We start from the raw sequence: 72,089 nt of genomic DNA, 5'->3' as shown, positions 1-72,089 counted from the left end.
GTCCAAGAAAGCGTATTAGAGTCTGTCATTCAAAAAGGAATCGCACCAGTCACAGATCTGAGAATCTATTTCGTATGCAGGGACGCGATATTGCTTACAAGGATTAATCCGTCAAACGAATGTCAATTAATTACGTACTTCACGGATGATTTATGTGAAGAATTGGAAATATATCTGCACACCAAGAACAATGAGTTTTGTTAAGCTATAAAGCAGTAAGTGACTACATTAATGTTACTTACAGTTCCACCAAAATCAACACTTACGCATAACACTACCGTTATGAGATGAGTAAATACACTACAGCGCCAAAGAAACTGATACAGGTATGCGTATTCAAATACAGAGATATGTATACAGGCAGAATACGACCATGCGGTCGGCAACGCCTCTATAAGATAACAAGTGTCTGACGCAGTTGCTAGATCGGTTAACGCTGCTACAATGGCACTTTATTTAAATTTAAGTGAGTTTGAACGTGGCGTTATAGTCGGCGCACGAGCGATGAGACACAGCATTTCCGAGATAGCGATAAAGTGGGGATTTTCCAGTACGACCACTTCACGAGCGCACCGTGAATATCAGGAATCCGGTAAAACATATCTCCGACACTGCTGCGGCCGGAAAAAGATCCTACACGAACGGGACCAACGACGACTAAAGAGAATCGTTCAACGAGACGGAATTGCAACCCTTGCGCAAATTGCTGCAGATTTCAATGCTGGTCCATCAACAAGTGTCAGCGAAATTTCATCGATATGGGCTTTCGGAGCCGAAGGCCCACTCGTGTACCCTTGAAGATTCCACGACAAAATGTTTTACTTCTCGTCTGGGCCTGTCAACAGCGACTTTGCACTGTTGATGACAGGAAACATGTTGCCTGATCGGACGAGTCTCGTTTCAAATTGTGTGGAGCAGATGGACGTGTCCAGTATGGAGACAATCTCATGAGTCCATGGACCCTGCATGTCAACAGGGGACTGTTCATGCTGGTGGAGGCTCTGTAATGGTGTGGGGCATGTGCATTTGGAGTGATATGGGACCCCTGACACGTCTAGATACGTCTCTGACAGGTGACACGTACCTAAGCATCCTATCTGATCACCCGCATCCATTTATGTCAGTTGTGCATTCCGATGGACTTGGGCAATACCAGCAGGACAATGCGAGATCCCAGACGTCCAGAGTTGCTACAGAGTGGCTCCAGGAACACTCTTCTGAGTTTAAACACCTACGCTGACCACCAAACTCCCCAGACATGAACATTATTGAGCATATTTGGTATGCCTTGCAACGTGCTGTTCAGAAGAGATCTCCACCTCCTTGTAATCTTTCCTATTTATGGAGAGCTCTGCAGGATTCATGGTGTCAATTCTCTCCAGGACTACTTCAAATGTTACCAGTCCATGCAACGTAGTGTTGCGGCACTTCTGCGTTCTCGCGGGACCTCTACACGATGTTAGGCAGGCGTACCAGTTTCTGTGGCTCTTCAGTGTATAATATCAGCTTAAATACATTAGACTCTTCCTCCGCATATTTCAAGACGCATAAACTACATTATTGTGTTGTTCGCTGTAAAGCTGATGAAACAATGTGAAATACTATGCCATTATATCTTCCACTATACTGTCATTATCTGTGGTTAAAGGTGTAACTGCTGAACTGTCTCTCTCTCTCTCTCTCTCTCTCTCTGTGTGTGTGTGTGTGTGTGTGTGTGTGTGTGTGTGTGTGTGTGTGCGCTCCCTTTCTTTCTCTCTTTCTCTTTCGAGAAAGAGAGAAAGAAAGGGAGCGCACACACATGGTGTCAATTCCCTCCAGGACTACTTCAAATGTTAGTCCAGTCCATGCCACGCAGTGTTGCGGCACTGTACGTAGGCTGTTTGTTTTCTTATTGGCAATGTTATGTAGCACTCTGTATGAAAATCACTGGCTGTGCTGTGTGCAGTCTGTGGCTAGTTTGCATTGTTGTCTGCCATTGTAGTGTTGGGCAGTGGCAGCTGGATGTGAACAGCACATAGCGTTGCGCAGTTGGAGGTGAGCCGCCAGCAGTGGTGGCTGTGAGGAGAGAGATGGCGGAGTTTTGAAATCTGTAAGACTGGATGTTATGAACTACTATATATATGATGACTTTTGATGACTATTAAGGTAAATACATTGTTTGTTCTCTATTAAAATCTTTCATTTGCTAACTATGCCTGTCAGTAGTTAGTGCCTTCTGTAGTTTGAATCTTTATTTAGCTGGCAGTAGTGGCGCTCGCTGTATTGCAGTAGTTTGAGTAACCAAGATTTTTGTGAGGTAAGTGATTTGTGAAACGTATAGGATAATGTTAGTCAGGGCTATTCTTTTGTAGGGATTCTTGAAAGTCAGATTGCGTTGCGCTAAAAATATTGTGTGTCAGGATAAGCACAGTCTTGTATAATTTTTCTAAGGGGACGTTTCATATGGCGACCCTGCCAGAATACATCACTGGAATCTTCTGATTTTTTCTTGTAGTTTGTGTAATTAGTGTAGCTATTGTTTATTGCTAGCGCATAATCATAGAGAGAATTTCCTTTGTAGTTGTAGTTTTTCATTGTTGTACAGTAAAACAGTTGTGGCATGCATGTAGATTTGCACCAAGTATTTCGCAGCTGCAATTAAACAGATATTATTTTCAGTGCTATGTTAATGTGTTCTCTTATTTTTGCTCTTCAAATTGTGCTTTTCTGTGTTATCGTGTGAAATATTGTGACAATAATGGCGTGTGAAAAACGTAACACTAGGCTACAAAGTAAACTGAGAAATAATAGTGACGACGAGCGTAGCTTATCAGCACCACTGTGTAATGAATTAACAGACATTAAAAGTGGTAATTTGGTAATTGTGCATAAGGAAATGGAGCGGGCGGCAAATAATGGCGTAGACAGTGAAACAATTAGTGAACAGGGAAGCATTATCGATCGATCGGTCGGCAACAGCTCGCCTCAGGAATCCGAAATGACAGAACACAATATTGCATATACTGTAGACTCAGGTTTTGGGTCCCCACCGTTTTCTCAAATAAGTCAAGTCACATTTTCTGCTCGTCAAAATGTAAATGTTGCCGGTGCAAATGCACTGCCGAAAAGCATAGAGGAACAGATTCCAGACACTAATACATTATTATTGCAATTAATGCAGCAAATGAAACAAAATCAGAGACAAACACAGCAACAGTTAGACACAATGGAACAAAATCTTCAAAAGTTAGACACAATGGAACAACACCAGAGACAAACACAGCAACAGTTAGACACAATGGAACAAAATCTTCAAAAGTTAGATACAATGGAACAACACCATAGACAAACACAGCAACAGCTTCAAAAGTTAGACTCATTGGAACAAACTCTTGAACAAACACGTGAAGATTTAGCTACTGAGTTACATAACATTGAATCGAAATGTCAAAAAGCCTGTAATGACGTAAAAACACAAATTTGTGAGCATTTTCAACCTATTTTTTCGCGGCATGAAAATGCATTACAGAATCACGAAGCAGCCATAAAAGAACTGCAAATTATTGTTCATGAAAGTCATGAGACCTTGCAAGCTAAAATTGACTCAGTTGCATCTACCGATTTGGTTACGCAACTTGCAAAAACTCAGGAAAACTTAAAGGACACAGTAGATACTCTGAAAATTGGTTCAGAAAGACACATGGAGGAAATTAGTTCATTATCAGAGAAAGTAGTTGAACTTTCGGATCAGCTAAATAATTTATCTACGAAGGTAGATGATAACCAGAATGACACAAAACCGGTAGTCTTTAATGACACAGAAGAGTGCGAACAAATCAGAAAATTCAAACAAAATCAAAATCAAATCAATACACAGTACAAAAGAGAAATCCGGGAAGTACAAGATCAGCTGACACAGGTAATACAAGAATTACGTATTTCAGAGGACACTCGCGCCCCAATACGGGAAGAGGGACATAGAAATACGGAACAGCCACAAAATAATAACACAGGGCATTTCGGAAGTTATGAAAGAAATTGGCAATGTGCACCGAATTTTGAGACTGAACCGCCGACACGACGTAACAATGACCGACATGCGACTCGCCGACATGATGATTTTGACTATAAGCTGTTCATTACTACACGTAAATTCAAAACGTTTAAGAATTCTGGCAACGACATTCATCCACAAGCGTGGCTCCATCAATTCTCTCATTGTTTTCCTCCCAACTGGTCATTAGAGCACAGATTAGAATTTATGTGTGGCTATTTAGAGAATAAACCAGCTGTAAGTATGCGATCGGTCATTCACGATTGTCACAGTGAAGGAGAATTTTACCATGCTTTCCTCTCAGCATATTGGTCTCAAGCTACACAAGACCGAGTAAAACATAGCATCATGATGATGAAACACTTTGAACAATCTGAATTTTCCAGTCTTGTCAAATATTTTGAAGACATGTTGCATAAGAATCAGTATCTTTCAAACCCATACAGCCCCTCAGAACTCATCCGCATTTGCTTAATCAAATTGCCTGAACATTTACGACATATTATTTTAGCAGGACGTTGCAAAGACGACATTGAAGCTTTTCAGGGATTGTTACAAGAACTGGAAATTGACACTGACAATTGCGGAATGCGAAAACAGGAGCACAATTACAGGTCACATCTGTCACAGTTCCGCGATGAAAGAAATAATAACTGGACACGACAAGGCTATTCTCACAACACATATCGTGACCAAAACAGACACCACTCGTATGACAACCGTTGGCAGAGTAGTAATAATTACAGGGAAAGATCACCTCTCCGCGTTAGTGACTATCACAGAGACAATCAGAGAAACAGACAATTTGGGAACCAAAATTATTATTATCAAGGGAGACAGAATAACTTTAGACGCAACGATCCAGCGTGCAGTTACGATTCAGGGAGAAATTCTCCACCACGTGACCGACAAGAAAGAAACTATGGAATCTACCGACATGACGACAGACGATATGATCGTAACGACAGACCTGAATTGCATCAGAACTGGCGGGATTCAAACAGAGCAGGGCCCTTTCGACAAGGTGAATTTGTAGAAGTTAGGTCTCCAAATCCCAATAACGACGCGCGCCAACAAAGAGACAATAGGCAATGACTCATACTGCTGGCAGCCACGAAACTTACGTATGAAACTGACGACGCAGCTGCCGTAGCTAGTAATTACGTAAAAATGGAAGACATTAGGGACATCTTACTCCAGGAACACGACGTAAAACAGAACAACATTGCATATCCTGTGATTCACATTACAGTAAATGACGTAAAATTTACGGCAGTACTTGACTCTGGCAGTCCCATTTCAGTAATTAGTGAAACAGCCTTTATCAAATGTAACAAATCGAACGATTGCCCCACACTTCCGTTACGTAAGATTAAATTACAAGGTGCAATCTTTGGAAAAAGTGTAGATGTACGCCAACAAACCAACTTAGAATTCTTTTGTCAAAGCCACAGCTTCTCTATGAACTTTCTCATTGTTCCATTATTGTCGACGGAAATTATATTGGGAGTAGACTTTTTGAATGAATACAAAGCAATCTTAAACTTTCACGATGCTGAAATAAGTTTAGAGAAAGAAGGTAAGTCAATAGCTTTGAAATTTTAAGATTGGCTCTCAAACCATGACGAGGAAATTAATCGGCTTTACCTTCTGTTAGACAACAGTTCGGAATTTTCTACGGAACTAGACACTAACAATCACTCTGCAAGTACTGACAGAGATGATATCGACGACATATGTCATACTAATGAGTTAATTCAGAATAAAATTCGAACAATTGGGAATTGTAATGACACTGATAGGCAACACCTTTTTGAGATTTTACAAGCGCATTCCACAGTCTTTACTCACAAAACAAGAACAATCAAGGGATTTCAATACCAATTTCGTGTTCGTGAGCATACTAAATTTTGTGTTAGACCATACGTAATTCCAGCACATTATAGGGACCGTGTTAGAACAGAAATACAATCTATGCTTAATGAGGGCATTATTGAGCCTGCAGTAAGCTCATACAACAATCCATTACATGTTGTTGAGAAGAAAAATGGATCGATCAGACTTGTCTTAGATTCGAGACAAATCAATACTATCATCATTCCTGATACAGACAGGCCGCAAACGATGGAAGAACTTCTTCAAAATTTTAATGGCGTAAAAGTGTTGTCTTCTATTGATCTCAGATCCAGCTTTTATCAGATCGAACTTCATCCAGAATGTAGAAAATACACAGCTTTCCTTTGTTTCGGTGTTTGTTATCAGTTTCGGAAACTTCCTTTTGGTTTGAACACTTCTTCGGCAGCATTCATTCGCGGGCTAAATTCCATATTACCTGAGCTCTTAAAACGTCACATCACCTTATATGTGGACGATATTCTGATAGCAGAAGCCTCATGGGAACAACACAATCGCATCCTCAACAGCGTGTTACATATTTTTGCAGAATCTGGAATTACAGTTAACTTGGAAAAGTCTGAATTTGGTAGGACAAAGGTGAAATTTTTGGGACATATTATTTCTTCTGAAGGTATTCAGCCGGATCCTGAAAAGTTAGAAGCAGTAAGAGCCATTCCAGTTCCATCCACAAAAAACAACAAGTCTGCAGTTTTCTAGGTCTTGTACATTTTTACCGTCGTTTTCTGAATATGCAAATTCTAGTTACACCAAAACTTTGTTCTCTCACTGGAAAAAATACGATTTGGAACTGGGACGAACAAGCACAGTTGGAATTCAATTCGTTGAAAGAATCGCTACTTAATGCGCCAATACTAGCTCATCCAGATCTGTCACGAGATTTCTGCCTTAGCACGGATTCTTCTAAAGTCGGTCTTGGTGCCCATTTATTTCAAGAAGCCATAGAAAATGACACTACCGTTCAGAAAACCATTGCTTTTGCTAGCCGAGTGCTAAAAAAATCTGAAAAAAATTATTCCGTTACTCAGTTAGAAGCTTTAGCTATCGTTCGGGCATTTAACAAATTCCGTTTCTTTCTTTCTGGTAAGCACGTAAAAGTATACAGTGATCATCGTGCATTACAATTTCTTATGTCTTCAAAATTAAATCATGACAGGTTATAACGTTGGACATTGTTTCTGCAAGAATTCCGCTTCACAATAGTCTACATTCCCTGCAAGGAGAACATTGTTGCGGACGCACTGTCACGCGCACCGGCTGGGCTTGAAAAAAGTAACACAGAAGGCAACCTCGAGAAAAATTTCAGTATTCTTTACATTCAGAAAGTCGCCTTTGAAAACTTCATCACCACATCTTTAAAGGACATTGCTCATGAACAAGATAAAGATCCGATTTGGAAAGACATCAAGAGCAAATGGCATGAAAAGACACACACACAGATTCGGCATTATTACCTGGTTAGAAACAACATACTCTTCAAACGCTGCACTGTCGATGACAAGCTATGGGTACTTTGCATTCCAGACGATTTTGTTAATAAGCTCATTTGGTACATTCATTTCAGCTACGCACATTTTGGTCCACGAAAATGTTACCATATTCTTCGAACGACTTGTTATTTTAACAATATGGAAGAGAGAATTCGAAGAGTCTTGTCTATTTGTAAACTTTGTCAAAAGGCGAAACCATCTACTGTCTCACATCGTGCTCCGTTGTTTCCTATTATTCCTTGTAAATTAAAAGAATTTGCTGCTGTTGATCTCTTGGGACCACTTGTCAGAACATCTAATGGATTTTCGTACGTTCTAGTCGCTGTTGAACTTACTTCAAAATTTGTTTCTTTCACTCCGTTACGTAAAGCCACTGGACGGTCTGTATCCAACGCCTTTGTTAAAAATTTCTTGCGTGAAGTTGGACACGTTAGTAAAGTCATTTCAGATAACGGACCGCAATTCAGATCTGCTGTTTGCTCACGCATGCTTCGGAATCATAAAATCAAACCTGTTTTTATTTCATTGTACTCACCACATTGTAACCCGTCTGCACGGATTATGAAAGAAATCAATAAGCTTTGCAGACTTTATTGTCACAGAAAGCATCAGCATTGGGACAGATATTTACACTTATTTCAAAACGTGCTGAATGAAATGCCTCACGACTCCACTGCTTTACCACCTACTCTTGTACTAAAGAATGAAGAACCACCAAACAGAATCAGAGAGCTTGTACCTTTCCCGAGTACACGTAAACTTCGACACAAAGACATAATTGATTTGGCTATTATAAATATAAAATCTGCAGCAGACAAAAGGAGAAAACTACACGGTAAAGCAAATGCAAATAAATTATATATTGGTCAGAAAGTTCTCATTAAAGCTCATTCATTGTCACATAAGAAGAAACACTTGAGTCACAAATCCTTTCTAGTTTACAATGGACCTTACAGAATCCGACGTATACCACATGATAATTGCGTTGAAGTTGAAACTCTGCGTACTAGGAAGAGTAAAGGTTTACACCACATTTCACATGTAAAACCGTTTATTGAAAGATAATCTGCTTTTTAACTTTGTCTTTGCCATAAAACTTTTCACTTCACATTTCTAGTATGCTTTGTCAGACTTGAGAAACTGTTAACATGCAACAATTTTTGAAGTTAAATATCCAGTATAGAACCTAGGGAACATTTTTAAACAGAAATTACGAATGCATTGTTATTGTGAACAGAGGACACAGTGTTATTGTGTGTGTACATTCTTGCTTGTTAGTTGCTCGATTACGTAACGACTATAAGGCTTACATACTTAGAACATATACTGCTAATGAGATTTTAATGCAAAATTTTGGTTTACTTGAAAAGACATTCCTTATTTGAAGTAGTTTGTGTGAGATTAAAGATGACTTAGTATTTGGTTTCTGTGACAGCTACACGATTTTATCACGACGCTACTAATGAGTGACAATTTACAATGTTGCTTTTGCGGTGTATCTGTTTTATATCTGCACAGTTTCTCTGAATTATTCTGGAAAGTAAAACATGTTTTAGTAGTAACTTTTGTGGTATAGCTAGAATGAGACAGCCTTTTCCGTAGCACAACAATACGTTACAGCACAGTACTTTCTTCATCACGGCAATAAGCGTAATAACTAAGATATCTATACGCAAGGCATTTCACTTTTGTTTATCATGAGGTAAGTACATTGACTTCTGCAGAACTTAGCTTTCGGAGGACGATAACTACGACACTTCCACAGAGATTATGTTGCAACAAGACGCACATTTAGCGCTACAGGACACGTATTTGAGTGATTAATTTTGCACTTAAATCATTTATTTTTAAAGATATTTGAAGTACAATGATACAAAGGTTTTCCGTGATACATTTCATTCCACTGCTGTAATCTGTAACACCTGAGGGTATAATTACATTAATCCTCAGGGGGGTACACGCCTACTTTGTGTACCATGTGTTTGGCAAGCACAAGGAGCCCTAGCTAATATGGTATTGAAACTTCCCCTTAGAACAATTTTACACGAGACTGTGCTTAAACTGACACACAATATTTTTTTTTAGCGCAACGCAATCTGACTTTCAAAAAAAATCCCTACGAAAGAATGGCCCTGACTAACATTAAACTATACCTTTCCCAAATCACTAAATCACTTACCTCACAATAATCTTCGTTTCTCCCACTACTGCAATACAGTAAGCGCCACTACTCCCAGCTAAATAAAAGATTCAAACTATGGAAGGCACTAACTACTGATAGGGATAGTTAGCAAATGAAAGATATTAATAGAGAAAAAACAATGTATTTACCTTGATATCATCATATATAAATATAGCAGTTCATGACAAATTTCAAAACTCCGCCATCTCTCTCCCCACATCCACCACTGCTGGCGGCTCACCTCCAACTGCGCAACACTACGCGCTGTTCACAGCCAGCTGCCTAACACTACAATGGCGAGTATTACAACAATGCAAAGCAGCCACAGACTGCACACAGCACAGCCAGTGATTTTCATACAGAGGTGGCGTTACCAATAAAAAAAACCTAAACAGCCTACTTACATAGCCACATTGCTCCCCACAAAAAATTTTACAAATTGGTGTGGGCAGTGGCCAATACATATTTGTTAAAATTTTTCATAATCGTAATTACAATAACAAAGAAATCAAATGCACACACTTATTGATACAATGTTGGTCAAAAGCTAAAATTTTCTCACAGTCCATAAAGACAGTTCTGATCATTCATCACATTGCAGTGTTTTTCTCAAAGTCTGAGCAGTAAAAGAAAATGCACACGGAAGTAGTGGATTTCCATGCAGTCTTGAAGAAGTAGCATTGTCCTTCCAACGGAAAGACAGTGCTGACTTTTGACATGCTGACAGGTAATGGGCCACAACAGAGCAAACCCACAGCGGAGTCAGTCGAAGTTTTGAAGAGTATTGGTGGGTAGGTCATCACAGAGCAGACCCACTGTAGTCCTGGTAGAGATTATGGTATTGGTGGGCCACCAGAGGTGCAGACCACCTGCAGTCCTTGTAGAAATAATAGTAATGGTGGGCCATCAAAGATGCAGACCCACTGCAGTCCTTGTAGAGACGGCCAGCAGCCATCTGTTGCAACTGTGCAGGTGCACAATCACCATAGAAGAGTCTTGCGGATAATATAGCAAGTCCATAACCACCACTTGTGCACTCACAAAGTTTTTGGAGTTGTCCTTAGAACCAGCAATGCTGTTATCCAGTCCCTTGCTGAATTATTAACACACGTGCAAACACTAACTGTCCCTACTTCTCACATATTGTCCATATACTATGACCAACAGACACGTGTGCAGTGAAATGATACTTACAAGTTAATAATATGATGAACTGGTGTCAATTACAATTTTATAACATACGAATACAATTACAAAGGTACAAAATAAATCATTAAAGAACATAACAATACAGATAACATTTGTGGTAATGCAGGCTTTACAAAAGAATAGAAATAAACATGTACATCAGTGTTACAAGAATTATGACATAAGTAAATACATAAAAGATCAGAATAACTTTTGAAACATCAACTTTACACATGAGCATTAAAACAAAACAGAATAAATAATGTCTAGACATCTTTACAAAGTAAATAACATATTATTAATGCAAATTGTATTTGAGGATAACAGTATTCCTCATCATAGTGAATGTAACTTAGTACTAGAAGAGAAAAAAGTTGAAACAGTACACAGAGACAGGAAGAAAACAAATACACAAGGGTACACAAACACATAGTGGGATAACGCAAAAGGAAAGGACAGGGTTTGTTTTCCGTATAACATTTGGTTCTGCAGTCCAACCCAAAACTTCATTCCATAGATCGTTCGTCTTATTTCAACCTTTGCTTCCACCAAAAAAATCCTATCCAAGCATGCTTTCTGTATTTATTTCACATATTTCTTACCTCATTATTTATTTCCAAGAAAATCCTACCTATATCTGTTGTCCCTAAACCCTACTTTTTTGGTTCATATCCTCTTTCATAATACTGTTTTGGCCAAACCATTTTCTTTAAGCTTCTCAATGCATTTCTTCCAATCCATCATAGTTAGTTTCTTATATAGTCTACCCCCTCTTAAGCTAACTTAAATCTACTGAGCTCAGATGCTAAACTAAGGGACGAGGCAATGCAGCAGCATAAAACAATTAACACAAACATCAATGACAAAAAATTTAAATAGGCAAAGCAATTGCAATATTACAACTAATATAAGGCAATGAGCAGCAAACAAGAAAAATAAATCTGGCTTAGCAGAGTAACACAAATTAAAATTCAGTAGCACTATGCCTGGCAACCAGCAGCAGCAAATATAAAAAAATATAAAAAATATAAAACTTATATCTATACATGACAAAGCTCAAGCAGAAAAAGTATTACACTAAAAATGGCCATGTCTAATACCTCTGTCACATCTTAACACTAGGGTGATGCATCACCTTAAATTACACTACTAAATAAGTTACCCAGTCATTGACAAAAATTATGTATGCAATTCCTGTGAAGGGAAATGTCTTTTTGTGCTCCCTCTTTTTTTTTTGAAATATATCACAAAACTATTATTTACTGGATCTGTAGACAGAAAATATTTATATTAGTACATCTATAAAATTTAGTTGAACCAATGCAGCTAGAAACTAGATATCAAATGAAATAAGCAACTATGTACAAAGCAAAGCATAAAAATATCATTCAGTAGTCATGAGGCATTTCATAAGTTAGTAGAAAAATCTCTCAACTAGAGAGACAGTAGTCATAATCAGGTGTATAGACATAAAAGTATTTCTCGTCATTTCATTAGGCATCCAGTGTAATCATATGTTTTCAAGTTCGACCGTGTCGTTTTTGCGATGCTTTCTACAAAGGAATGTCAGAAGCGAGGTTAATGGCCCCCTTTTTTTTCTAATGGCTTTTTCTCCAGGCAGCTGGCCCAGGTGGCCGCTCAAGATGCATTACGTCAAGGTCACTTACCTTTCTTACTGAAGTATTTACGACAGCAGTTTCCGCTACAGTGACAGTCTCATATAAAAAATTTCACAGGTCAAGAATTAGCGTTGCAAATCTGTAGAAACAAAATCCTATAAATATAAGTGTCAAAAAAAAATATTCGTCAGCATTGTGATACAGTCACACATTTACACACATTTCATAACTCTTAAAGTACGATTCTTGGTTTCCAGCATACTTCTTATTCCTCATATACGGTAGCATCATCTTATTGATCATAAACATATCTCAACAGCATAGTACACATCGATCGGTGTCGTAATAATATCATAACATCTCAGTCAATTCTCAAAATCGTCGTAGCTTCCTCCAATAATTTCAAAACCTAAAAAAAATTCTCTGCTCATTTCAATAGTGTCATATACCTCAAACGTACTTTAAAAATCATGATCCCATACCAAATACATCATTCAAAGCTCTCATAGTATCACAATGGTTCCAAAAAAAATATGAACAGTTCACAAAGTACTGACAAAATGCAATTTCATACATGTGAAGTTATTCAACTGTGTAATTACGTAAACATCTGTCACTAATGTAGTAAAAAAAAATTTTTATCTCTCAGTTACATGATCAGATAGCTGTGAAATTTGTGTGTTAGAGAAATATGGTACCGATGTGTAAAGTTGTATAAGCAAATACCATATTAGCTAGGGCTCCTTGTGCATGCCAAACACATGGTACACAAAGTAGGCGTGTACCCCCCTGAGGATTAATGTAATTATACCCTCAGGTGTTACAGATTATAGCAATGGAATGAAATGTATCACGGAAAACTTTCTTTACAATTCAAAAATCTTTAAAAATAAATGTTTTAAGTACAAAATTAATCACTCAAATACGAGTCCTGTAGCGCTAAACTGTGTGTCATGTTGTAAGATAATCTCTGTGGAAGTCTCGTATTTATCGTCCTCCGAAAGCTAAGTTCTGCAGAAGTCAATGTACTTACCTCATGATAAACAAAAGTGAAATGCTTTGAGTATAGATATCGTAGTTATTACGCTTATTGTTGTGATGAAGAAAGTACTGTACAGTAACGTATTGTTGTGCCACGAAAAAGGCTGTCTCATTGCTGCTATACCACAGAAGCTACTACTAAAACATGTTTTACTTTCCAGAATAAAACAGAAAACTGTGCAGATATAAAACAGAAACACTGCAAAAGCAACATTGTAAATTGTCACTCATTAGTAGCGTCGTGATAAAAATCGTGTAGCTGTCACATAAACTAACTACTATGTCATCTGGTATCTCACTGAAAGTACTTTAAATCCAGAATGTATTTTCAAGTAAACCAAAATGTTGCACCAAAATTTCATTACCAGTACTGGTAAATGTTCTAAGTATGTAAGCCTTATAGTCGTTACGTAATCGAGCAACTAACAAGCAAGAATGTACACACACAATAACACTGTGTTGTCTGTTCACAATAACAATGCATTTGTAATTTCTGTTTAAATAAGTTCTCTTGGTTCTTGACTGGATATTTAACTTCAAACATTGTTGCATGTTAACAGTTTCTTAAGTCTGACAAAGCATACTAGGAATGTGAAGTGAAAAGTTTTATGGCAAAGACAAAGTTAAAAAGCAGATTATCTTTCAATAAACGGTTTTACATGTAAAATGTGGTGTAAACCTTTACTCTTCCTAGTACGCAGAGTTTCAACTTCAACGCAATTATCATGTTGTATACATCGGTAAAGAATGCTAAAATTTTTCTCAAGGCTAGCGTCTTATGTTATTTTTCTCGGAGCCAGCGGGCGCACGCGGCTGCCTGCTGTGCGAGTCATTGTCTGTCTCTTTGTTGGCGCGCATCGTTATTGGGATTTTGAGACCTAGCTTCTACAAATTCACCTCCTCGAGAGGGCCCTGCTCTGTTTGAATCACGCCAGTTCTGATGCAATTCAGGTCTGTCGTTACGATCATATCGTCTGTCGTCATGTCGGTAGATGCCATAGTTTCTTTCTTGTCGGTCATGTGGTGGAGAATTTCTCCCTGAATCGTAACTGCGCGCTGGACTGTTGCGTCTGAAGTTATTCTGTCTCCCTTGATAATAATTGTTTTGGTTTCCATATTGTCTGTTTCTATGGTTATCTCTGTCATATTCGTTACTACGGAAATGCGATCTTTCTCTGTAACTACTATTCTGCCAACGGTTGGCATACGGGTGATGTCTGTTTTGGTCACGATTTGCGTTGTAAGAATAGACTTGTCGTGTCCAGTTATTGTTTCTGTCGTCACGGAATTGTGACGGATGTGACCTGTAGTGATTGTTTTCCTGTTTTCGCATCCGGCGACTGTCTGTGTCGATTTCTAATTCTTGTAGGAGTCCCTGAAAAGCTTCAATGTCGTCTTTGCAACGTCCTGCTAAAATAATATGTCGTAAATGTTCAGGTAATTTGATTAAGCAAATGCGGATGATTTCTGAGGGGCTGTATGGGTTTGACAGGTACTGATTCTTGTGCAACATGTCTTCAAAATATTTCACAAGACTGGAGAATTCAGATTGTTCGAAATGTTTCATCATTATGATGCTATGTTTTACTCGGTCTTGTGTGGCTTGAGACCAATATGCTGAGAGGAAGGCATGGTAAAATTCTCCTTCACTGTGGCAGTCGTGAATGACCGATCGCATTCTTACAGCTGGTTCATTCTCTAAGTAGCCACACATAAATTCTAATCTGTGTTCTAATGACCAGTTGGGAGGAAAACAATGAGAGAATTGATGGACCCATGCTTGTGGATGAATGTCGTTGCCAGAATTCTTAAATGTTTTGAATTTATGTGTAGTAATGAACAGCTTATAGTCAAAGTCATCGTGTCGGCGAGTCGCATATCGGTCATCGTTACGTCGTTTCGGCGGTTCCATTTCAAAATTCGGTGCACCTTGCCAATTTCTTTCATAATTTCCGAAATGCCCTGTGTTGTTATTTTGTGGCTGTTCCGTATTTCTATGTCCCTCTTCCCGTATTGGGGCGCGAGTGTCCTCTGAAATACGTAATTCTTGTATTACCTGTGTCAGCTGATCTTGTACTTCGCGGATTTCTCTTTTGTACTGTGTATTGATTTGATTTTGATTTTGTTTGAATTTTCTAATTTCTTCATACTCTTCTGTGTCATTAAAGACTACCGGTTTTGTGTCATTCAGATTATCATCTACCTTCGTAAATAAATTAGTGAACTGATCCGAAAGTTCGGCTACTTTCTCCGATAGTGTACTTATTGCCTCGGTGTGTTTTTCTGAACCAAGTTTCAGAGTATCTACTGTGTCCTTTAAGTTTTCCTGAGTTTTTGCAAGTTGCGTAACCGAATCGGTAGATGCAACTGAGTCAAATTTAGCTTGCAAGGTCTCATGATTTTCATGCACAATAGTTTGCAGTTCTTTTATGGCTGCTTCGTGATTCTGTAATGCATTTTCATGCCGCGAAAAAATAGGTTGAAAATGCTCACAAATTTGAGTTTTTACGACATTACAGACTTTTTGACGTTTTGATTCGATGTTATGTAACTCAGTAGTTAAATCTTCACGTGTTTGTTCAAGCGTGGTGTCTAACTTTTGAAGATTTTGTTCCATTGCGTCTAACTGTTGCTGTGTTTGTCTCTGATGTTGTTCCATTGTGTCTAACTTTTCAAGCTTTTGTTGTGTTTGTCTCTGATTTTGTTCCATTGTGTCTAATTTTTCAAGCTTTTGTCCCATTTGTCTCTGATTTTGTTCCATTTGTTGCATTAATTGCAATAATAATGTATTAGTGTCTGGGATCTGTTTCTCTACGCTTTTCGGCAGTGCATTTGCACCGGCAACATTCACATTTTGACAGGCAGAAAATGTGTTTTGACTTATTTGGGAAAACGGTGATGACCCAAAACCTGAATCTACAGTATTTGCGAAATTGTGTCCTGTCATTTCGGATTCCTGAGGCGAGCTGTTGCCGACCGACTGATCGATAATGCTTCCCTGCTCACTAATTGTTTCACTGTCTACGCCATTGTTTGCCGCCCGCTCCATTTCCCTATGCACAATTACCAAATTATTACTTTGAACATCAGTTAATTCATTACTCGGTGGCACTAACACACTGCTTTCGTTTTCACTGTCATTTCGCAGTTTACTTTGGAGCCTAGTATTACGTTTTTCACACGCCATTATTGTCACAGTATTTCACACGACAACACAGAAAAACACAATTTGAAGAGCAAAAATAAGAGGACACATTAACATAACACTGAAAATAATATCTAGTTAATTGCAGCTGCGAAATACTTGATGCAAATCTACATGCATGCCACAACTGTTTTACTGTACAACAATGAAAAACTACAACTACAATGGAAATTCTCTCTATAATTACGCGCTGGCAATAAACAAAAGATACACTAATTACACAAACTACAAGAAAAAAAAATCAAAAGATTCCAGTGAGGTATCCTAGGCTAAGGGTCGACATATGAAACGTCCCCTTTTAAACAATTTTACACGAGACTGTGCTTAAACTGACACACAATATTTTTTTTAGCGCAACGCAATCTGACTTTCAAAAAAAATCCCTACGAAAGAATGGCCCTGACTAACATTAAACTATACCTTTCCCAAATCACTAAATCACTTACCTCACAATAATCTTCGTTTCTCCTACTACTGCAATACAGCAAGCGCCACTACTCACAGCTAAATAAAAGATTCAAACTATGGAAGGCACTAACTACTGATAGGGATAGTTAGCAAATGAAAGATATTAATAGAGAAAAAACAATGTATTTACCTTGATATCATCATATATAAATATAGCAGTTCATGACAAATTTCAAAACTCCGCCATCTCTCTCCCCACATCCACCACTGCTGGCGGCTCACCTTCAACTGCGCAACGCTACGCGCTGTTCACAGCCAGCTGCCTAACACTACAATGGCGAGTATTACAACAATGCAAAGCAGCCACAGACTGCACACAGCACAGCCAGTGATTTTCATACAGAGGTGGCGTTACCAATAAAAAAAACCTAAACAGCCTACTTACAGTATTTGCTTATACAACTTTACACATTGGTACCATATTTCTCTAACACACAAATTACACAGCTATCTGATCATTTAACTGAGAGATAAACATTTTTTTTTACTACATCAGTGACACATGTTTACGCAATTACACAGTTGGATAATTTCACACTTATGAAATTGTATTTTGTCTGTACTTTGTGAACTGTTCATATTTTTTGGAACCATTGTGATACTATAAGAGCTTTGAATGATGTATTTGGTATGGGATCGTGATTTTAAAGTACGTTTGAGGTAGATGACACTATTGAAATGAGCAGAGAATTTTTTTTAGGTTTTGAAATTATTGGAGGAAGCTACGACGATTTTGAGAGTTGACTGAGGTGTTATGATGCTATTATTACGATGACTATGTGTATTATGCTGTTGCGGTATGTTTATGATCAATAATCTGATGCTATATGAGTTATTTGAGTATGCTACGTATCTGTTATGATGAAATATTGTAGAAGTGTCGACGAATAAGGTAAGGAATAATGAGTAGTGGTTAGGGACTCTGGTTTGTGAAACAGGTTGTTGGAAACCAAGAATCGTACTTTAAGAGTTATGAAATGTATGTAAATGCGTGAATGTATTACAATGCCGACGAAAATTTTTTGGACTCTGTTATATCAATAGGATTTTGTTTCTACACACTTGTAACGCAAATTCTTGACCTGTGAAATATTTTTTTATGAGACTGTCACTGTAGCGGAAACTGCTGTCGTAAATATTTCCGTAAGAAAGTTAAGTGACCACCTCCACGTAATGCGTCGTGGGCACCCAGATGGGCGACAGTCGCCTGGAAAGAAGTCATTAGTGAGTGCCTTTCAGAGGCACAGGTGAAAAAAAAAGAGGCCATTATCCTTGCTATTGACATTCCTTTGTAGAAAGCATCGCAAAAAACGACACGGTCGAACTTGAAAACATATGATTATACTGTGGAGCTCTTAATTTATGATATTTACTAAAATGACTAATGAAACGATGAGATACATTTCACGGCTATTGTCTTGCTAATTGAGAGAAATGCCATATGGCTTGCTTTATGTATTTATTTACTCATTTTGTTTAATATCTAGTTTCTAGCTGCACTGCAGCATTGGTTAAAATAAAATTTTATAGATGTACTAATATAAATATTTTCAGTCTACAGATCGAGTAAATAATATTTTTTTCAAAAAAATGAGGGAGCACAAAAAGACATTTACCTTCACAGAAACTGCATTCATAATTTTCTTTTCAAGTACTTGGTAATTTATTTTGTAGAATAAGTTGTGGTGCACCACTTTAATGACATAGATATTAAGATGTGAATAGACATTTCCCTTATCTGCATTGTTGTCTTTACTGTAATATTTTTCTGCTTGAGCTCTGTCATGTTTAGATATAATTTATTGCATTTGCTTCTGCTGTTTGCCAAGCATAATGTTACTGAATTTGACTTTGTATTACGCTGTTAAGCCAGTTTCACTACGGATTTATTTTTCTTGTTTGCTGCACAGTGCCTTATATTAGTTGTAATATTGCAATTGCTTTGCCAATTTGAATTTTTTGTCATTGATGTTTGTGTTAATTTGTTATGTGCTGCTGCATTGCCTCATCCCTTGGTATATATATCTGAGCTCAGTAGATTTAAGTTAGCTTAAGAGGGGGTAGACTATGAGAGAACGAGTTGTGATGAATTGGAAGAAATGCATTGAGAAGCTGTAAGAAAATGGTTTGGCCAAAACAGTATTATGAAAGAGGATATGAACCAAAAAAGTAGGGTTTAGGGACAACAGGTTTAGGTAGGATTTTCTTGGAAATAAATGATGAAGTAAGATAATGGAAAATAAATAATGAGGTAAGAAATATGTGAACATATAAATACAGAAAGCATGCTTCAATAGGATTTTTTTGGTGTAAACAAATGTTGAAATAAGACGAAAGATCTATGGAATGAAGTTTTGGGTTGGACTGCAGTACCAAATGTTACACTGAAAACAAACCCTGTCCTTTCCTTTTGTGTTATCCCACTATGTGTTTGTGTGCCCTTGTGTATTTGTTTTCTTCCTGTCTCTGTGTAGTTTCATAGAATTTCTTCTTCCTCTAATACTAAGCTACATTCACTATGATGAGGAATACTGTTATCCTCAAATATAATTGGCATTAATAATATGTTATTTACCTTGTAAATATGCTTAGACATTATTTATTCTGTTCTGTTTTAATGCACATGTGTGAAGTTGATGTTTCGAAAGTTATTCTGATCTTTTATGTATGTACTTATGTCATAATTTCTGTAACACTGATGTATATGTTTATTTCTATTCTTTTGTAAAGCCCCTATTACTACAAATGTTATCTGTATTATTATGTTCTTTAATGGTGTATTTTGTACCTTTGTAATTGTATTTTATGTTATAAAATTGTAATTGACACCAGTTCATCATATTATTAACTTGTAAGTTCCATTTCACTGTACACGTTTCTGTTGGTCATAGTATATGGACAATATGTGAGAAGTAGGGACAGTTAGTGTTTGCATGTGTGTTAATAATTCAGCAAGGGACTGGATAACAGCATTGCTGGTTCTAAGGACAATTCCAAAAAACTTTGTGAGTGCACAAGTGGTGGTTATGGACTTGCTATATTGTCCGCAAGACTCTCCGATGGTGATTGTGCACCTGCACAGTCGCAACAGATGGCTGCTGGACGTCTCTACAAGGACTGCAGTGGGTCTGCACCTTCAATGGCCCACCAATACCATTATTTCTACAAGGAGTGCAGTGGGTCTCCACCTCTGGTGGCCCACCAATACCACAATCTCTACCAGGACTACAGTGGGTCTGCACCTCTGGTGGCCCACCAATACCGTAATCTCTACCAGGACTACAGTGGGTCTGCTCTGTGATGACCTACCTACCAATATTCTTCAAAACTTCGACTGACTCTGCTGTGGGTTTGCTCTGTTGTGGCCCATTATCCGTCTGCATGTCAAGAGTCAGCACTGTCTGTCCGTTGGAAGGACAACAATACTTCTTCAAGACTGCATGGAAATCCACTACTTCTGTGTGCATTGTCTTTTACTGCTCAGACTTTGAGAAAAGAAACGGCAGTTTTACTGTGATGAATGATCAGGACTGTCTTTATGGACTGTGAGAAAATTTTTGCTTTTGACCAACATTGTATTAATAAGTGTGTGAATTTGATATCTTTCTTACTGTAATTATGAAAATTTTTTTTCAAATCTATATTGGCCACTGCCCAAAACAATTTGTAAAATTTTTTGTGGGGAGCATGGGGGATATGTAAGTAGGCTGTTTGTTTTCTTATTGGCAACGTTACGTAGCGCTCTGTATGAAAATCACTGGCTGTGCTGTGTGCAGTCTGTGGCTAGTTTGCATTGTTGTCTGCCATTGTAGTGTTGGGCAGCGGCAGCTGGATGTGAACAGCGCGTAGCGTTGCGCAGTTGGAGGTGAGCCGCCAGCAGTGGTGGATGTGGGGAGAGAGATAGCGGAGTTTTGAAATTTGTAAGACTGGATGTTATGAACTACTATATATATGATGACTTTTGATGGCTATTAAGGTAAATACATTGTTTGTTCTCTATTAAAATCTTTCATTTGCTAACTATGCCTATCAGTAGTTAGTGCCTTCCGTAGTTTGAATCTTTTATTTAGCTGGCAGTAGTGGCGCTCGCTGTATTGTAGTAGTTCGAGTAACCAAGATTTTTGTGAGGTAAGTGATTTGTGAAACGTATAGGTTAATGTTAGTCAGGGCCATTCTTTTGTAGGGATTCTTGAAAGTCAGATTGCGTTGCGCTAAAAATATTGTGTGTCAGGATAAGCACAGTCTTGTATAATTTTTCTAAGGGGACGTTTCAGCACTTCTGCGTTCTCGCGGGACCTCTACACGATGTTAGGCAGGTGTACCAGTTTCTGTGGCTCTTCAGTGTATAATATCTTTCGAGAAAGAGAGAAAGAAAGGGAGCGCACACACACACACACACACACACACACACACACACACACACACACACACGTATATATATACTTCGGCATCTTATCAACTTGTCGCAAATTGTTTTGTTACGTGATATCGTGGCGTTACAACTAACGTAATAGTTTTATACGCTTAATATGAAGTATCCTCTTTATCCATCATACAGATCTATGATAATAATAGATATGTTTAACACGTCAAAGCTGAATATACACTACTGGAAATGGAAAAAAGAACACATTGACACCGGTGTGTCAGACCCACCATACTTGCTCCGGACACTGCGAGAGGGCTGTACAAGCAATGATCACACGCACGGCACAGCGGACACACCAGGAACCGCGGTGTTGGCCGTCGAATGGCGCTAGCTGCGCAGCATTTGTGCACCGCCGCCGTCAGTGTCAGCCAGTTTGCCGTGGCATACGGAGCTCCATCGCAGTCTTTAACACTGGTAGCATGCCGCGACAGCGTAGACGTGAACCGTATGTGCAGTTGACGGACTTTGAGTGAGGGCGTATAGTGGGCATGCGGGAGGCCGGGTGGACGTACCGCCGAATTGCTCAACACGTGGGGCGTGAGGTCTCCACAGTACATCGATGTTGTCGCCAGTGGTCGGCGGAAGGTGCACGTGCCCGTCGACCTGGGACCGGACCGCAGCGACGCACGGATGCACGCCAAGACCGTAGGATCCTACGCAGTGCCGTAGGGGACCGCACCGCCACTTCCCAGCAAATTAGGGACACTGTTGCTCCTGGGGTATCGGCGAGGACCATTCGCAACCGTCTCCATGACGCTGGGCTACGGTCCCGCACACCGTTAGGCCGTCTTCCGCTCACGCCCCAACATCGTGCAGCCCGCCTCCAGTGGTGTCGCGACAGGCGTGAATGGAGGGACGAATGGAGACGTGTCGTCTTCAGCGATGAGAGTCGCTTCTGCCTTGGTGCCAATGATGGTCGTATGCGTGTTTGGCGCCGTGCAGGTGAGCGCCACAATCAGGACTGCATACGACCGAGGCACACAGGGCCAACACCCGGCATCATGGTGTGGGGAGCGATCTCCTACACTGGCCGTACACCACTGGTGATCGTCGAGGGGACACTGAATAGTGCACGGTACATCCAAACCGTCATCGAACCCATCGTTCTACCATTCCTAGACCGGCAAGGGAACTTGCTGTTCCAACAGGACAATGCACGTCCGCATGTATCCCGTGCCACCCAACGTGCTCTAGAAGGTGTAAGTCAACTACCCTGGCCAGCAAGATCTCCGGATTTGTCCCCCATTGAGCATGTTTGGGACTGGATGAAGCGTCGTCTCACGCGGTCTGCACGTCCAGCACGAACGCTGGTCCAACTGAGGCGCCAGGTGGAAATGGCATGGCAAGCCGTTCCACAGGACTACATCCAGCATCTCTACGATCGTCTCCATGGGAGAATAGCAGCCTGCATTGCTGCGAAAGGTGGATATACACTGTACTAGTGCCGACATTGTGCATGCTCTGTTGCCTGTGTCTATGTGCCTGTGGTTCTGTCAGTGTGATCATGTGATGTATCTGACCCCAGGAATGTGTCAATAAAGTTTCCCCTTCCTGGGACAATGAATTCACGGTGTTCTTATTTCAATTTCCAGGAGTGTATATTACTTTGACAGATTTTATAACTGATAATCATTCTCTTACTTTGCGTGTAACACAACTTCACTTTTCAAAGCAATCCGACCTAAAGAATAGGCCGGATTTCGTTAGTCTGTATGTTCCTGATATATTTCATCACACGGTTCTTTCTCAGTTCGTAAATTTCTTCCAAACGTTAACACAAACTGCAATAAGAGGGCATGGTTTTGCAAGCAAGAGGTAATTGACAGAGGAATTCTTATGGCAAGAGGAATAGGTCTAGAACTTTCACTCAAAGTCAGTGATTTTATCTCTAAAATGCACGTATATTTTGACATATTCGTCTTCATGGTGAATACACTCTGTCCAACGTTTTTTCTAGTGAGCAGGTTATATTCCAGATGTGTGATTCGAAATGGTCTGCAAAATACTCGTAGTCTTCTTTCTTCTACTTATTTTTCTTTTATTTCAGTTACCTGTTGCTCTTAGAAATGTTGGTGGCAGTTGGTGGCCGGACACTCTTCCTGAGGAGACCGCTAGCCCTGTAATGGAATTTGTCTTCATCTGCATGTGTCTAGGGCAGTCTTCTGTTCAAGTGTGGCCGGCCGGAGTGGCCGTGCGGTTCTAGGCGCTTACAGTCTGGAGCCGAGCGACCGCTACGGTCGCAGGTTCGAATCCTGCCTCGGGCATGGATGTGTGTGATGTCCTTAGGTTAGTTAGGTTTAATTAGTTCTAAGTTCTAGGCGACTGATGACCACAGAAGTTAAGTCGCATAGTGCTCAGAGCCATTTGAACCATTTGTTCAAGTGTTTTTCTAAATGTTTGATTAGCGGTATCCGAGGGGGACTGTGGGGACCGAACCAGTTTTTACCTAGCTGGATGTGGGAAACAGCCTAAACACCACACCCAGGCTGGCCGCCTCACCAGACCTCGTCGTTAATCTGTGAGGCGAACTAAATCAGCGGCAGGGTCGCTTCCCCAAATTGTGGAAGCAGGGCGTAAACGAGCTTGTCTATACGCGCGGGTACAAAATATTCGTCTATGGACACCATAAATTCTTTATTGGATTCAAATAATTCTTTACAAATGTTGGAACAACGTGGAAGTCAGGAAGAACCAAATCATACGAATACGAAAAGTGTTCGAGACTAATTTTTCATATTCCCACTCTCCCTTCGTCAAAGCACCTTTGTGTACATAATCACAGTCCTCATGAGAGATGGTGTTTCACTGCTATGGTACAGGAGACTTACGTAGTAGTCGACAGTTATTGTTTTACCAACTGTTTCTCTTTAGTATCTTACAGGAAACACTGACCACACTCCTTCCGACAAATTTAAATCGACTCCTGCGTTTTAGTACCGGACTTCCAGTTTGCAGTCAACGATTTGACTGCTGTTTCATTTTTTAGCTAAAAGACCGGAAACTAAGTGTCATCCACAATAACTGTTCGGACCAAAAAATCAATTAGATTTTATTGAAATGGTTCAATAGCTATTTAAAAAAACTTTTTAGCTGTTGCTTCTGGTCAGTATTCAACGAATGGGGTACATACATGCACAAAGATTTTTCATAGTTAATTCTTCATGCTGACTGTATTGTACTCATTCTTCTACATGCTTATTGCTTCATCTATTTCATATACCTTTAATAGTCGATATCCCACTGTTATATTGTCCACATTCTCCATGTTTTCATCCGCAACAGAACTTTTGTTACGTTTTGCAAGAGATTCACCTTCGGGAGGAGAACGACCATGTCTAAAAACAGGAGCTTACTTATTATTTGGTAAAAATGAAAGGGTACGACTCTTGTAAATCCTTATCCACTTTTAATTAAATCAGTTGGCCACAAACCGTTCATGACAAAGAATTTTGTTATGGTATGACATTGCGCTTTATGTAATTGAACGCAACCTAGACACGTCTCGTAACGGCACAGTAATCCCGTTTACCTTTTGGAACAAAACACAAGCGCGCTTCAGGTATACAATGTTGGACCAGTGGTCCATTTAATGCTACGAAACGTTGGATAAACTGATGGAAATTGCTATCAGACAAATCTAACCATTTTTGAAAGATGTTCATTCAACTGCGTTGTAGGTTTCTGGGTAACAGACGCTGCACCCAACGGGCGGAAAACTGAATCATGCCCGAAACATTATGTAAAATGTTGTGGACAAACCCTATCGAGATCTCTTCACTGCCAACGGACCAGCGGATTCAAGTACGGGGATTGAACGAAAATATGGGAACACCGCTCGAAAATCGTGCTTTAACATAAAATCAGATGCCAGCGCAGCGAAGCCTGCAGGTTCTGCGTATTTGATAACGAACGACACCTTTGCAATGTCTTCAATGTGTTGCAAGTGTCAGTCGTGGTCAGATCAGTGTTCTGTTCCGATAGTTGTGAGTGCATTATGTCGGAGCTAAGGGAATTCGAACGTGCGCAAATTGTTGATGCTCGTATGCGGGGGGAGGGGGGGGGGGGGGCAGGTGTTTCCGGCAGGTTTTCGAGGAATACCGTATCGAAGATTTATACCGAAGACATGAAAGCGGAATAACATGATTCGTCTAGTCGCAACGCAGACGTTGACCGAGCTTACGTTCAAGAGATACGTACATGACTGGGGCTCACTGATGATTAGGTCAGCCATGTCGTGGCATTCCATGCGCCCCACGGCTACTCTGCAAGGTCGCATTAGTGCAAAGTATTACGTACGTCACCATTATGGCTGACCAGATCCGTACCACGCTACAATGTTTGTTCCCCATTGGTGATGCCTTATTCCAATACGACAGCGCCTCTATTCGCACAGCTTTCATCGTCCAGCACGGGTTCGTAAGCACATGGATGAATTACCGCATCTTCCCTGGTCATCACAATTACCAGATCTCAATATATTGAGCCTTCGTAGTCTACTTTGGAATGAAGAGTGTGCGATCTCAATCCACATTCATCATTGTTACCTGAACTTGCCACTGTTTTGCAGGAATAATGGTATAAGATCATCTTGAAAACCACACACGACCTGTATTTTTCCATTCCAAGACGACTAGAAGCTGTTTCGAGTGCCAACGAGTTTCCTACACAGTTTTATGCGTGGCAGTGAGTTGCGTTTTTGGTATTTCTGTATTTTTGTGGACTCCCTGTAGTTATTCGTAAAACGCAGAAGAGAGTGTATTAGGAGCACCAGGTACGCCTTCAATAACACGCGTTGGAAGTGACGATCTGCCTCGAGCTGATTCGTGGGCGCTAGATTCAATTTTGCGTATGCTGGCCGAATTAAAAAAACTGTAGCGGAGATTCTGGAGATCAGGACGTGCAGGAAACTATGAGCAGGAAACAGACAGCCAGAATTAAAGAAACAGGGGCTAAATAGGAACCTTTGAACAAAAGACTCGAGACACTGAGCCAAGGGATGACTACAAATCAGGTGATCATTTATAAGAAACTGTAAGTTTAAACTGAAGCAATTATTGAAATTCTGAGGCATGTAGCGAAATTAAACTCAGTAGGACATACGTTTACAGAGTCGCTCCAAACAACTAATAAGAGGCTTGATGAAATTGTGAAGGAAAGCGAAGACCAGAAGGAACGTATGAATAGGGTCGCGAAAAATGTGGAGGACAAAGTAGCTTCGGAACTGGAACAGGAAGTGTCAGCTGCTAAGACTTAATTGTTGGTACAAATGACTATAGCGCAGGAGCATTTACAGAAACAACCGCAGCAACTAGCTGCAATAATACAACGCACAGAGGTAGCGGAGGCCAGGGTAATAGTTCGAGTCGTTGAGGTGAAGGGCAGACTTGATCAGTTGGTCGAACAGGGGCATAGTTGCTAGTACCTCACAGTTGCAGAAACATGATGGATCAGGTAAACCTAATTGCCTCCAATGTTAGCTCTGTTATCTGATCCACCTGAAAATACAAACCAGGCAGTATGGAAGGATAGCAAAGCAAGAATGAGACAAAAGGATGATGACGAGGTAGTGAGAGGTTTTTATCTGTTTGCGCACCTCATCCTTTACGCCCAACCGGGAAGGTCCATACTGTCGCATTCATAAAGCAATTTGCAAATGCAGACAAAATGGAGCGAGTGGCGAAAGCTTAGTTATGCTGTAAGTCGCCTACAGGATGGAACTTCAGCGTGGGGGCTAAGAATAACGGAGTGTTTACAGACGTTCACAGAATTTGAAACCTCGTTCCTGACAAAATTTTAGTGTAACGCTACGCAAACTAGAGTGAGAAAAGGCATCACCATGGCAAGTCATTTCATCGAGGTAGTGGAATGAGCATTCGTGTCTTTCACAACAAATACATCTAGCAGAATTCGTGTTTACCTGAGCCTTATCGACCCGAGGATTTGGCCACTTCACATCAAGTTGCGTCAAGATGTGCAAGAGCTGTTGATGGCAATACCCAGGGGAGACACGGGAAGTCTAGAGAGCGCCCTAGGCAATCTCGATGCTCTTCGTGTAGGAACTCGATTACTCCGCCCGGATGATCGGCAGGGCACAGGTTGGCCGAAGAAAGATGTAGAGGCCGGTGCGGCCACGTGAGCTATTCTCTACGTCATAATGACCAGGCGCAGCGAGGGACTGAAATGAGCCCGATAACGAGCGTGAGTGCTTTCTGGAGTTAAATGGAAGAACCGGACCGAACGAGCGAAACAGAGGGGCAGGAGTATAGGGGAAACTGGGATTAGTTTCTGAAAGAGCCAGTTTAAAAATGACAGGGAAGAAAGGACCGGACCGTATTCAGATGCTCAATTATTACGAAGAGGTGCGCGGAGCACTTTTGTCGGGAGACGAGGCGGAAGTAACAGAAGTATCAGCCAGTGGTGCCAGTGGTGATTCAAGATACTGAAGTTCCTTCTGTTCTAGACTCTGGGAGTGATCTGTCTGCCGTGTGAGAAGGTACTTACGCCTTACTTAGGGTCCGCTACCGAAATTGTCGCTATCAGACTTGAGAATCGTACATACTGTGGGGAAGAGAACCCAGCCTTTAGGGAAGCAAGTCTGGCTGGAGTTTGCGATGGACAGTTCCATTACCAAGTACAACGTGATTTTCACTCCGAATTTATGCGTCCTAATTCTCCTATGTTGTGATTGGCCGAGAAGCGCACAAGCGGTTATAGATATAGAGAAGGAGCTTCTCGAGGCTAGAACTGATGGAAAATACATGACGCTAGCACTTAAAGAATGGGAACTGCCCAACAGTGCAACCGAGTCCGAAAACCTGTACAGTATGTGCGTTCAACATGTATCAGATAATGCTAACCAATCGAGTATGCAAGGGCAGAATTGGTAACACAACAGGTAGTAATTTCTGACAGTCCACCAATGAAACAGGCTGAAAAATAAATGAAAAATCACCCAGCTTGAGCCATGCTTCCACAGGAGAAAGCACAATTAAACCTGTTGCTGTACTGTTATCGACATCCGTTCTCGCATTATCCGGGTGAAATTACCCAATTTGAATATGAATTTGAAACAATATATCATTTATCTTTCTATACTAACCCGTATTCGATTCTGCTCCCAGAAAAAGGGCAGTGGATAAGGAAGTCTAACGCATACTACATAGAGGCATCACAGAGCTGGCAGTAAGCCGTTACAATAATCAGATGTTAACTGCTTCTAAGAAAGATGGATGAGAGCAGATAGCTCTTTACAAGTAAAACCAAATTCCGATAGAGGGAAGGGATCGGTCAGAATTAATAAATGAATAGTTCTAAAGGTTTCATTAGGTACACAACACTTATTACCCTCTATCTGACATTTGGGTACTGGAAAATTAAGTTAGCACCAACTTATCAACAATTCACAGACTTTCAATGCAGACCGAATCATATAAGTTTTTCACGCTTCTCAATATTAGACTTCATATCTCGAGAAATATGTGACATATAGTGATATATTTTTGTATGTACATTGAGCAGCAGACATGGATGTAGACTGCAAAAAGTGTTGCCAATAAGAAGATAGCAACGAACTGATACATTTAAACGCCTTATACCGCAGTTTTTGCCGCAACTCGGTGTTTAAGATGTCATATCTGCTAAAGTAAGTGTTCTACAATGATGTAATTTTTCTGGTTCATTCAGTTTTACATGTGAATATTGTCTGCAAAATGTGTCACAAATACAGTTAGCAGTAAAGAAGTAATAAATCAAAACGCCACGCTTCATGCGGCAGTTTACAGTATGAACAGCGAAAACGTAGTAAGCGATAAACCTTTAACCTCAATTCAGTCCAAGAAGCAAAAGTGTGAACATCGGTGCGCTTAGACTGTGCCCACATTTGTTACTCGGTTATCGCGTGGAGCCACACCACAACTGGCAATACACATCGATACCACATACACTAGCGATTTCTCACTGCCATCCTCCACGAAGAACGGGAGAGGCTAAAGAAGACACAGCCTCTCTCTCAGCTCGGAAGCTCCCTCGCACTAAAACGTCCATGAATGAGTTTCTTAGTTTTGAGTACACTTACGAATGAAAATATAAAAACAACTATGAAAGTTACTGATTTATGATGCTTCGTTTGCAGTCAGTTCTGAGTATAATTAGTAACTACACTCCAGTCCCTAAACCTAGTTACAGAAATGCGAATCAGACGCATTACGTATTCCAGGCCGTGCCCCCGCGTCTTTGAGGTACCAGCTATGGTCACTTCACAGACGTCTGTAGGAACACATCGGTTCGTCTTCTTCCTGCTGGTACTGTAACTGAATTTGGCAACAAGGCAAGGTATGTTTGGCAACTCTGTGATCGACGTGTTACTTCCTGGTGTGTGATTTCCCTAAATCGCTCCAGGCAAATGCCGGGATGGTTCCTTTCAAAGGGCACGGCCGACTTCCTTCCCCGTCCTTCCCTAATACGATGAGACCGATGACCTCGCTGTCTGGTGTCCTTCCCCGAAACAACCAACCAACTTCCTGGTGTGCACGGAATTAAGCCTCAAAGTTCACTTTGTTTTTCTTGTCATTTCCATTGAATAATCTGAGTTATTATCGCTTGAGGTGTAACAAATGATTGTAAATTTACTGTTTTCAGCCCAGGAAAGTCGTCGCACGTGGAAATCGCAACTAATCTTGTCCTTTAAATAGCGGTTTACGAGTTCTAGTCACTATTGGCCTAGTAATAGGAATCCGAAGCACATACCACTGCCGTAGCTGTTTGGTAATGTGCTGTCCTGTAAAAAAAGCGTCTGTTTTGGTTCGTGATTCCAGTCTCGCTGACTGCAACGTTTTTATACCTGCTCTGAAAGAGCTACAAGCAGTCAGATCAAACATCGATAAGGAAAATGCAATAAAATACTGTCGGCTCATAGTGCAATGGTGAAAAACTTACAATGCTGCACAACAGGTAATGCCTCTTTCCGTTGCTGACAGGCAAAATTTGGGTTTCAAGGAATACATAGCTGTATTTATGAAATGCTACATTTGCATACCTCTTGAGTATGACACAGCATACCAATTAAACACAGACCCAATCGAAATCTAAGTGAGTAGCATTTTACTAATTCGGTCCGATAGAGGCACGCTTGTGTACAGATACTCAGCTTTATTAAAACATACTTTCACCGTAAGGTTATCATGGGTAGTTTTATTTCATTTCTTATAATACAATGTACAATTTTCGTAGGGTTTCGTTTAATGTTGTTTAAACAATAGTCGACATGAGAGAGAAATTAATCATCAACGATATATGCGAATTTTCTGATGTTATCTTTAACAGTCTGGCAATGCACATGCAGTTTATTGATTACATGTAGAAAACTTGTTCTGAGTTAAAGCTGTTAAACAAGGTTTGAAGAAGAATAAAATGCCACTACCACACGACAGCTAATGCAGAAAATACTTTTCTGACGTCTTTTGGCACGATGCGCTCTCCCCATACATAATACAAAAGTTTCGAGATTCGTCTGGTGCCTGGCCGTCTATTAAACCTGTAAAGAACAAAATGTCGCTGTAGTTGGCCCTTCTTCCACATGCAACTATTTTGGGTTATGAAGTGAAGGGAATCGTGTCTGAAGTTCCATTGGATTGATAAGTTCAGCAGACAGCAGAATTGCGTTTTAAAAAATGTAGCAGTGAATGTATTTGAACTCGCGACCTTTTTTTTATTTTTTATTTTATTTTTTAATTTTAAATAAAAACGCGGTTCCTCCGCTTTATGGTCCAACAACGCGACCACTAATTTCTTTTTTCTTTTTGTTTTTTGGAACAGGAGGGTAGGGTAAACAAACAATCTTTATTCGTACAACTGTGCTGTCCTAGGGATAAGAAAAGTATCGAGACAGCAAAATGCATGAACTAAGTATTTCACGTCGGCATTCTCTGGAGACTGGCGTCCTTTCGTCTACAGTGCTCTACACTTACCGTTACACTACTAGCTGAACCGTAGCTACCACAGCTCCAGAAGGCAAGAACAATTCCTCCAGAAATTCCGCATTCCACAGTGTTGTGAGGTAATGCATATGGCCGGATGTAGGCTTCTGAGAGAGAGACAGTTACAGCTTTTCTTTTGCACTGCACGACGTTTACAACAAACAGATAGCGCAATAGAGTAGCTCAAGTGGAAAGGAACACTTCCTATTTAAACTTCTGCATCCTACACTGTTGGCAGTTCTGTGTATGTGGCAGTTACGTGATTTTATTTCGGTGATTACAAAATAGAGTCGAATGTATGCACTGGGTAGCGGAGGCAGCTAGTTCATGGCCATTCGGTCAACCAAGTAAGTGAATGTACTGAACATCCTGCAAAAGCACTACAGGTAGCCTGTGTGTCACAATTTTCATCCAGTGTGGCGCAACGGCGTTACAATAGAAAAATGCGCCACAAAGGACAGGATTTGGTGGTCTATTGGATTGCATTCCTTCGCGGGCAGCCGTGCGGTGCGGACTTAAATTGTTGAGTCTTGTGGTGGATCTCTTAAGTTCAAACATTCAGACGGAAACGTTGGCGACGTACAAATAACGGAGGCAGGCCTGGGGTTGCGAAGCATTAGAATATTTGAATTGCCTTTCAAAGTAACTGCCGAGCAGATTAACGCCAAACTACGGGAATACGGTTCGGTAGTACGCAACGTTGCTGAGAAATGGTCAGGTCAACATATATTCCCAGTATTAAACGGTGTGCGGCAAGTGAAAATCGAGTTGCTGAAGCATATTCCATCTTACATCATTATAAGTGGATACAGGGCCATAGTAATTTATGACGGGCAACCACGGACATGCTCTGGATGTGGATCTACAGCACACGTCCGTGCACAGTGTATTCAAAGGCGCGTAGCGCAGATCCCGACTGGCGAGCGTGAGCAGCCTGGCCCAAGTTCTACGTTGCCGATCACTTACGTAGCCGCCGCCCGTGTAAACACCGCTCCAGAGCTCAGCGTCGATTTCACCCTAGATTCAAATGGTTCAAATGGCTCTGAGCACTATGGGACTTAACATCTTAGGTCATCAGTCCCCTAGAACTTAGAACTACTTAAACCTAACTAACCTAAGGACATCACAAACATCCATGCCCGAAGCAGGATTCGAACCTGCGACCGTAGCAGTCCCGCGGTTCCGGACTGCAGCGCCTACAACCGCACGACCACAGCGGCCGGCGATTTCACCCTAGATGCGTACACTGACCAGAAAGAGGAGAACATACCAATGGAGACGAGTAATGTACCGGAAACCCGCGGAGCTTCCTTACTGGAAGTTAAGGAGTGAAATAAGGAGACGCAGGGTGCCAGCGAGGTCAGTGTTGTCTCCGGACAGCCGCAAGCGGCGGAAGTTTTTCCCATGGACGAAGACTGTGCCACTCAAGAGAACACTGCTCAAAACTCCAAGTGCCCTTCCCGAAAAATCAGAAGAAACGAAGAATCGCGCAACAGGGTGCTGACACAAAAGCGCAACCGCTGCGCGAGAAGGCCAATCAGGTGCGTTAGAAGCTGATCGAGGTGACGTCTGAGGTTTCCACTGCAACTCCCCAGACGCCCAAAAAGTCCCGTACTGATTCAGAGGCTGACTCCGACAACAGACCCTCCCCATCACAGACGAAGATGATGTCAGTAGATACAGAGGGTACAGGTGGCCACCTGCCAGATAGCAGTGCAGATCCGCGTGCAGCTCACCATCCGCGTAACTGGGCGGACGACGTCGAAGAATGTTCTCACGACAACGATATGACCGAAGTACAGGGACAACACCGAGAAACAGTGTCAGAAGTCCGGGAAACGGAATCGCGAGGGCAACAGAAGACTGACACTGCTGTTAAGGCGGTGGATGCCGACCCCGACTTCTTTTAATTGATGCCCCTCCGTCATCACTAAGGGAGCGGCTCAACGCCACGCATACCTCTGCCATCGTGCCACCTTTACAGGCATACCGTGTTGCCACGGTCAACATCAACAAGATTAGCAGCACGTCAAACCTGAAGAATCTTACAGACTTCTTATATGCAGCTGATATCGACATTGCGCTGTTGCAAGAGGTCGCCGATATTGATCTGGAACGTATCGCAGGTTACTAAGCGTTAATCAATCCGGGACATGGCAGTGAACTCGGAACCGCACTTCTGACCAAAGAAGGCATCATCGTAGCCAATGTCGACAGACTGCCAAACAGCAGAGGTATCGCGGAGACGATCCACAACACCAGATTCATAAATGTTTACGCCCCTTCTGGAACGGGAAAAGCGTCAGAGATCGGAGTTTTTTAAGGAGGAGACCGTGCCACATTTTACAACCCGCACAGGCCAAGTAATATTTGCAGGTGATTTCAACTGTGTACTAAAACCAAAAGACCAAACGCCAAATTTTAACACTTCCATAGAACTTCTGGACATTGTTAGAGACTTAAACCTACTCGACACGTCGGAACTTAAACACGGCAACACGCCCGGTTTTACTCACGTCACCAGCCATTCTGCCAGCTGCATTGACAGAATTTATGCAACTTCCAATTTAAGGCATAATATTTTGCAAGTGGAGAGATGGCCACTTATATTCTCTGACCATGTAGCATATATATGTACCATAAATGGAAAAACAGGGTACGTATAGAGCAAGAGGCCCGTGGAAACTGAATGTTACCCATTTATCAGATCCAGGGTGCCACGCCGTCTTCCATCACACATGGGCAGATTGTGAAAGGAAATGTCCACTGTACAATTCGGCTTTCTGGTGGTGGATAAAATGTGCAAAGCCAGCTCTAATAAAAGCGATGAAATGTTACTCTCGCGAGAAATGCGCCTGGCAGAGGACCACAACAGAATTCTATTTTCAGTGCCTCCGCGACCTTTGTAAAGACGATAATACAGTAGTGGACAATCACATGCAGATTAAAAGAATCAAGGCGACACTCCTAACACTGACGCGAAAACAATCTGAAGGCTGTAAAGTGAGAACACGTCTGCAAAATGCAGTGTGGGAGGAGACAACATCCATGTACCACGTTATACAAGAGCAAAAAAGAAGAAACAGGAAAATACTGACGGCGCTAAAAACTGCAGACGGTCGCCTTCTCAATACACAAACTGATATTCAAAAAGAAATTTATAAACATTTTACGGCGTTACTAGCTGAAAAACCAATAGATGTGGCAGCGCAGGCAGTCCTTACGGAAAGGGCTTGGGGGAGACTTGGTCCGGAACAAGCGGAAGAACTCGCATCAGACATAATCGAGGATGAAGTAACAGACGCCATTCTCCGAAGCCCAATAAAAAAATCGCCTGGTCCTGACGGATTACCCGCCGAATTTTATCGCACGTTTAGGCAACAGTTTACTAGTAAGTTGACTCTGGTCTGTAATGACATTATGAACATTCGAAATGACAGCCTGAAAGATTTTTGTAAAGGGATTGGTGCTAGTTCCAAAAACTCCAGGAGGCAAAACTGTTGAGAATCTCCGGCCTTTAACATTACTTAACACTGACTATAAAATTTTCGCACGTGTCATTATGCAACGATTAAATTCGGTCATTACCAGCGTTACCGGCGACTACCAAACGTGTGTCGGAACAAACATAAATATTTTCCACATTTTAACTGCATATAGAGATCTGATAGCGATTGCCGAAGCCTGTGACATCCCAAGTGCTCTCGTGTTCCTCGACTTTGAAAAGGCATTTGACAGGGTGAACCACTCCTATATCGTACGAACCATGGACGCCATGCATTTTCCTCAGAAAATCACTGATACTGTTAAAACCCTCCTGATGAATGGTACGTCGCAAATCAATGTAAATGGACGCTTAAGCAGGCCGATCAGTATCGCAAGTGCGGTACGACAGGGCTGCCCAATGTCGATGGCATTGTTTGCCATAGCACTGGAGCCATTCTTGTACTCCCTGACGCAGGACCTTCCAGGACTGCTCATTCATGCTCAGAAGATTATTTGCCAGGCATACGCAGATGATGTCAGTTTTGTAGTAACGAAAGACGAGGACTTACAGAAAGCTTTCCACATTGTAACAACGTATGAAGCTGCATCGGGGGCAAAACTCAACCGTCACAAGTCAGGCTTAATGCACATTGGACGCGGATTAGAACTCGGTGCTGCTGAAAGAATCAGAAGCTTGGAAACGATCACCTGCCTCGGGATTGAATACACACGCAATATCCGCCGCACGGCTGCCTTGAACTATAGAAAACTGCTGGCAAAAAATGCGCGCTGGCATACGGCAACATAGCCTGCGAACTCTAAATGCCATTCAAAGAGTGTCTTTAGTTAATACCTACATAATTTCCAAAGTAAATTACGTTGCCCAAGTACAGTCATTACCAAAGACTATGGCACAACAAATGTTAGCAGCGCTTGGCCACTTTGTTACCAGGGGTCAGATATTGAAAGTAAAGTACGAAACCTTCACCCTCCCAGTTTGGAAGGGAGGCCTCAATTTGACAGATGTCTACCTCAAAGCAAAAGCCTTGTATGTTAGTCAAACATACAAACAGTGGCACAGATCACCTAACACACTGAAGGCTCACATTTTGAATGAAATAGTGCCTCCCAATCTGGACCCACCTGTAGATGTAAAACACATCCTGAAGTCGCTCTGTCACCTAAGGTATTTCATCCTAGAACTTAGCTACATACAAAGAAGAATTCCAGAGGCAGACCGACACAAAGTCAAAGCAATTTGCGCTACAATGACGGAAAGTAAACCACGCAATATAGTGGAGGAGAAATGTAAAGGTTATAACTGGAAACAAGTCTGGGAGAACATTCACGACCCGCTTCTTTCATCTACAGTGCGCTCAACTTGGTACATGGCAGTCAATAGGAAATTCCCGACCAATTCGAGGTTACTCAAGATTCACCTGGCTAAAACAGCGAATTGTATCACATGTCACTTAGTCGACACAGACTAGCATAGATTTACTTGCGACGCTGTACAGGGCATATGGTCCCTCTGCACACAGAAACTCGCAAGCATAATGCGAACATCACCAAGAACGATAACACCGACACGCCTACTCAACCCTAACGAAGTTCCCTATCCCAATACAAAACGACGTGCAGTCAATTGGCTAAAGGTCCAGACTGTATACTACATCCTATCCGAGAAAGAGAAGAGTAAAGAAGAATATTGGATACATTTAACGATGGAACACCAGACACTGATACGAACGACGACATATAGAGAAAACTATGCTTGTTTTTTATTAAGAACGTTGACACAGAGTCACTATATTGCAAGAATCTTTACTTTATCACTTCTTTTAATCTCTTTACTAGTTTTTTTATATCATTTGCCATACTAATGGGGAGACATTTTTATTCTTTAATTTCCTTTATGTTAGAAAACCAAAAAGGTTCCCAGGTAGGATGTCATGGAGACTTTGGTGGCCGGGGCTTCGGAGTTCAGAGAAGCTGAAACAGAAATAACACTTGAGAGATGGATGAAAAAACGAATGTTCGACAACGGAGTACATTAGCAATAGCTATTCACCGAGAAGACAAACTCTGAAGCTACCAGTCTGCTGAAATTCCACGCGTACACCTACGGAGAGTCAGGGGCATCAGTCAAGAAGTATTTTCATTTCAGTCTAATGAGGAGTCATTTAGTTCATTATAATTACAGCTACTGAAGCTAGCCGAGGAAGGCAATTAAAAAAAAAAAAAAAGATTGCAGATGGATTCATATGTTCATGGTCTGGGTTCGATTCCGACTTCCGCCGAGGATTTTTGATAGGGAGAGACAGATTCTATTCTCTTCTGGCTACGCCAAGTGAAGAAGGTATGATGGCATTGTGGTCTGAAATTCCCATTAAACATGATATTCCTTCTCTACCAAGTAGACATTAGGTTGAACCACAACGAAGTCAGGAGTGGCGACATGTAGAAATTCTATCACCAGTAACCTTTCTTATACTAGTTATTTATTTCTCGTGACGAAACAAACGCTATGTATGGTCACAGGACACTTATTTCATCTTTTATTTGAACTTCTTTATGTCGATAAAATTCGTTCTGAACTGGGAATGCAACTCAGAACGCCCTTAATGCGGAATTTGATCCCTTCATGACTATACAGTTCGACTACCATTTGTTGTTTGTTCAAAACTGAAGATTCCTCAACATCTCCACAAATTGCGAGTGAATAGGTTCGTATCCTGGCCCGGCATTAAAGTTTTCATTATGTATTATCAAGCTCTAAATGAGGACACCTAAGCTGGTGGATAATAATTTTGATTTTTAATGTATTTTCATTCGTTTTCAACACTAACGATATCTGACGTTTTTGACTCCCAGTGAGACACAGAACTATTTGCGAGATCACTGTAAGTTCAAGATGTTATTCCGAGCAGCTGGTGGAGAAAAAGTCGGTAGCTAACATCTCTTTGTGTGTAGTCAACAGCGATATGTGTGAGGTTCGATTCCCAATCAGCACTGAACTCTTCAAAAAAAATGGTTCAAATGGCTCTGAGCACTATGGGACCCAACTGCTGTGGTCATAAGTCCCCTAGAACTTAGAACTACTTAAACCTAATTAACCTAAGGACATCACACACATCCATGCCCGAGGCAGGATTCGAACCTGCGACCGTAGCAGTCGCACGGTTCCGGACTGCGCGCCTAGAACCGCGAGACCACCGCGGCCGGCTCTGAACTCTTCGTCGTACTATTTCTTGTTCAAACACGCTCACATGTTGAAGCTGGTGTAACAAACCCATATTTAACGTTCGTTTTCTCTAGAATATAACAGCGATAGGTGCCGGGTTGGAGTCCTGGGAAGGAAAAATTAATGTTTCGTCTCGTCATTTGAGTTAAAACATCTAGCTACTGCCGAGAAAATCCGATATGTCACAGTTGATTGTGCTTCGATAAAAATCCGATTAGGTTCTGGGTTTGAATCCCTGTCCAACACAAAGCTTTACCTCACGGCTTTTCAAGTAAGTTGCTTGTGAAGAAGCAATATTTAACATCTTTCGTAGTGCTTTAACAGGGGTAATAGATGCTGGGCAGGAATTCGCGTCCGTTAAAAATGTTTACGTTATGTAATTTAAAGTTGATATTTGCTAACTGATATTGTCTAAAATCGACGTATATCACTCTCTGTGTGCCTAGTCAGGAATGACTGTTAGTTTCTGTCAGTCACGAAATCTTTGCTTAGTCTGCATGACCTGGGTTTGAATCCATTTGCAGAACGAGACGGTTCGTCGTGTCATTTGAAGTTCATACATATTCTCAACTATCAGCTCGTGAATAACTTAAATTTTTAATGTTATTTTGTTGTTAAATAATAAGTAAGGTATGTTACTTTGAAGAGGAAATCTTGAATACGACGAACTTACTACGTGCACTACGTGTCTGACGTAATAATGAGAGTGGTAACATTTCAGGTATGTCATTTATTGTAATAAACGTGAGCTTACAAGCCTTAAGGACAGTCCTATCTGTGATGAGTTGTTCCCTGATATTTGTAGTATCGTGGTATTACTTTACATCTTTAGTTATTGCGATACAGAGCAGTGTTTTCTAGTGGTGATTTGTTGGAAACATTTTCAATAGTCTGTACCGAGGAGCGATTAGAGGACCTGCTAGACAGCTGCGTTATGAGGGTTGTATGCGAATCAAGCGAAATGCAATTCAGGTCGTTCGGATACTTTTGAGTACGACTGTATGTAAGCACCCTGTCTGATCACCTGCATCCTTTCATGTCCATTGTGCATTCCGACGGACTTGGGCGATTCCAGCAGGACAATGCGACCAGTATAGCTACAGTGTGGCTCCAGAAACATTCTTCTGAGTTTAAACACTGCCGATGGCCACCAAACTCTCCATACATGAACATTATTCAGCATATCTGGGATGCCTTGCAACGTGTTGTTCAGAAGAGATCTCCAAACCGTCGTACTCTTGCGGATTTATGGACAGCCTTGCAGGATTCGTGGTGTCAGTTCCCTCCAGCACTACTTCAGACATTAGTGGATTCCATGTCACGTTGTGTTGCAGCACTTCTGCGTGCTCGCTGGGGTCCTGCACGACATTAGGCAGGTGTACCAGTTTCTTTGGCTCTTCAGTGTATGAATAAACAGAACGACATTCACTGATAGAACTTGAGGTTGAAGCTCTTTTCTTCCGTGTTTGCCTTAACAATTCGTATGTTTTTGGACAGGGGCCGCCTTTAGCAAAACACAGTTTTGTTTATTAACCCAAGCATGTTTCACTACAGTTGCAGCACCTTCAATGGGCTTTTATTTTTCATTTGTTAAAGATAAAGAGTGTTCATTGCTGTTTGTATACATGTAGCAATTAGTTTTTAAATCGTAATTACAGATGTTTGAAAAAACACATAAATTACGAATTCATACCTTTTTACCACTTGGTGCGGTTTTTCTGATGTGTTGTGTTTCTACAGTGACCGTTTCGTTCCACAGTTTGTCATCTGCAACTACTCATACCTTTAAGTAGATAAATTGTTTAAGCCAAAATTACGATTTGAAAACTTGTTATTTCTATGCCTGAAATTATTTAATTCTATGTGTGCGTGCGTGTGTGTGTGTGTGTGTGTGTGTGTGTGTGTGTGTGTGTGTGTGAAAAGGGAGAGAGAGAGAGAGAGAGAGAGAGAGAGAGAGAGAGAGTGTGAGTGTGAGAGTAGGTTTTAGATTTATTTTTTGTGTGGGTTTGTGTGTGTGTGGGGCGGGGGGCTGGGGTAGGGGGCGTTAAGAACTCTATTGGTTGATCTTGTCTAATAATTCTTTGAGGGCAGAGAACAGAGTGCCATTGCAGAGAGCTGAGTTAAAAACAATGAGGCACTGATTACGAGATCAGTCAAGGGCAGCACCATGATAATAATAAAGCAGGATGCATACAAGAAAAAAAAATCTAAAATTCCTGGAAGACAACAACATAAGAAAGCTAACCAGTGACCCAACACAAAGATACCAGAAAAACACACTAACAATCCTATAAAATATGTCACACATATTCATAAATCAGAAAGCAAAATGGTTGAAACGTAAGAACCACCAAGCACCCACACTGAACAGCCTACTAAAGCTCCACAAGGATGGCATTCCAATACGCCCTGCAGTCAATTTCAGAAGTGCATCCACATAGCACTTAGCCAGAGAAGTGCGCACATACTTACAGAATCATTACATATACAGAAATAACAGAAGCATATACTCCACTCAAGAGCTGATACAACAAATCAAAGACATCAACATACCCACAACAGCGACACTCACATCATTTGACATCACATCCATGTACACCAATATCCCCACCAGAGAAACCATCAACATCATCAAACAACAATTAGAAGACCAAGCCAAAATTCCTGAACTCCACTAAAAGAAGTAGCTAGCATTCTAAAGCCAATCACAGAGCAAAACTATTTCTCATTTGACAATCAATTCTACTCACAAGAAGACGGGCTTCCAATGGGGTCACCAGTCAGTGGACTCCTAGCTAACATTTTCCTCAATCATATTGAAAATAAAATATTCGAACCAGTAGTAAGACCCAAACAGTACTGGATAATATATTGGTACCGTTATGTAGATGACATCATATGCCTTATAGATGAAACACCAAGTCACATCCAACAACTCCACAGTGATATAAACAAAGTACACACAAAAATAAAATTCACCATAGAAACAGAACATGACAAAAGGTTAAACTTCCTTGACCTCACAATATACAGACACAACAACAAACACCAATTCTCTATATTCAGGACAGTGACCACCACCAGCACAGCCATTCACAAAGACTTTAATCATCCGATTACACACAAACTAGCCAACTTTCAATGTATGCTACACAGGCTGAACAAAACCCCACTCACTGAAAACAACTACAAGAATGAATTGCAGCCAATCAGACAAATAGCAGTAGAGAGTGGATATGACACAAACAATATAGATAAACTGAACCACAAAATTAAAATGGACACCAAACACACAAAAACAAAAGTCTCCTATTCAACTTACAAACACACAGAACCCACTCATGAGCACACATGAACAGGAAACTCCCACAATGACAACAAGGGGTCACTCTTACCTACAACAACAAAGCAGTCCACATAATAGGGAACATACTCAAAACGCAAGGGCTAAAAATAGCCTACAGGACAGACAACTCAACACAGAGAAAACTAAGGACAACCAACACAAGCACAGACAAACACAACACATCTGGTATTTACCAACTAACATGCCAGGACTGCAAAGTAGTTTATATAGGGCAACTTTAATACCAGATACACAGAACACAGAAGAGCATTAAAAAGTAACAGCTGCCATTCCACATCTGCTGAACACTTCATGGACACGAAACATAACCCAACAAACACCAACACGGATTCGAAAATTCTCAAGTGCAGCAACAGTCCGCAAAACACTAATAATTGAAAAAAATTATCATATACAAAAGCCATAGTGGAAGGTAAACAAGTGACAAATGAATACACAGCTCTCTGCAATGGCACTCTGTTCTCTGCCCTCAAGGAATTATTAGCCAAGACCAACCAATAGAGGTCTTACCCGCCCCCCCACCACACCATCCCAGCCCCCCTTCCCCCCCCTCCCCCCACACACAAACACACACAAAAAATAAATCTAAAACCTACTGTCACATTCACTCACTCTCTCTCCCTTCTCTCTCTCTCTCTCTCTCTCTCTCTCTCACACACACACACACACATACACAAACACACACAAATCCCAAAACCTACTGTCACTCTATCTCTCTCTCTCTTTTCACACACACAGACACACACACACACACACACACACACAAAAGAATAAAAATCACAGCCACCTCTGAAAGATTCAGAACAACCGCCAGGAACACCAACTGTTCCACTGCCAGCTATCTTGTTTTTATACATTCAATTGTTCCACTGCCCATCATGTTTGTTTTTACAGCTGGCAACTCAATATATAGTGTTTGACAGTGATGAAGATGATTAATAGGAAAATGTAAGTGAAACATTATGTAAATAGACACACACACAAACACACACACACACACACACACACACACACACACACACACACACACGCATAGAATTAAATAATTCCAGGCATAGAAATAACAAGTTTTCAAATCGTAATTTTGGCTTAAACAATATGCCTACTTTAAGGTATAAGTAGTTGCAGATGACAAACTGAGGAACAAAACGGTCACTGTAGAAACACAACACATCAGAAAAACCACACCAAGTGGTAAAAAGGTATGAATTCGTAATTTATGTGTTTTTTCAAATATCTGTAATTACGATTTAAAAACTAATAGCTACTTGTATACAAACAGCAAAGAACACTCTTTATCTTTAACAAATGAAAAATAAAAGCCCACTGAAGATGCTGCAACTGTAGTGAAACATTTTTGGGTTAAAAAACAAAATTGTGTTTTGCTAAAGGCGGACCCTATCCAAAAACATACGTAGGGTGATAATTATTGAACAATACGAAAAAAGGTAAATTAGTTAAAAACTACGGCATGCATACACTTTATTGAACATGTAAACGTCACTACAGATATTCGGGTTTAGGTTATGACAAGTTTGATATGTCAGCCATCATTGGCGATGATGTGGCGCAGACGAATATCGGAATTCTGCTTGACCTGCTGAAGTGTCGGAACAGAGATGCTGTCGATGACCTCCTGAATGGCTGTTCCTAGTTCAGCAACGGTTTTGGGGTTATTACTGTACACTTTGTCTTTAGAATAGCCCCACAAAGAGGATTCACATGTGTTCAGATCCGGAGATAGGCTCTGAGCACTATGGGACTCAACTGCTGAGGTCATTAGTCCCCTAGAACTTAGAACTAGTTAAACCTAACTAACCTAAGGACATCACACACATCCATGCCCGAGGCAGGATTCGAACCTGCGACCGTAGCGGTCTCGCGGTTCCAGACTGCAGCGCCAGAACCGCGCGGCCACTTCGGCCGGCTCAGATCCGGAGAACATGGTAGCCAATCGAGGCCCTTGCCAGTGCCCTCTGGGTACCCACATCCAGAATGCGGTCCCCAAAGTGCTCCTGCAGGACATCAAACACTCTTCTGTTTCGATGGGGTCGAGCTCCGTCTTGCGTGAACCACATCTTGTCGTAGTCAGGGCGACTTTGTATAATTGGGATGAAATCATCTTCCAAAACCCTGACGTACTGTTCGGTAGTCACAGTGCCATCAAGGAATATCGCACCGATTATTCCGTGACTGGACATTGCACACCACACAGTCACCCGTTGAGTGTGAAGATACTTCTCGATCGCGAAATGAACCTATTTTTCTTACTGACGAACCTATGAGTTCCTTCGCTAAACCAAACCATATAATTCCTATTGTGCCCCGCGGGCAACCGTACAGTTTGAACGTCCTAACGGAAACCGTTCAAAAGTTATGACGATTTTATTTCAAATAATTCAATAATTTTCACCCTGTACATGGCGTTTCGGTGGATTAACATCGATGAAAACTCAAAATATGATACACTAAAAAGTATCATCGCTGCAAAACTCACAATAATATTCTAATTATTGCTTCAGATATATACCTGGTGAAGTCTAGCTAGAACAGCGTTTGATAGGCAAGAAGCTACTTTTGGAAGTCGTGGTAATTTTAAACGTGTGGAAGAATAAATAGAATTATTAGAAAAATAAAAAAACTTTTCGAAGACAGTGCTGAAATATCAATAAATAAGCGTTAAATTAAATTTTCTGGAGACTGATTTTAGAATAAACAGCAGTGTTTCACTTGTAAGGAGCGTAAGTTAATTGAAAATGTAGCTGCAAGGCTCCGTTATATTACTGCGGTCAGCCAACGGATGGTGCTGTCGATCACGATCCTGAAAACAGAACAGTGTGTTTAGACAACACGGCCTGTTGTAATATGTGATTTTTAAGTGGAAATATCAGTGACTGGATGGGTTCGCTGTGCACTGAAATGAACAGATTAACAGAATATAACAAATAACGATGTACATTGTAGCTGTAGTCCACTGTCTCTTTTCTTCTCCTTTGTCAAGTCATGTACCTTTTACTCGCGGGAATTTCACTTTGTTAGGTATTTAAGAAGTAATAAGATCAGAGTAATTGAATCTGAAAATTCAGCAACTATCAGCTAAACTACAAGCTTATAAGCAAGACCACCCAACTTCATCAGGGTGCTACACTACTGTGTCGAAAACAAGTTCCACAAGCGCAAATACATAGCAGCCAATCCCATCACAGAGGTAACTTTACGTCCATCACACCAGCTATTCCTCATCAAAACACCGCCTGAGGAAATAGTTTTCTTATCAGAAGAACAATATCAGCCGTTAATATTGGAAGTGTGACAGTTGGCAAGTACACTGAAAGATATTGCACGGATTTGTCCCTCCTCTGCCCGCTAGAAATGTTTGTGCGAAAGTTACCAGCTTATTTCAACAGCGTCATTTGTTCAACGAGTAATGTCAGAAACTTGAAAATTGGTCTCTGTTGAAGTTGTGAGTCATAAACTAAAACAGAAAGCAATTTTCAGAGTTTCCGAATTTATTTTTAAAAAGTTGTCCACAGTTTACGTATTAATCACATGAAATAGTTTCACTACTTACGAGAACGTGCATACAAATTGCTAGACCTCATTCGAGCGAGAAGGGCGTTGTCCTATTGAATACGTTTAAATTAAATGATTCACTCATTTTATGATCATTTTCATACTTTTTTGTGTTTAACATACAGTCTTTATTTGCAATAATTATATTCTAACTGACAAAACAGTATCGGTAACTTATTTATGACGACTGATGTGACGATGATGTGATGCACTCACTGTATGCAATAATTCCTGAGAGAAAGTTCGGTGTTTTAAACATGAGTTTCCTGAATTTTGCACTATTCATGTTTTATTTTGTTTACTAAAAATAAACGTTCCGAATTCTTTGCAGTACTAGAGACCGAGAACAGGTTGCAGTTTCAGTTTCAAGCCAATGATAAGTCGGCTGAGAGATATAAAACCTCTGGAGTAATATAGATTATTAGACAAGAACATTGTAACAAGATTACACATTGTGATAGTACAGACGATCGAATACACTACCAGTATTTTGAATACAAAACTATATTCAGTTTCGGTTCGATAGTCAGTATCAGTTTCTAATAAGAATGCTTAGACGACCAGTTACTTACTTATTGTACTTTGTAAATTTTGAGCGTTTTATCTTCTCTTAGACATAACTTGGCAGTCTTTTAGAAATTCTCTTTTCCAACAACAGAACACTTTATACAAGAAATATTGTTTCAAAATTTAAATATACAAATAATAATAATAATAATAATAATGATAATGATAAGAATGATATATGATTATGTATGACAGTAATTTTAGTCTACTTAACAAAGTCATAAAATCGTCTTTCAGAAGTGCAACTCCACTATCGGCTGAGTGTATAGATACACTAACAAAAATCATGGCAGCCATAGGGGAAGAACCGAATTTAGAAAACGAGTTGGTTGGTCTGAAATAGAAAGTATAGAAAAAGTCAGACGAGATAAAAAGAAAGGAAGGGCTATGGAGAAACGTAGGAAAGCAGAGACATGAGGAAATCTAAGAGTAATCTTACGAACAGGAGAGCGATACTAATTGGACGTTGATACAGAAGATGTGCCGCCCGGGGTTGCCGCCTAAGGCGCCTTGTCACGCTTCGCGCGGCTCCCCCCGTCGGAGGTTCGAGTCCTCCCTCGGTCTTTATTGTGTGTGTTGTCCTTAGCGTAAGTTAGTTTAAGTTAGATTAAGTAGTGTGTAAGCCTGGGACCGATGACCTCAGCAGTTTGGTCCCATAGGAACCTACCAAAAATTTCCAAATTTCCAGAAGATGAGTTGTGGGATAATACGCCAGTGATAAAAGGAATATCTTTAGTTTCGTTCTGACAGCAGTGTAATTTTTTATCTGGTGCAGTATATTTGGTAAGTTGGTCCACAGACATATAGCTGAAACAAAGAAAGTTTCGAAAAAAGATTTATGTAGTGACACAAATAGGTACTACCAAGTCATAACAAATCTTGTTTTACAGTTACAGAGTGAAGGTAGGTTAGGGTACGTAACAGATGCGTTGAGGTGTCAACAGACTAGGAAAGCGTCGAAAATAGCATAAAAAACGTCAGTTATTTGGTCGCATTCACTGAGCATTAGAGTACTAACAGGGTCACAAAGACGAATTAAACGTAATTCACGTAGGTAACAGTCGTTTGAAGTTTACATTATGTGTGTTGTATCGAACTAGTCAAAATAGTACCCGTTTACAAGATTGATTATTAAATATTAATCTGAATAGTCCACATTATTACAGAGAAGAAAGATCTTTATTTCATACCATGGTGGCCTGTGCTACCAAATTTACATGTCTAATGACCGAAAGACGTCGCTTGCTTTAATCATAAAGATATGTGTGAGTGATGCTAAATGTTACTATTTTTACATAAAGAAAAGTGTCATCTTCTCAATAAGTTTCAAATCGTAAGCTACACCCTTAATTTTTATACATAAATTAGTGAATTTAGTCATGACACTTAAGTTGCCTATGCCTTTGGTCACTTCCAGAACTCATATTAATTATCAGATTAATTAATTTAATCATATTTAACCTTAAATCTGTGTTGTGCCCGTATACAACCACAATAAAATACAAACATTGAATAGTTGAGGGAGTATGAATGAGAAAAGTGGCGTATGTAGGTTTAAAAAATAATGACAAATTAATTAATCCTTTTGTAACTACAACTAGCTGATAAATCGTACACAAAAATGACGAACACAAATCAGAAAAGGAATGGTGTTTGATTGGCAAAGTATACACTGAAGTGGAAGATATACAAATTCTCCCTGAATTAATCCCTTTTACAAGGCAATCGGACTTCGCTTACATGAATCCATTGTGTGGCCCAACTGTAATCAAATGAAATCAACTACAACCAAGAGTTCCGCAAACTATGGTTCACCTGAGAACAGAGAGCTGTGAATATCATTTAACAACGCCATGCCGGTGCAGCAGTGTTTTCCCCTTTCGCCTTGATTAAGGCGGCAGCAGGAAACGGCGCGCTGTGGGCGAGGAGCGGTGCGCTGCGGCAGCTGTAATGTTGTGACGCGTCCACGAAAGTTTGCAAACTACGTGGTCTGCCGTTCTGATTATCACAAAGCGGGAAACTTCCCTATCAGAGCCCAGGAGTCCCGGCAGATTTCAGTATGAGGTGCACTCTTTCGCTGGTCTGACCAGACCAATTCGACTCACAGGCGCGATGGTGTGGGCTGGAATTGTCAAATGTAAGACGGCCGACTCAGGACGAATAAGTCCACCCTCATGACACACCATATGTCTGAGAGATATACAGTTCCAGTGTCGGTACAGCTGGAAAGTGTCATTTGCTCTTAGTCCACAACAACATACTGAATAGAAGTCTCACCCACTAGGAAAAGACCTGAACTTCTTCACCAGGGGAGGACCAGAAGACGAAGAAGGGAAACAATCACAACCACTTCCACCAAGCCTCCGTACTGGAGCCGAATTATCAAAAACGAAACCGCCCCCACATTGCACAAACCAGTTGAACTATCCTCTACTCATCGAGTCTCTCTTCTTGACTGTTCTGCTGCCCTGGTAACCAACACAGACACAGCACTGGGGTTCCCATGCTGGAAGAGCAAGTCTTCGCTTTGCATATCCCGAGAGGAGCCATTCAGCGACTCCAAGTCTCTCTTGCCTGGAAAAAGAAAATTTTAGACTAGGGAGGTGTCGTTCTCACCGTAAGCATGGCCATGTTTTCGGAAAAAACATCAACCTAGATGGGACCACGCTCCATCATTTATGGACAGATGTAGTCTTTCTCGGCCAACCAGTTCCAGTTTCTGAAAGAAGGCTGTTAAGCTTCCCAGACAGTCGTGCCCATGAAATATATGTATTTGCCGCTTGCTAAAGGAACCTGGCGATCTCCTCGCGACAGGGGTCGCTTCAGTCTTGCCTCCATTAAACACGTACTCCAGCCACTCTGTCCATGTCGTCCCAGCTTCTACCATGAGAATGCATGGAATTTTGTGACCTTCCTACCGTTTTCACAAAGGCTCAGTTTACAGCACTCTCTCTTAAATGGCTCCCTCTACCCATTTTCCGCCAATTGGTCGCCTTCACAATGGACTGCCGCGTGGCCCAGGTATTTTTTTTTTTATTGCGAATCGGTCCCTAAACTGAAGGAGGTGAGGATTTTAGCCAGAAGTCCATTTGCAGGTACGATTGACTGAATACTGCTTCCCGGAATCACTCACACAGCCAGATAACTCCACTCAGCATTTATGGCCGCCAATTCATCTCTGTCCTTGCTCTCCGTTGCCTCCAGTATGGCCCCTCAGGTACAAGTTATCTACAGGTTACACATGCAGTTATAAGAACATTCTGCTCACAATTTCCTCATATAGAAACGTCATAAACCTTACATATCAAATGTACGCTGGGGAACACCGAAATCATGACCTGAAATATGAACGTTACTCTGACTGAAAAATTTGTTGAAGTGAGAAAGTGGTGTGCCACCTCTCACGACTATTACGTTTAGATAGTTCACTGTATTTCATGAGTTGGTGTGGTATCGTACAGGGTTAAGAGAAACCACTTCATGCAGACGTTCACTATCAATTGATGGTGTGACATGTGGATCAACTTTGGCTTTTTAAGATAATCAATTCAATAATTATATGTAAGTATGAACAAACAAGTACATTACACTTACTGAACTCCATAGCAGTATGTAATAAACCAAAATTTTAAATTATTCTAAAACAGTTCCACCATTAACAGTCTCGTCCTACTGATTCTAATAATTTTGTCTTTAATCAGTATTAAAGTAACTCTAATACCTATGGATTAAAATTAAGTCACGTCATCCTTTCTCCCAACGAATTACACAAATCGTATGTGCTGCATTCTGGGTGGCCTACCTACCTTGTTGTGCTTCATAATATTTTCTCGAGCGAGCAATTGACTTCATGTAGCTTTACATTCACTGTATCTCAGTCACATTAAAACTTACAATGGACTAAGTGTGGTATGGATGCCAAATACTCGTAAACTAAAATGTTGTCCTACTGATGAGTCTTAAAATAATGGAAAGAGCCAAATCTATGAACACATCTTACGAGTTGTAACACTGATCACCCATGCTGCAAAAGTTGTCAGTTGTTGCAATAGGAGAGGTTAGTCTCAGGTACACTAAGAAGAATATCGTTTATTCATTCATTGACCAGATGCACCGAGGGAGAAATTTGAAAACTTCAATATTTGGGGCACGGTTTATTTGGAAAAAATAATCGAAGATTTCTATTGTGTGTTGTAATGCAACCACTTCTGAGTCCAGTGTTTTGGGATGGCTGGTTCTGGCTGCAGAGTTGCTTATGAGGGAAGCTGTGGGAAAAATTCTCCAGTACTGCAGTGACACGTACATTCTTTATTGTTTCACGCCCTCCATACAGTACTTCGACGGTAGTGACGCAGGTGCAATGGTGTCTAGTATGCTGAGATAACAGCCAGTGGTGGCAGGCAGCGACCATGCTGATCCAGTTGTTTGTCAGCTCAACGGTGTAACAAGGCAAGCCTTCTAGGATGGCGTGTACCATCCGCGGCCCATGGCAACTGGCAGAAACTGTGCAGGCCCAACGTCCGACTCGGGACCTCGGACATGGGCTGGAGTGTCAGACGACATTTCCTGGGAGACCTCACATCAGTAGATCCAGTTCGAAGCCCAGGACATTCAGAGCTAGCTGATGGCTCGTAGATCCGTTGCTTTAGCTAACTGGTGATGCTTCTCGGCGACATTGTATAAGCTTAGCCGTGCCATTCGACTGACGACTGGTGCGGAGATACCTGTCAAGTAATCTCGTGTGGAAATGTCGCGTTGCGCTACACCGTGTAGCAAGCTTTTCAACCAATGACCGCAGAACAATGAATTGCAAGGTGTTGAACAAGTTTCCAGGTGTATCAGTGGATGGCTCCCATATCCCTTGGCTGGTTCTGAAGGCCTGTATAAGGAGTATTGCGAGCAACAATGAGACTATGACATTCACTATCCTTTTACGCTATTCTGGTTAGATACCACCAAATGATTCCAGAATGAAACTGCTAGAAGATGAGGCAGAAGTAAAGCTGCGAAGATAAGTCCTTAGTTGTGTTTGGGTAGCTCAGTTCGTAGAAGACTTGTCTGCGAAAGGCATGTTCGAGTCCAGGACTGACACACAGCTTTAATCTGCCAATAATTTTCACCATGAAGTACTTTATAAGGATTTTGGTTAAGTCAGACTAATGGAACCACTAGTAGTAGTGCGATGTTGATAATTTATTCCCTTTTACTGGTATCAAAAACGGCCTGCACAACCTTTAACAGCTTTTGTTTTGACAATACTGGCGCATCCATTTGCACTGTCTCATGAACTTCTAGTTTCTTCTTATTGCTATACCCTGCTAATTGTTTTGCTGGTGTAACCTTTATTACTCTCACACTCATTAACCAGGTTAATAGTGGTTTCCTGATACGACTACTTCATTCACTTAATTCCATTTTTACTTTCTGAACCTCGTTCATGATCTTTATCTGTTCAAGTGACAATTCTTCGTGATATTTCTTTCGATTTTTCCTGTAAGCGTTTATTTTGTTTCAGGGTTTTCTCTCGAATTCGATTAATTTTTGCCCAGTTTCATCTATATTCCCCATTTTTTGGAATTATTTGTTGGTTACTCTACTCTACCACTCCAGTCTCCTCGATGATCGGCTTATTTGTAACAGTTCGGCTGAGAAGTGCACATCTTCTCCTGTCATGTCTTTAGCTCATGCTTTGAATAATCTGCAACAGTGCTAGTAGCATACTTACTGGAATTATAGCATACCTTGTTTACATTGAGGAATTACGACCCATTCCTAAGCCATAACCAGTTCCCCCTTGCCTCCCACACACACCCCCCCTCACATACTTCCCTACTTCTCCCTTAATCAGAACGCAATATTTCAGCAACCAGTAAAAGGAGAAAGCCAACCACTGCCCTCCATTTTACCGGCTGTAGAAACTAAACAGACAAAAAATGGTTCAAATGGCTCTAAGCACTATGGGACTTAACATTTGACGTCATCAGTCCCCTAGACTTAGAACTACTTAAAACTAACCTAAGGAAATCACACACATCCATGTCCGTGGCAGGATTCTAACCTGCGGCCGTAGCAGCAGCGCGGTTCCGGACTGAAGCGCCACGAACCGCTCGGCCACAGCGGTCGGCCTAAACAGACAATCACGACCTAGCATTTTACCATCCTAGCCCTCAAAACGTATCCAAACAACCTGAATTATTTATCAAAAGTACATAAAGAGTGCAACTTACAGTATTTCCATGTCTATATTATGTCCTAAAATATTTAAGCACTCAAACAGTGCTTATGACATTGTTATTTCCATGTCTAAAATGTCTGCCACAGGTATTTAAACATCAACAACAACACAATATTTATGTCACATGTCACAATGTTATCTGCATGTCTAAATGTAAAGGGTGTAACTTGCATTATTTCCGAGACTAAAATGTGTCTGTCAAAAATACATCAGCAACACAATGTTTGTCAAGTGTCTCGTTGTTTCCACATCTGAAATGCCTTTCATGAATATGTAAAGGTGTAACTGTCAGTGTTTCCACATTTAAAATTAGTGTCAAAAATATATAAACTTAATCAGCAACATAATTTTTGAGTCAATGTTATTTCTCTGTCTAACATTTCTGTCAAAAATTGGCAATGGGAGTAACTTACAGTGTTTCCACAACTAAAATATCTGTCAAAAATGTGTAAGCTTCATTAACACCATGATGTTTCTGTCAATGTTACTTCTGCATCTAAAATATGTCAAAAATATGTAAAGATATTGACAATAATGTTGTAACTTACATTATTTAAACAACTAAAACTTCTGTCGAAATATGTGTAGCATTACTGATTTAACTTACAGGTTAGGCTTCAAAGGGCTGATTTTGTCCATTATAAAGGTTTTTTGAAAGGGCGACAAGAAAACTTTTATAATTGTACCACACTTGGTGTAAGGCGCAATGGAGCTCCAAATTAAACGGTTACGCCTCTAAATTGTTTGTATCATTGACCTAAAAAATGCATTTTAGCTAAAATAATGAGTAACCTTGAAAGGAGCATAGTCTACTCCCATAGGCACTGACGAATAAGTGCTCATACTTTGAAGATATTCAGTTTCAATTTCTAATACCAAAGAGAATAAACTTAGTGATGTGATCTGACCTGAAAATAAGGAGAACATTTTCACACAGTACACACTGTCATCAATTCAGTGCAATGAAAAGGAGGGAAGGCCTGAGTGTCTGATATGTGTAGGTAGCCAATAAAAAAATGCGTTCATAGATGTAATAGATTATTTCAAACATATGACGGCTTCCTACATATAATGTGCAGCTGTGCAATGAGCTGTCCACCCTTTTCTGTACACATAAATTCAGAATGCATAATTAGTGAGTTACCAAAGTGATCAGTCGCAATCTGTGTTCACTTCATACCAGTATTGTATTAGAATAGTAATGTGACATAATACCATGTCTCACAGCGCAATCAATAGCCCAAATGACTTATTTTTGTTATCAGCACCTGAAACCTAATTAATATGCAGAGAGTTTCTATATAATTGTCGGCGTTAGCTCTGTAGTTTAGTGGTGATTCGTCAGAGTAGCTGTGAGATACGTGGATAATATTTGTAAAACAACAAGATGGTGACTCACTACCATGACATATGCAAATAGATGAAGTGAAAAGTATGTATGATATGATTCTAGTAAATGAATTCATAAAATATGAGTTTAACAAGCAATTTATATTGACCTTAAAAACAAGAGAAAAACTTTACAACGCCTTAGGGATATTCCAGCCTACATTCAACTTTATAAATAAAGGCAAATTCTTCTGAAGTACTTCATTATGAAACCTTCTAAAATTAATCTTACACTTCAGGAAAAATTAATGTCTTTGAATTTAAATAAAGCAACGAGTGATGCAATAATCAGCTATCGAACAGTTTGTGATAGCAACCTCCAAGCACCTATAAGACTTCGCAGAAACACGCGATCAGATATCTACACGTGGAGTAATATAAGTGATCATTCCCGAAATAACCTCACCACGCAAAAGAAATCATCATCACAGTAACCACATTTAGTTCCTTATGCACAGCGATGCAAGCTCAACAGCGTGGACCACAGCAAGATAAAAGTAACTTCCTTCTCAACGTCAGAGACATTATACAAAGTGCCTCTTCGACTATACCATACGAAGTCTAGATAATAAGTGACCAAGAGTAATTGTAAACTACTTTCAAACGAGAAATACCACGTGCTCAAACCTGTGAACTTATACTGTTGGTTGAGAGCAAAGATTTAAGTCTGCAAGAGTGATCAAGCAAAGAGGTTGCTGAAGAGCTTATATATCAGAACTGGTTAGGGGAAGATTATAGTAAATGTAAGCGTCGCTGTATACGAAAAGCCAAAATATACTCTGAGGATATGACTGTACCGATTGACAGGCACCTTTAGATCTACAGGAAGAGTGCAATTATTGGGTCACTTATGGGGCGTGATAAGCTTTACAGCTAATACACGACTGTGGACTTTCAGATTAAGTGTCAGAATGCTATTTAGATGCCTACATAGACTGTATTACTCTTCTATAATATTACAAAACATATATCGTTAAAATAACATGTTAAGTAGGCAATGCAGTAATATTTGACACTTCATCTTAGGCCTAATGAGGCAATTTTAGAAGAACGAACTAACTAATCACCACTTTAGGGGAGAAGAAGATAATGCATTGAAAGTTATCCTGGCAAGGGACGCCACAATGAAAGTTATCCTGGCATGTGACAATGAAAGTTAACCTGCTTGGGGGCTGTATAAAAATCGTTGAGAATGTATGCAAAATGTAGTTTACTGACAATATTTATTTTCCAAAAACAAAGACAGATATGATCTATGCTAAACACGTTATGATAGAATATCGTAAACAACTAACAGGTGGTTTAAGACCACAATGGACAAGGATCGTGGGTGGCAGAAGTGAGTCAAGTACACTGGCCCTAAAAATTTGGATAGCGCAATCAGAATTAATCTAACGCTGAGCAGACTTTGATTGTTCAAATCTACAGAAGTGTATATTGGTGCAGATGAGAGCAAGTGGCAACAAGGCCGGAGCAGCAGTATGTTACCCTATTTACTTCGTGCAGCGCTGTAACGTGCAGCTGACGTGATGTGTGCGGCGGAGGCGAGGTGTAAGGCGGCACCTGTGAATCGATCACGGCCCTGAAAGAAATGCAAAATCCCACGATCTATCGATCAGGCAGACGGATCGCAATTTACTCTCTACCAGAGCCCTGAAATGACAGTAGATTTCAGTGTGTGACACACCCATTCGCTGGTTGTACCAAGGACCAATTTCGCTTACTAATACGACAGAGCGCGCAAGGATGCCAAACATCAAGACTGGTAAACCAAAAACGAATAAGTGCGCCCTCAGCAAACGAGTAGTCCGAGACGTTTGAAGTCACACTGTCGGTACAGTAAGAACTTCACCACAGACTCCCCAGTCTAACTACTCGCAAGTGAAGTCAGTCTCAGGACAGGTCACAAGCACCAACCTCACATGCCAGAGCATCGACCAGAAGTTGCTTCCAGACCGAAGTCCAGAACCCGAATGCCTCGCACCTCTCCAGATTTAAACAGTTTTCCAACAAAGTGCAGGAACGACATCGCCTCCACCCCGTCTTGAGCCAATCACAGGGCTTTAGAGGTTCCAAATCTCCCCTCCTACACGACAGCACAAACTCATGTCGAACCAGCACGAAAGTTAAGAAACCTGCGCCTCTGGAAAAAAGAAGAAACCACCAATTACTGGCTTTTTTTTTAAGTTTTCGCGGTAGGAGAAGATGTTTTTCTCTGAAGTTACTCCTAGCAATGAGATGTCATTAAGATTATATCTCTAAACGTTTCTCAGCCGCCAGAGTTTCTTATACGACTGAGGTGGCCGATGGAATTGGGTCACAGGCCTTTTTGAAGTATGAGCAAACACGAAAACGTGAATTTTTATTATGCGTGGCGCTGCACACAATGCTCGGTTTACGACTCCACTGTGTAGACGCACCCTTTAAGTCCGTCGCCCCCAGCCCAGCCTTTTGCTGGCGCCAGTGTAGGTATAGCGGCATTGTCCTGCTGGAGACCTGTCTCGACTAGGGGGTGCTCTGTCTGCTCTGTGCGGCTGTGGGCCTGTCCGGCAACATTTACTGAGGGATGGGCCTGCTCAGGCCGTTAACATTCTAGAGTCTCGCTCAAGTTGCATAACGTTGTAACAAAATCTCTATGAAAAATAGGTGAGAGAGTAACTTGTCCTCTCTCAGCATCAATCACAATAATGCTATTGATTTGATAATATGTTTTTATTACTTTTAATCTAGAACCTAGGTGTGGTTGTGTTCCATTTCACTGGCACCACTTTTTCTGACACTTCAGCACAACAAACCGGAAAAAAGTGTTGCATTTTGGCGAGAACTGTAATGAGTTATATAATTTAAATTGCAGTTCGCAAGTATAAGATCGAAATGCATCAAATACGACATGACGGTTAAAGACAATGATGGACAAGATTCAACAGAGAGGAAAGTACGACCTCTCGAAAAATGTATCTTCGCACCATACTAAAACTGTCTGAATTATTTATTAATTATATAAAGTTTTCTTCCATAACAGTAGAAAACACACATGTCACTTGTTGTAATACACAAGTACCAATGCATGCCTCTGATCATGAACGAAAATTCGATGTTTGCATCAGAATAAAATTTCTTTTATATATTTCTTTAACCTGATGAGATTAGGGCGTGCCGGTCTTCTCTTACATCTGACCAGAATTTTGCAAATACAGTACTTTTCTTTTTCGCGTAATATTTCTCTGAGAAATAACAATAATTTTAATATGACAGTTAGTAGTAAAATAGTATTAATATAATTAGAATTATTTGAATAATGTAGAGAAAACATGAATAAACAGTACTGTGTAAGAACAATAAAGTTAATACTAGTAGTAATGTTACTGCTGTTTCTGTGGATGCACAATAATAATAGTAATAGCAGTTATCCCGGCAGATAGAAAGCGTACTTGTGGGAATACCTAAGCTATTTCTGACGTAGCGAGTTCTGAGGGAAAGAAATTTCGGTAGACTGCGCCAGCTAAGAGCACCGGGAAATGGGGAAGATCTGGTTGGAAGGAACATTGTAATGGGGTGATGATTGCGTATGGAGACAAAAGTAAACTTTACTGCTGCTTCGGTAGATATTTCATTGATAGTCGTTTGAAACGGAAGACATTATTTAGTTCTGTAACATAATGAGAGCGGACTTTCCAGAGTCTGCTTCTAGCTATCGAAAAGGACTTCGAGAAAGCGGTTAAGTGATGAAGTGGGACTGAAAGGATTTTGTTCTGATGCGAACGAGTATTTCTGCTATGCTGTTCTGACAAGAGCGTTAAGTTCGAGGTGCGATACGAGAAAAAGTATACATTGAAAAGAGAGTAGAGGAAAAGAGTGTATGGAAATCTCTTTGTCTGCTTGCATGTAGCCAGGATGGCTATGTACAAGATGGTGGAACATAATCGAAAAGTCGAACATCACAGATACATCGAATGCAGGCGTTCATCACCACTTCCATGCACTGTAAATTTTCCTGGGAAAGAGTTTGCAGGATAATATCGTTGTAATAAAGAGTTCGAAGTATAAGAGTTTGTACAAGTTTCTGTTCGTGGCGGAACGTGAAGAACTTTTTATATTTTCGTTGGGCATGATGAGATGTTGATGTTTTTTTTACACATTGCAGCTGTGTGCTCAGCTCAGTTTAGTTTTTCATCTATTATTATTCCTTGACTCTTTGCTGAGGAAGAGAAGTAGTTATTTGTACCATTTAAGATTAAAGATGGTAGCGATTTGCCATATTTCTGGCTTATGAGCATAGTATGACACACTAAGACAGCTTGGACTGAGCTTAAACCCTATATTCTGTACTCATTCCGTGAACGCACACAGGTCAGTATTGAAATTATATTATTAATTAAAATACATAGAGATTTCAGGTACGAGAGTAGAAAACACACTTAGCACTACTGTTTTAACTTAGTTTTCTATAACAGAAAAAATATGCATGGCTCACTTATAGTCACTACTGATCTAACTTATCAGTGAAAGTGCACTTGTCGTCTACTAAAGGTCAGTTATCTGATCTTGACATTGCGAGGCACAATGGACGCCCAAACTAAATATTTCCACATTTCAATTTTCTGTATTACGAATCAAAATGCAAGTGAGTTGCTTATCGGCACTACTGATGTTACTTACAGGTTAAGGTTCGCTTGTCAACGAAAATACTTCGATCTTTGTACCACACATCAAATAAACCAAACTTTATCTGTACTTTTCATCAAAACACGTAAAGATTTGTTCCATACCGTTACAAACACACATGGCACTATTGATCTAACTTGTAGGTTAATGTGTACTTGGTGAGAACTGACATGTACTGCCACATCATGGAAACTGCATGACACTACGATGAAATAACATACGGACAGTATTTTTAATACGGAATTTAATTATAGCTACCATGCTTTGGAGATCTGACAGCGATCTGTTATAAATTATCAGTTAACAACGCAGTCAAGATCCCAATGAACATTTATTTAAAAATGATGACCTGTTTCGGCTGCTGTATGTCTTCAGATCTAATGCTCTGTAAAGTATTGAATTGCCAAATTAAACAGGAAATTCAGTAAATAACGTAGTGTGCGAAAGAAAGGCCAACAAGAGTTGAAATAATCTAGCATTTATCCGTATGGTTGCAGATAGCCGTGCACGGAACAGTTGAGTGAAACCAGTCGTTTATGAATAACGGAGACAAGCCGTGTACGTGTGTGTGATACGATTGAAAGCAGATATTGTAATTAAAACTGATAATTCATAGAAGAGAATGTGTTGTGACTGACAATTCGCAATTTTTCACCGACACAACTTTTATTGAGGTAAATTCACAAGTTTGATGACGGAACAACAAACGAAAAGGAAACAGTAACGATGCCAGTAAAAGTCTCCTAATTGAGGCAAACAAAAGTTCACTTCTAATTCTCCACAAAGGTTCGTGGTTACACACACACTAGTAAGAGTCCAATTCAGAAACGAAGACGTAATCTTCAGCAGTCGAAGTACACGAGGTCGGCAACCAGAGTGAACTGAACTTCGGGGCTGGTTCTAGCCCCTAAATAGCTGTCTCCAGCCAATCAGCTTTTGGCGTAGTGATACTTCCTGCAGGCCGTGACTCGATCTCCCACTGCAGGAAGTAGTGCTCGGAATGTCAGTTTCCATTATCTTGTATGTAAATAGCCGGTGTTTACCATGGTGCTTTTGGTACGCCTTGGACATAGACAACCTCGTCCTCTGTGGTGTAATATGGGTTGTCGGCCCTCAGGGGCTACCTTGGCTCCGGCATAACAGAATGAGTATCAGATTTTGTTATTCCGATATTCTAAGATTTAAACTACAAATATTCAAAGTGCAGATATTTATTTAGTCTTGTAGATAGGGATTCGCCAAACTTTCAAAATCCTGGCATCAGAAGTCGTTCCTCGTACAATGCAGACCCATGTCGTTATCATACCTCTATAAGGAGGCAAGGAAGCCAACTTCAAAACAATCAAATAAGTAAAAACTATATTTCAGTGTAGTGAACATATCCTTCAATGCAACTCCTTGCAGAATAATGACAAACGTCCGTTCCATGGACAAGTCACTGTATATACCGCATTGAATTGGTATATTACAGTTTCCGTTACATACAACATACTGAGTTGTGTTCTCATATGAGCCTTCAGTCAAAATGCACGTTTATTCTGAGATCCACACTCCCATATTTTGTATGATGGAGTGGAATTATGTCGAAGGCCTCCTGGAAGCCAAGAAACACTTGATAAATCTGAACTTTGATATCTACTGTCTTCTGGACTTCGTGAATGAGCAGATAATGTTTGATTTCATATGATCTGTGGTTTATTAAACTATATTCATTCCTACATAGGAGTTTTTCGCTCTCTCGGAAAGTCACTAGACGTGAGGGCAGTATACACTGATGAACCACAACGTTTTCACTACCTACTTAATGGAGTGTTCATCCACCTTTGGAACGCACTGCAGTGGTGATTATGGGTTGCATGGATTCATCAAGTCCTTGGTAGGTTTCTGGAAGCAAGTGTGTGACCACAGTTCAACGATATTTCAATATGTATTTTTATGTGGCGACAAATTGCATACCGTCACATCAACTTCCTTACGTATGCGTTACTAAAATATTGATACTATACGACCGATTCATCTTAATTTTATTTTTTTCGTTTGTTAATATTGTTTAAAGTCGTCAAGTGCTGCCAAAATCTTTATTCTTAACTACGAAAGGCACTGTTCCGCGACTTCGGCCGCCCACGTAAAATCGGGCTCTACACCAGGCGTCTGCTTGCTTCTGGCGTGTGACCTTGGCTGTGAAACAGATCGTAGCTTTTGCCTTCGCTATAGTCTTCAACAAACATAAAAGCTTTACCCTGTCAGTCAAAGGAGTACTTGCACTGTTATTACTTGGCCAAATAATGATATTAATATCACTGTTTATCTAATCTGAACTATGTGTGCTCTAACTGGGTTTTTGTTAGACGATAAAGGCCATCGACTACTGCTTCCAAAGTAACTGCCAGATATAGGGCCTCGAACGTATATTTCACCCACAATTACAAAAGCACTGCGCTATAGCTTGCACTGCCTACCTTCTATGTCGATTAGATACCGTGGTTATATCAAGTGCAACAATCGTTCTTTGCAGATACAGGGAAAAGAAACGATTGTTACTCACCTTACTGAACCCCCTGAAATTAATATTGTAGCTAGGTTCTTACGGTCGCCAATTTCTGAAGGAACTGATTTACTTTATTAATTCTTACATTTACTGTAAATAAATAATCATTTCTCTTACTGTACTTAAAAATTCAAGATGGAACCAAGCAGTGTTGTCCCTGATGCCACGTTTAGGCAACCAACTTTAAAACTTTTACTTAAGTAGTTATTGAAATTTATTTATTTTGATTGTAAACTTTCAGAAAATTTACGTCAGCAAATGGAAAAACAAAGGCAACCAGTGCATAGGTTTTAGGTTTAGTACAGTTTAAATGAACTGCATATGCATTTTATCATGCTTTGAATTAGCATAGTTTGAAATGAGGCAGATACGATTTTTAAGATCGTGATTTTAATACAAGTTACTACTTGCAATATATGGCGCAGGAATTAGGATTATGAATAGACTGTAGGCTAAATTAAAATCGATTCACTGTTAATAAATGAACTATAATATGCAAATTAATTTCTTTTTCATACTTGCACTATTATGACTGGCACTCCTTACAGTTTTAAGTCTACTAAACAAATTTAAAGTCTTCCCTCGTCGTGGCTGCGTCGTCGAAAAAGTAGTGGCCCATATTCTTACACAGCTTCTTCAAGTTTCTGACGATACATTTAAACGCCGACCAACGTGACGCTTTCCAGTCATTGTTCCATGCTTCTAGCTTATAAAACTTCATAGCACCGTACGTCCGGAAATTCTCGTATCTGCGACTTGAGAATTTCAAAGGCGATTTACTAACGCGAAAATAAACACCACGTCACCTTAAGAATGTTTCGACGCACAATTCACCACAACATTAATTTTACATCTGCGGCCGTTGACAACGTACCCGCACATTTCAAAGCCCCGCTACGTTCTCCTTCCTGACACTATTGTACACGTCAGCACGGAGCACACCAACTCAAATCGTCCAATCAAAATGCTTGACTTTCACAGCAACATATTTAATTGTAATTGATTCAAATTTAAGCCATTGGAGTAGTGTAGTCATTTACAGCTACAGAAATAACTACTGTATCTCTTTATCTTTTCAAAGTAATAAACATATGAAATAATTCATTTCGTAAGTTATAAAGATAACTCAGTTCCCAACTTACATCGATATTAATCGCTCGACAGTTGCATCGAAAATTATTCTGAAAATTTTGTTATTTAATGTGTTCACATATCACGCAATTCCGGTATATTACGGGCCGGTTGTTTGCGGGCGAGCATGTGGCCCGATAGCGTCCCTGATGTATTCGATCGAATTTAGATCAGGTGAATTTTGTAGTCAAGACATAAAAGTGAGTTCATTATAATGCTCCTCAAAAAAATTTTGGCACGATTCTGGCCTTGTGAGACGGCCAGTTTTTCTGCTGTAAGATGCCGTTGCCGTCAGGGAAGACGTCAAGAATGCAAGCATTAAAAGGTGTACGTAGTCAGCAGTAATGTTCACCTAATTGACTGCTGTCATGGTGCCTTCGATTACTACCACAGGTAATATGGAAGCAAGAGCGGATGTCCTAAATAGCACCATTCTGCCTCCACAGGCCTGTGTCTGTGGCAAGGTGCGTGTTTAGAGATTATCCGGATATTACCATCGATCTTATGTAATAGGAAACGAGATTCTGTTGACCACGCGTCACGTATTCACTGATTTAAGGTCCAGTCTCGATGACCCTGTGTGCAGAGCGCCCGTAAACGACGATGTCGTTGGGTCCACATTGGAACAGGTAAGGCTCGTCTGTTGCACAGTCCCATGTTCAACGCTGTGCTCCAAAACACTTGTGCTTGCACCAGCTCTGTACTCCGTCATCAGATATGCTGCAGATCATCGTCTATCCTATTTTACAGAGTAGGCAGTCCTCCAACCTCCATGTTCTGTGATGACGCGTGAACGCCCAACAATTTGTCGCCTACTAGTGGTTTCCTACAACTACTTGCCATAAATGCCCACGACTGCAACACGTGAACACCTACGAGTTTCACCGTTTATGAGATTCTCGTTCCCATGTGCCTGCCATAGCAATGTGTCCTTAGTCAAAGTCGCTTATGTCCGTGGATTTCTCCATTTGCGGCTAGTATCATCTATGCTCAGAAATGTACTTTCTTTAATGCATCACGTTTCTGCAACTCCAGCAGGGGACATTCCATCCAGCGGTAGGCAGTGGTTATCATGTTTTCGCTTATCAGTGCATTTTCTATAAATCTGTAAGAAACAGTGGCAACAGAGGTAGGTCTTGTGGCCAAAGTTATAGATGGAAATGACCTGTGCCTCTTTTCCAGTTAAATGCTACACTCCATTGATCCAGCGACCTACGGTACAACGAACCGTCGTCACTGATACCATGTCTAAATCATATATTTTTTAAGATGCAGACAGGCTTTGAACTTTATCTCGTCGTTTAGAATACTTATGATTCCTTTTTTAACACCATTCGAACTAATTTTAGCTGAAATTAACTGACTGAAGTTAGGGAGGAAGTTACGTACAGGGCAACAAAAGTTGAAGATGTGTTACGTAACATTGCACAAAGACACATGTGAGAACTGCCATCCAAAATATCTACGAATTTATTTTGAAACATTTAAATAAGACATAAAATACTGTGGACACAAATAATAATACCTGTGGACCAAAACACGACGCTGAATAGCAACGCAGCAATATCACACTACGTAGTTAAGGCACATTAATTCGAAAGCAACGAATGGAAAGAAAAGAAAAGAAAAGTATCCACTGACCGAAGTGTATCTTTAGGAATATATTGAGTTCAATAACCTATGCCCGAAAACGTAATCCAACGACACTACAGTGTCGAAGTCATAGGCTTGTAGGGGATAACCTGCCTTGGCGCCACCCTTTCGGCAGCAGACGTTAGTACGCTGATTAGTCACAACTGGTCCTGACAGCATTCACAATGTTATTACCTGGCAAAGCAAACTGTTGACCCATGCAGGATGGTAGAACCGGCATGTGGCAGGGAGAGGAAATATAAGAGGTATTTGGCTGTCTCTCATAGTAACAGCGTAAAGCTCTGAGCTGGGGTGTCACCTGTATTCACCAATGTCCTGCATAGCACAGCTAAACATATTGCGTTGAGCGAGAAACCCATCACTCATAGCAGGTAGTCACAGTAATTAATGACATTATATAATCATAGCTCATCTACGGTTGTGCGAGTGGCTGCCAACAGTTCCGTGCAATATAATTTAAATAATCTTCTCAGTGCACTGACGCGATAAACAATATTAAATCAAACTTTTTTTCATGTAATAAACATACTGTTAAGCATTTGCGAACTTCCACATTTAACTTGTTTAAGTTCTTAACAACAACAACAATTACTTAATTACTCAGTACAAAGGAACTAATATTAATAAACAGGGACAAAGTATCAAGTTTGAACCTATAGCTTCAATTGAACGCCAAATGTATCATGCAGGAAAACTGATTCTAATCTAATGGTTCACCTTCACAATGGTGAAGTAGCTGCAGTTGGTGCGTCCAGTCCGATAACCAGGAACAAGCCGTCTGTTATTCAAACATTTTGAATAGTCTTTGACACCATTAATATGCCTATGAGCATTTCCTGTACACTCTTTGTACCATTCGAGCAGGGAATTTTGTACACGATTGTTCTGGTCGACTGGTGGAACGGGACTGTTATTGCATATCGCTATGCACAGAACTCCGGGTGCACCAGGAGTCAGGCTGAATACAATGGAAATTCCTAGCTGAGCGCTCGTTACAAGCAAGCCAATTTCATACTGTTCGCAAATACACTCCTGGAAATGGAAAAAAGAACACATTGACACCGGTGTGTCAGACCCACCATACTTGCTCCGGACACTGCGAGAGGGCTGTACAAGCAATGATCACACGCACGGCACAGCGGACACACCAGGAACCGCGGTGTTGGCCGTCGAATGGCGCTAGCTGCGCAGCATTTGTGCACCGCCGCCGTCAGTGTCAGCCAGTTTGCCGTGGCATACGGAGCTCCATCGCAGTCTTTAACACTGATAGCATGCTGCGACAGCGTGGACGTGAACCGTATGTGCAGTTGACGGACTTTGAGCGAGGGCGTATAGTGGGCATGCGGGAGGCCGGGTGGACGTACCGCCGAATTGCTCAACACGTGGGGCGTGAGGTTTCCACAGTACATCGATGTTGTCGCCAGTGGTCGGCGGAAGGTGCACGTGCCCGTCGACCTGGGACCGGACCGCAGCGACGCACGGATGCACGCCAAGACCGTAGGATCCTACGCAGTGCCGTAGGGGACCGCACCGCCACTTCCCAGCAAATTCGGGACACTGTTGCTCCTGGGGTATCGGCGAGGACCATTCGCAACCGTCTCCATGAAGCTGGGCTACGGTCCCACACACCGTTAGGCCGTCTTCCGCTCACGCCCCAACATCGTGCAGCCCGCCTCCAGTGGTGTCGCGACAGGCGTGAATGGAGGGACGAATGGAGACGTGTCGTCTTCAGCGATGAGAGTCGCTTCTGCCTTGGTGCCAATGATGGTCGTATGCGTGTTTGGCGCCGTGCAGGTGAGCGCCACAATCAGTACTGCATACGACCGAGGCACACAGGGCCAACACCCGGCATCATGGTGTGGGGAGCGATCTCCTACACTGGCCGTACACCACTGGTGATCGTCGAGGGGACACTGAACAGTGCACGGTACATCCAAACCGTCATCGAACCCATCGTTCTACCATTCCTAGACCGGCAAGGGAACTTGCTGTTCCAACAGGACAATGCACGTCCGCATGTATCCCGTGCCACCCAACGTGCTCTAGAAGGTGTAAGTCAACTACCCTGGCCAGCAAGATCTCCGGATCTGTCCCCCATTGAGCATGTTTGGGCCTGGATGAAGCGTCGTCTCACGCGGTCTGCACGTCCAGCACGAACGCTGGTCCAACTGAGGCGCCAGGTGGAAATGGCATGGCAAGCCGTTCCACAGGACTACATCCAGCATCTCTACGATCGTCTCCATGGGAGAATAGCAACCTGCATTGCTGCGAAAGGTGGATATACACTGTACTAGTGCCGACATTGTGCATGCTCTGTTGCCTGTGTCTATGTGCCTGTGGTTCTGTCAGTGTGATCATGTGATGTATCTGACCCCAGGAATGTGTCAATAAAGTTTCCCCTTCCTGGGACAATGAATTCACGGTGTTCTTATTTCAATTTCCAGGAGTGTATATGGTGATTTTTCGCCTTAAAAGAAATTGTCGTTGATCATGCAGAACTTTTCACAAAATGAGAAAATTCCGGATGTCTGGAAAACTGCAGTGATGCATCTACTACATAAACAGGGAGACAGAACTAATGTTAATAACTATAGACGGATTTATCCTCTTTATGTCCCATACAAAATCATATCTCATGGCTCTCAATGGCTCTGAGCACTATGGGACTCAACTGCTGATGTCATTAGTCCCCTAGAACTTAGAACTAGTTAAACCTAACTAACCTAAGGACATCACAAACATCCATGCCCGAGGCAGGATTCGAACCTGCGACCGTAGCGGTCTTGCGGTTCCAGACTGCAGCGCCTTTAACCACACGGCCACTTCGGCCGGCCATATCTCATGGACCGAGCACAATAGCAACTTGAATGCAAAATTGGCGAGTATCAAGCAGGTTTCAGACCGAACAGATCTCGTCCGGAGCAAATTTTAGTTCTGAAACTAATTCCCAAACATTACAGAATTTACAGTAAGATACTAGTTTAAACTTAGGAGTTTTTAAAAAGACTTACCGCTCAGTGAACCGCATGTCTCTCTTCAAGATTCTGAGAGAACAAGGTCTGGATCTCAAAACAACCACAATTATTAGGGAAACACTAAATGCTATAGAACTTAAGATAAAATTCAGGGGAGAAATTTCGGAACATTTTGAAATTAAAACATGAGTGGAACAAAGTGATGGACCCTCTCCATAACTTTTCGACTCTGTCTTAGAAAAAGTAATACAAGAGTGGCGGAAACCAAAAGTCAGAGCTCAAAATTGACGACCAGTCAAATTGGGAGGAGCCTATATTAGGGGAGACTGCTTAGTTCTTGCAGACGACCTGATGATTCTATGTCAGGACATTCTAACACCACAAATCAAATAGAAATTCTTAATGAAATAGTAGAATGATTACTGCTCCATATATAGTACAAAAAAACAAAATCCATGTCTAGTAACAACCTAGCACTCAAAATTCAAAAACAAAATGTGGGAAAATCGAAAGAGTGTCTCATTTCAGGTATTCAGGTGAAAAAATCCAGGAAACTAGTCTGGAAAAGATTCATTAGTAATTCATTCTCAGTAAAGAGAAACAGCTTTCAGGCTTGCAACAGACGTCTGTAACAAGAAGTGCATCTCAAACAAACCAAACTGTGACTCTACACCACAGCCTTCAAACCAGAATGTCTTTCTGAGACTGAGACACTCGTTTTCAACAGAAAGAGAAACTTTGAAGAAATTCAAAAAGTTATCAGAAATAAATTAGATCCGAAATGTACTGAAGAAGGAACATTCACACTAACAGCAAATAGAGAAATTGAAAATTATAGCCGGCCGAAGTGGCCGTGCGGTTAAAGGCGCTGCAGTCTGGAACCGCAAGACCGCTACGGTCGCAGGTTCGAATCCTGCCTCGGGCATGGATGTTTGTGATGTCCTTAGGTTAGTTAGGTTTAACTAGTTCTAAGTTCTAGGGGACTAATGACCTCAGCAGTTGAGTCCCATAGTGCTCAGAGCCATTTTTTGAAAATTATACCAGTGTTATTCAGATATGAAAAACAGTAGGTTAAAATTCCACGGGGATGTTAAAAAAATGAAATCAACCAGATTACCTAGACAGGCTGTGGAAATGTGCGAAACTCGCAGTAAAGGAAAAATTGAAACAATAAAACTGATCGGTGCAATAACAAGAGACGTGAAAGAAGTAGAAATAACACTACTTGTCATACAAAACGAAAGCAAATTTAGTCAGAATATTCAGGAATCGACGATTGGCCTCGTAGAGAAACCCAATAAGAGTAGATCAACTTGGTCTGACAAACGGAAAAGAGCCCAGTCTGAAAGGATGATAGCAATGTGAAAGTTAAAACAAAACTCCGAAGACACCCAGTGCTGTACTTGGCATGCTCCAGTTGCAAGTGGTCATAAAGTCAGAAACCAAAACTGGCGCATTTGGGGGACCGATAATCCGCATTTCGCGATCGAGAATTCTCTTCACCCTCAACGGATGACTGTGTGACGCGCAATGTTCAGTCACAGTATAATAGATGCCATACTCCTTACTTCATCCCCAATATCCAAAGCCACCATAAGATGTGGTTCATGCAAGACGGAGCTCGACCCCATCGAAGCAGGAGAGTGTTGATGTCCTGGAGGAGCACTTTGGAGACCGCATTCTGGGATGGGCCATATTCTCCGGGAAAGTGACTATTTTTTGTGGGGGCTACATTAAAAACAAGGTGTACAGCAATAACCCACAACATCACAGCTGAGCTGAAAACAGCCATTCAGGATGTAACCTACAGCATCGACGTTACGACACTTCAGCGGGTCATGCAGAATTCCGCCATTCGTCTGCGCCACATCATCGCCAATGATGGCACGCACATCGAACATTTTATAATCTCAATCCGAATATCTGTAGTGACGTATACATATTGAATAAAGTGTGTGCACGCCGTAGTTTGTAACTAATCTGTTTTTTTTTTATAATTCAATAATTGTCATCATGTATCTACAATATTTATTATTTTACAAACTGGTTCTCTAGTATTATGCCATAACCAGGTACAAAGATAAATAAGTTTGCCAGTGAACTTTTGTAAAATCAAAGAATTTAAAATAGTGCAACTACAGTGTATCTCAGTTGCTTTTCAAAGATAACATTGTTGATGTTTGACTAAAACTGGAAAGATTCATTCAGTGAAAAAGCGATGTATAGTTTTTAGGTTAAGTAAAGTTTGTAATACATTAAAAATTCAGCCACATGCAAAATCTATAGCAAATTTGCTGTCGTATTCCAAGGGGGTGACTGAACAAGATTTCCTATGTTGCAAACAGGTACGTTATGCACTGATCAGCCAGAACATTATGGCCACCTACATGGTAGCCGGTATGTGCACATTTGGCACGGATAACAGCGGCGACGTGTCCTGGTATGAAAGCAGTGAGGCCTCGGTAGGTCGCTGGAGGGAGCTGGCACCACACCTGCTTATACAAGTCACGTAATTCCCGGGAGAGGGGCGCTGAGCTCTGGCGTGACGTTCAATCATATCCCAGACGTGTTCCATCGGTTCCAGATCTGGCGAGTTGGTGGGCCAGCACATCGATTGGAACTCACCACTGTATTCCTCGAACCACTCCATCACACTCCTGACCTTGCGAAATGGCGCATTATCTTATTGAAAAATGCCACTGCCGTCGGGATACACGATCGTCATGAATGGCTGTACGTGCTCTACAATCTGTGCACGATACTAATTGGCCGCTATGGTACCTTGCGAGAGCTCCACTGGATCCATAGATGCCCACGTGAATGTTCACCAGAGCATAATGGAACCGCCACCAGCTTGTCTCCGTCCCACCGCACAGGTGTCAACGATCTCTTATCCTGGAAGGCGGCGGATTCGCGACCTCCCATCGGCACGATGAAGAAAGTATCGGGATTCATCAGATCATGCAACGTTCTGCCACTGTGCCGACGTCCAGTGCCGATGGTCATGTGCCCATTTCAGTCGTAGTTGCCGATGTCCTGGGGTCAACATTAGCACATGCATAGGTCGCTGGCTAGGGAGGCGCATTTTTAGAAATGATCGGTATACTGCGTGCCCAGACATACTTTTACTCTGCCCAGCATTAAAAGTCTGATGTTAGTTCCACCACAGTTCGCCGCCGGTCCTGTTTTACCAGTCTGTCTGGCTTATGACGTTCGACGTCTGTAATGGGTGATGGGGGGTCGCCCAACTGTACAACGACTGGACATAGTTTCACTTTGATTCCACCACGTGCTGAAGACCCTCACAAGCTTACTCCTCGAACACCCGACAAATCGTGCAGTTTCCGAAAAGCTCGTGCCGGGCCTCACAACCATCGCGATCAGCTCTCGGTAAGACTCAGGCAGATCGCGCGCCTTCCCCATTCTACACACGGACAGCACGGTCACTTATTCTACATGTACCGTGCGTTTGTCTGACTAAGTCATTCCTCGCCAGGTGACGCTGCTAACGACTGGACGGTTTATATCGACAGGAGGTCGCTGGTCATAATATTCTGGTTGATCAGTTTAAGTGAAACACGTAGCGCAGTGTCGTCAAGTATAGAGGGCGAAGCAAGAAGTATGAACCATCTCAGAGATACTGCATAGCAAAGCGGTATCACGAGGCGCCTGGAGAGGCTAGGAAGAAGCTGTGCCTCCCGTAGAACCGAGGCCCCACCGCCACGTCTCTTTCCTGAAAAGCGTCGTCAGAGGCCCGGGCAGTTCTGTTCGAGGTCGAATCCTGCTTGCTCGTAGGACGTTTCTGTCGGATTAACGTCGTTGTTCTGCCTACTCGCCGAGACAAAGCCCGTGTCAACCTTTAATTTTTTTTTTGTGGGATCTAAAATTTAAAAACCTCTCTCACACCGGCCTGATTTAGCTTCACTGATCAGGATAGAAAAAACATGCGTATGTGAAGGGAATTTTCAATCACAAAGCAGGCTTATCACATTCACACAGTTCAATACTGTTCTATCCTGATTAAATTGAGCTTAACTTAAATTCCATAAGGCAGTGAAGCAATTTCGAAGTCTCGGTGCGACGAAAATTGTCAGTCGATCTCCTGGAAACATTTGTAATAATTATTAACTTTCGGTGATCACATGGGGAAGGTCGGAGATCTGCTGGTAAGACCGTGTTAGCCTATTTATTTGAAGTAATTGGATATCTTGAGCATACAAAACGGCAGGTTCGTCCAGTGTAAATCAGACGTTCCCCACTGATCCCGTGCAACACTGCAACGTGCAGACACTGTCAATAATAATCAGTTAAATAATACGCGAACACACTTACTTTAGTTTAGTTCATGTATTAAATTCCTTCTCATACAGAATCTCATCAAGATGGCGACTAGCTCAACAATACATACATATACATCCTCCTTCTTTCACGACTAATCGGCAAGAATTCCTTCATTCTTTTCATAAGAGAAAACATAGATAGCAGAGAAGCTATTCCATGGAGTAAATGGACGCTCCAAGGAATAATTGGGCTTGAAACTACTTTGCATTGATAATCGGTAAGATAAGAAGAGATATTTCGAGATATGTACTGAGTTATATAATTTACAAAATTTCTGAAAATATCGCGGAGAGACCGCTGCAAGAGACATTACAAACCATCAGGGAGTGAAGAAACTTCCGTCTCCTGTGAAGCGTACCTACGCTCCAACGCTGTCAGATCTGTGTCAACAAGTGTCCACGAACTTGTGTTTTCTAGTGACTGTGGTGGAACCACAGGAAGGCCATTCTGAACTTGTGCCAGTTCATCACTCAGTAATCGTGGCTCATTTAGTGTGATCTGAACTGCAAGTCCACTTGTGTAGTATCATAGCTACAGCCGAGCATGACGACCAAAGATGAGTTTTGTTGTAATTAATAAAGTATTATTTATTCAGAGTGTTCTAATTAACTATATTATTACTAGCCACCTCCGTGTCCAAGAAGCTGAACACAGCACCTAAAGATCATTTAGTACCAAGCTTGGACAAGTGCACATATACTTTTATGGATGTTATAAAGACTTCATATTGTACTTCATAACTGTGGCCTTCTTTAAGCAGGTGCTCTGCAAAAGTGTAGTCTCCTTTTCTAAGACGCCAAGTTCTATTGCGTTCTTTCAAGCAGATGGGTATTGCCCTGCCAGACTGACCAATATAGAATTTGCGACAATTACAAGTGATTTTGTATCTGCCACACTTTTTCAAGCCTGAAATGCTGTCCTTAACACTAGGCAAAACGTGCCCAATAGTGCTGTGCACATAAAATGATTTAGCAATGGTTTGATCCTATTTGTTTGATTGTGGTCTATTTAAATTTTTGGAAATTTGTGGTAAGTTCCTATGGGATCAAACGGCTTAGGTCATCGGTCCCTAGGCTTACACACTACTTAATCTAACTTAACTATCTTAGGCTAAGGACAACACACACACCCATGCCCGAGGGAGGACTCGAACCTCCGACGGGGGTAGCCGCGCGAGCCTTTTCAAGCCGCCTCAGACCGCACGCACGGCTACCCCGCGCGGCGGTTGATTTAGTTTGGCAGGTGTCATCACTCGTGGGAATGGATTATTAGGTGATGTATGGTGGAATGAAAGACAGCATGTTTGTGGGTCAGTAGATGTAGAGAATTGCAGGTATTACAATGTCTGTGATTGCAGGCTTCCAGTAAATCC

Source organism: Schistocerca nitens, chromosome 3 (genome assembly GCF_023898315.1).
Source record: "Schistocerca nitens isolate TAMUIC-IGC-003100 chromosome 3, iqSchNite1.1, whole genome shotgun sequence".
In the NCBI taxonomy this organism is placed as follows: domain Eukaryota; kingdom Metazoa; phylum Arthropoda; class Insecta; order Orthoptera; family Acrididae; genus Schistocerca; species Schistocerca nitens.
The sequence above is the reverse complement of the archived record's forward strand: the minus strand, read 5'-3'. Positions refer to the sequence as shown.